The following is a 59,917-nucleotide window of genomic DNA, read 5'->3' as shown; positions in this document are numbered from 1 at the left end:
CTGAGGCCCGGAGAAGTGAAGTGACTTGCCCAAAGTCACACAGTGGACAAATTGGCAGAGCCGGGATAATGGCTTCCTGTGTGCCAAACACTGTTCTAGGCGCTGGGGGGGATACGACGTAATCCAGTCGTCCCATGTGGGGCTCACGGTCTTCATCCCCATTTTCCAGATGAGGGAACTGAGGCCCAGAGAAGTGACGTGACTTGCCCAAAGTCACGCGGCAGACAAGGGGCGGAGCCGGGATTAGAACCCACGACCTCTGACTCCTACTTATCTGCTGGGTGACCTTAGGCAAGTCGCTTAACTTCTCTTGTGCCCCAGTTTCTTCATCTGGAAAATGGCGATTAAATCTTACTCCCTCTACTTTCATTCAGTCAATCGTATTTATTGAGCGCTTACCGTGTGCACTGTAAGCTTGTTGTTGTTGAAGCTTGCACTGTACTTAGACTGTGAACCCCATTTGGAACAAGGACTGTATATTTACCCCAATGTTTAATACAGTGCTTGGCACATAGTGCTTAATAAATACTATAATAATAGTAATCATTATTAGAGAAGTAAGAGGAAAGAATTGTGTTAAGAAAACCATGGTTTTAGGAGAAGAGAGTGGTCCACAGAGCCGAAGGCAGCCGAGAGGTCGAGGAGCATTAGGGCAGGGTAGAATCTCTTGGATGTGACGAGAAGGAGGTCAATGGTAACTTTGAAGAGAGCTGTCTCAGTGGAATGAAGAGGTCCGAAATGAGCCAGCTTTAGTTTTATTTTCACATGGATCCTTTCTTCCCTACTGTTAGAAATAGAGATTTATTTTTTTTTTTTAAAAGACTTCCTTGGGCTTCCGGGCAGGGAGCTGCTTGAATTGGGGGAGTCCAGATTTTCTCTTCCTCCAGGCCTGGGCCACGGGCAGCCTGGGACCAGGGTCTGGGCTTGACTTTCTGGGACTTGGGGAAAACGGCCATTTAGGGTAAGCCGTTCCCACCCTTGAAGTGTGGTTGGGTAACTGGTTCAGCCCTCCCGCCCCTGGGCGGGCGAGGGAGTCCAGGGTTAGCTAGACCAGAGGTATATATTTATTTATCTTACTTGTACATATCTATTCTATTTATTTTATTTTGTTAGTATGTTTGGTTTTGTTCTCTGTCTCCCCCTTCTAGACTGTGAGCCCGCTGTTGAGTAGGGACTGTCTCTATGTGTTGCCGATTTGTACTTCCCAAGCGCTTAGTACAGTGCTCTGCACACAGTAAGCGCTCAATAAATATGATTGATTGATATATGCAAATTACAATACAATAGACTTGGTAGATGTGATCTCTGCCCACAGTGAGCTTAGAATCTACAGGAGGTGACAGGCGTTAAAATAAATTTTAGGGGAAATAGTAGATTATAAGGATATGTCTGTGAGGCTAGGGTGAGTATCAAATGCTTAAGGTCATCAGTCAATCGTACTTATTGAGCATTTACCGTGTGCAAAGCACTGCACTGAGCCCCTGGGAGAGTACAGTGTAACAATATAACGGACACATTCCCTGCCCACAAAGACCTTACAGTCTAAAGGGGTGAAAGCAAGGCTTTGAGATCAAGCGTGCTGCCCACAGTGAGCACTCAATAAATCTCACCAATGTGATTATCTGTGGTGGCCAGCCGGCTGGGGCCCGGCAAACCATGGTACCCACCCCACAGCCAACATCAGCCCCATGAGCCTCGATCGGAACCAGGGCCCAGGCTGTTGTTGAAGCAGTGATGGAGGAACTCGTCTGCTGGACAAGTCATTTTACTTCTCTGTGCTTCAGTTACCTCATCTGTAAAATTGGGATCGAGACTGTGAGCCCCACTTGGGACAGGGACTGTGTCCAATCCGATTTGCTTGTATCTGCCCCAGCGCTTAGTACGGTGCCTGGCACATAGTGAGTGCTTAACAAATACCATTATTATTATTAGCAGGAGGATTGTCTGCTCGGGCAGGGAGGGCTCCTCTGCCCCGCTGGCCGACAGAGCCTCCGGGATGCATTTGAAGAAGAGAAAGTACTCCAGCTTTCTCTTGAAAGTCTCCCAGGCGGGGGCCTTCTCCCCAAACTTCTCATTCACCAGGCAGCAGATGGATATGAAATAGGCCTTGCTGAACACCTCCATGGAGTAGTTAAGTCACAGGTAGTTTTCCGGCTACTGGCTGAACTCCGGAAGCACGATTTTCCTAATGACAATCCGTGACTTGACGATCTCTCTTTCGTGTAGGTCTTTGACAACCTTGGCGTCGAAGGGGGATTTCTTCTTGATGCGTGGAGCCCAGTACCCGCCCGCCAGCCGGGTCGCCAACTCGGCGTTGATGTGTGACACGGGGCCTCGACCTTCTTGGGCATCGCCATGGCCGCTTCCCCATCTGCCCAGAGGAACGGAATCGCCCTCCGCAAAGGCACCGTGCCCACTCGTCGCTTCCTTCTCGCCGCGTCCCCGCCCACCCGCGATCATACAAAGCTAAGTACATAGGTAACACAGAGGAGGCGGGGGTGGTGGTGAATAGGTTAGGGAAATGAGGGCCTAGTCAGGGAAGGCCTCTTGGAGGAGATGTCATTTTTGAAGGTTTTTGAGGAGGAGGAGTAGTGAACGGTCGGCTATGAAGGGGGAGGGAATTCCAAGCCCAAGGGAGCACGTGGGTAAAGAGTCATTGGCATGGTAGGGAAAATCGAGGTTCAGAGAGTAGGTTTGTGTTAGAGGTTTGACGTACGGATTGGGCTGTAGGAGATCAACGAGGTCAGGTTGAATGCCATAAAGCCGATGGTAAGGAATTTCTCTTTGATGTGGAGGTGGATGGGCAGTTTTTGTAAAACGATCTGGGCAGCAGGGTGAAGTGAGGACTTGAGAGGGGAGAGACAGGAGGCAGGGAAGTCAGCAAGGAGGTTGATGCAGTAGTCAAGGTGGAATATAAGTGCTCGGATCAGCGTGGTAGCAGTTTGGATGGAGAGGAAAGGACGGAGTCTAGAAATGCCGTGAAAGTAGAACCAACAGGATTTCGTGGCAGATTGAAGGTGCGGATTGAATGAGAGAGATGAGTCGAGGATAATGCCAAGATTACAGGATCTGTGAGGCAGGGGAGATGGTGGTGTTGCCTACAATGATAGGAAAGTCTAGGGGAGGACACGGTTTGAGTGGGAAGATGAGAAGTTCTGTTTTGGACATTTTAAGCCCAAAACAGATGGGAGATCTCTTGAGAACTGGGTGGGAAGGATGAAAGCGGGGATGTAAGGATTGCGGCGGTGGCGGGGGGGGAGACGACTTTAGGGAGAACCCAAGGGATGGTTTCGAGTTTTTCACCAAAGTAGTCAGCCAGTTCATCGGGGGCAAGTGAGGGTTAAAATGGAGGCATTAGGGACATCGGAGGGGAGTTAAAGGTCTGGAATAGTCACGGGGTCGATGACGGAGGAGAAAAATTATTGCTGAGCGGAGGAGAGAGCAGAGTTGTAACAAATGAGGGTGAATGTGAAGTGGCAGAAATCAGCTTGGGGCCTGGTTTTCCACTGGCAGAAGCTCAGGAGCAGAAGAAGCATACTGTGGGAGGTTGGGGGTAGATGGGGCATGATGGCCTGGGGTAGCGGAGGTGTTCTAGAGATCGGAGATCTCTGCATGGGGAGAGAACAGCTTTACAGAGGTGAAGGTAAGGAGGTAAGAAGTTCAGAGAGTGGGATTGCAGAGTTGGGGAAAATATGGTATTGATGATGATGAAATCCCAAGTCGGTGAGTGAGTGAGGTGGGGCGGAAGGGGTGAATTTCTGAGTCAAGCGAGTGGAGGCAGGCGGCTTGGGAGTCATTGGATATGGCTCCCATGGCTCTTTCCCAGTAAATAGGAATGAATGAATATTGACATTCAAATAGCCTGGAGGGGTAGTGGGTAGGGGTTGTAGGTGGGGCCACACCCTATGGTGAAAATGTCTGTCTGATTGGAGAAACAGCGTGGCTCAGTGGAAAGAGCCCGGGCTTTGGAGTCAGAGGTCATGGGTTCAAATCCCGGCTCTGCCAATTGTCAGCTGTGTGACTTTGGGCAAGTCACTTCACTTCTCTGTGCCTCAGTTCCCTCATCTGTAAAATGGGGATTAAGACTGTGAGCCCCACATGGGACAACCTGATTACCTTGTAACCCCCCCCCAGCGCTTAGAACAGTGCTTTGCACATAGTTATTATTATTATTATTATTATTATCATCTACTGCGACCTAGCCCCCTCACACTAAACTCCCCTAAAGCCACCCTACACACTCACTCTACCACAATCTCATCTGTCTTGCTGCTGACCCACTGGGCACATCCCCTCCCTCTGGCCTGGAATGCCCTCCTCCTTCACAGCCAACAGACCACCACTCCATCCACCTTCAAAACCCTCTTAAAATCACATGTCCCCTAAGAAGACTTCCTTTACTAAGCCGTCATTTCCCCTACTCCCCCGCCCCCCTCTGTGTTGCGTATAAACTTAGATCTGTGCCTTTTAAGCATTTGATATTTGCAGCGTTTACGTACATGTCGGTAATTTATTTTACCGCCCGTCTACCCCTCTAGACCGCAAGCTCCTTGTGGGCAGGAGACGTGTCCACCAACTCTGTCGTACAGTAGTCTCTCGAGCACTCTGCACGCGGCAAACGCTCAATAAATACTATTGATTGATCGATCAGTTGGTGCCCCCCAGGATCAGGGTAAGGGAGGAAATTTGTCAGAGTAGTGGAGCCAGGAGGGAGGTAGCTGACTGCAACAAGCAGTTGTTGGCGGGGATATAGAGGCAGGTGACACAGGCTTCTGAAGAGGAGAAGGAAAGGGAGGGAGGGGGTTGGACGGTGTGAAAGCGACGTTGGGCGGGATGAGGAGCAGGCCGACGACTCCTTTCCCCGTGATCTGCCGGGGAGCGGGAGAGGGGGAGGTCCCCTCAGGAGAGACGGCGACTTCTGGAGTGAGCAAGGACTCGGTGAAGAGGATTGGCGACCGGGTCGACCACGGGCCGAGGATGAAAGGGAGCGGGGGGTTCCACGGGCCCCCTTTGAATGGGGTTGTCGGGTGGTGTCTGGGCAAGGGGATGGTGGGAAAGGATTGGGGGTGCGGGTAATTTCATGGGGTGTGTTTCTGGGGATGGGGAGTTTGGAGAGGCCGTGGGAAAGGAGGAGAGGGATGGGGTGATGAGAGGGTGCGACGGGGTCATGGTAAAGTCCAAGGCCGCAACTTTTAGACCCTGAAACGGAGTCACCACGGTTTTCGGTTCCTTAGTCCGGAAGCTGGAGGAACCACAAAGAGAAATTTAAGAAACGATACCATTAAGGGAAGCAGTAATTCAATGTTGCAGATTGCCTGGAAATAGATTTCACAAGCAAGTGATATACAGCTGTATCTCTGGCCCACCAAAGCACGCTAGGAATGCAGGGGACTTCTAGGAAAACCACTTTCCCTGCCCCATGCTGTCCTGAAGAAGCCTATGAGGACTCCACATATCTCAAATTCATTTTTTGGTTTCCAACCCTTGGACTGTGGGCAAATCGGCACGTCAATTAACCGAACCCGTTCTGGTTACCAACGCCTGGTACAGAGACCAAGAGTCTCACCCGGCAATAGCATCCAAACCAGATCCGGACATCGGGAGGGCAGTAAACCATCGCTGTTTTCATGGGCCCTTCTGCTGGTCCAGCCACCAAAAAGGGGCTTTGAGGGGAGCTGAGCTGGGGTTTTTCCCTCTCTCGCCACCCTGCTCCCCTCACCATCACCCAGCGCCGCTTCCCGATTGCCGCCCCTCTGACCGGGACATGATCTGCGTGCCGATGACAGCTCGTCGCGCCCGGGGTGAGGCTTCGTTGCCCCATGAAACGACCACCCTACCCAAATATGCCCAGCTCTGATACTCTCCTGGGTTCCAGCTCCGGTCTGTCTCGTTGCATGGAGGATGACTGTGTTTTATGCTGTTCTTGTTCTTTGCGTTCATCCTTATTTTGCAGGTGGAGGACCTAACTCTAGGGTGTTGAAATGACTTTTCCAGCAACCCACTGTGAATCTTTCACTGGACTGCTGAAATAGATGTGTTGACTGTTGGTAGAAGCTACTTTCAAGCCTATTTGGAGCCCTGCGCGGGATAGAAATTCATTCATTCAATGATATTTATTGAGTGCCTACTCTGTGTAGAGTGACATGCAAATTGTGAAGCATTCCACAGTTTTCCTCTAACTTAACATGTCCAAGACAACTCCTCATATTACCACCTGAGCCTCCCCAACACTGTAGACAGCACCACCATCCTATCTCACAAACCTGTAACCTTGGTGTTATCCGCGACTCATCTCTCACGTTCAACCCACATAGTCAACCTGTCACCGAATCCCTGTCAGTTCAACCTTCACAACATCGTTAAAATCCTCCCTCTCCTCTCCAACCAAACTGCTACCACCTTAATCCAAGCGTTTATCCTATTCCACCTTGATTACTGCATCAGCCTCCCTGCCTCCTGCCCCACTTCAATCCATCCTTCGCTCTGCTGCCTGGGTCGTTTTTCTACAAAACCATTCAGTCCATGTTTCCCCGCTCAGGAACCTCCAGTGATTGCCCCTCTATTTCCTCATCAAACAGAAACTCCCTACCATCAGCTGTAAAGCACTCAGTTGCCTTTCCCCCTTCTAATAATAATAATGGCATTTATTGAGCGCTTACTATGTGCAAAGCAGTGTTCTAAGTGCTGGGGAGGTTACAAGGTGATCAGGTTGTCCCACGGGGGGCTCACAGTCTTCATCCCCATTTTACAGATGAGGTAACTGAGGCCCAGAGAAGTTAAGTGACTTCCCCAAAGTCACACAGCTGACACTTGGCGGAGCCGGGATTTGAACCCATGACCTCTGACTCCAAAGCCCGGGCTCTTTCCACTGAGCCATGTTGCTTCTCTACTTCTACTTTGCCTCTCTGATTTCCTATTACTACCCAACTCACACATTTCACTCCTCTAATGCTAGCCCATTCACCGTATCTCAATCTCATTATCTATCTTGCTGCTGACCCCTTGCTCACATCCTGCCTCTGGCCTGGAACGCTGTCCCTTTTCATATCTGACAGACGATCACTCTCCCCACCTTCAAAGCCTTTTTTTGTGGTATTCGTTAAGCGCTAACTATGTGCCAGGCACTCTACTAGGTGCTGGGGTAGATAGGTTGCCAACTTGTACTTCCCAAGCCCTTAGTACAGTGCTATGCACACAGTAAGCGCTCAATAAATATATATGATATATATCATATATATTTATTGAACGCTTACTGTGTGCATAGCACTGTACAAAGGGCTTGGAAAGTATATATATATATATATATATATATATATATATATATATATATATATATATATATATATATCAATGTCTGACTCCCCCTCTTGGCTGTAAACATGTTGTGGGCAGGGAACACGTCAAACAACTCTGTTGCACTGTACTGTCCCATACAGTACTACCAGAGTACTGTATGTACTCTGCATACAGTAAGCGCTCAATAAATATGATTGATTAATTGATTGACAGAGCACTGTACTTGGTGAATGGGAGGGTAGTAGAGACAGTGTTCTCAATTCAACTGTGGGAAATAACTGTCTTTGCCTGCATGAGCCCTGCTCTGATGCTCCGGCTCTTTTCCGACTCCCATCTGTCAGTTGTGCAGAGGATTAACTGTGGGTTTTTTTTTCTTTTCTTTTCTTTTCTTTCCTTTTCTTTTCTTTTCTTTTCTTTTCTTTCTTTTCTTTTCTGTTCTGTTCTTGTTCTTTTTTCATTTTTCGTCTGTTTGCAAAAGGAACTCCGGCGCAAGGGAGAAACCCAAACAAACAAACAGCAGCATGTCCTAGTGGAAAGAGCATGGGCCTTGGAGTTAGAGGATGTGGGTTCTAATCCCATCTCCGCCACTCACCTCTTTGTGACCTTAGACAAGTCACTTAACTTCCCCGTGCTTCAGTTCCCTTGCCTGCAAAACTGGGGATTCAGTCCCTGCGCTCCCTCCATTGAGCGTCCGAGACAATCCCAGTGCTTAGTACAGTGCTCAGCATAGAGTAAGCGCTTAACAAATTCCACGATCATCATTAGTAGTATTGTTGATAATAATAATAGTAACAAATGAAAACTGGGATGATAGTTTGGACTTTGCAGAGACCTCAAATACCATCTTGAAAAGAAAACTGGAAATACTGAAACTTATTTCCATCGGTCAGAGGGGACAAGTCTGATTGCTTGTGGCTTTCTCAGCAGCCAAGGGCTTGGAATCAAAAGATGGCCGTGGTTGTCTGCGCTTTTGTGCCCAATCCCACATTCCTTCCCCAGGAAGTAACCCGACCTGTAGCAAACTCCCCTTTCCTCCTCCCCTTCCCCACTCGGCCGCCTGCTCCTCCCTCGGCTCATCACTTGTTTGATCCAGTATCGAAGAAGACTAAAGTAAGGAGACACTGGGCAGCGTACTCTCCTGGGCTCGAAGTGGGTAACAGGAGCCGGAGAAAGAAGGGGCCCGGCTAGGAGTTCAGCAGCAGCAACAAGGTAGGGGGGGAAAGAGGAAGAAGGGAGATTTGGGCAGCGGGGAGCCGACAACTGGGCCGGGGGACGCTTTGGCCGAGTTTGGCTCGGTGGAAAGAGCCCGGGCTTGGGAGTCAGAGGTCATGGATTCTAATCCCGGCTCCGCCACATGTCTGCTGCGTGACCTTGGTCAAGTCACTTAATTTCTCTGAGCCTCAGTTACCTCATCTGTAAAATGGGGATTAAGACCGTGAGCCCCACGAGGGACAACCTGCTCACCTTGTATCCTCCCCAGCGCTTAGAACAGTGCTTTGCACATAGAGCTTAACAAATGCCATCATTATTATTATTAAGACCGGGATTAGGGTGCCTGAGTTCTAGCCCAAGTTTTGCTTCTGGCTCACTGCATCACCCTGAGTTTGGCTCCTCTCCCAGGTCTCAGTTTCTTCATCTGTCATAGGTGGCGGGGGCGGGGGGGCGGGGAGAGATCATTTCACATCTCAGGCCTACAGAGGAGGTGAATGGCATGCTTCCTCTCATGCCGTGGGCAGATTGAGATGGGCAGGAGGACAATTCCAGGGTGGTGTTACGATCGAGTACCGTGCTGAGCACTTCGTACAGTGCTCTGCATGCAGGAAGCACTCGGTAACTACCGTCGATCGATTGATCGGTGGACTATCGAGAGCTGCGTGGCTAGAGCTGAGAAAGCGACTTCTGCTTATTGATTCATTCAATCACAGTAAGCGCTTAATAAATACGAAAGGGATGGCAGGAAACCCTCAGAGGGCACGTGGCATCTTGTCAGAGTGGTCAGAGTGGTACAGATGGTTTTTAGTCTTTACCATTTTCCTATTTTGCCCAGAAGGGACCTGCTAGTACTGGCCCGTCGTCATCACCTCCATCGCCCCATCCCGTCCACATTTCAGAGCCGGGAGGGAGTGCCGGGGTGTGAGGCAAACTCTCCTTCCACCCTCTAACCTCACACATTCTGGACCTCCTAAGGTGGGGAAGGGAGGAGTAGCCACAGATAGAGGAGGGCAAAAGTAGCACAATAGTGCCTTAGAATTGGCACCTTTCTTCCCCCAAACCTGAAAGGACTTTCCCTGTATCATCTCTTGTTTCCTTACAACATCCCAGTGCAGTGAGATCAGGGTAAGGAAAGGTATTACTATTCCCATTTTTTAGATGGGAAAATGAGGCACAGAGCAGTGAAGAAGCTTTCTAAAACCACACCATTCAGCTGGGTTGGAACCCAGACTCCTGATGAGTTCCCAATGCTTTTTCCACCAGAATTTAGATCGCTCTGAATCAGTCGATCTAGAGCGATCTAAAAATCAGGCAATCTAGATCAGTCGAAGTCAATCTCGATCCATCGGATTCCTCTAAATTGCCGCTGCTTTTCCGAGCGTGCAACAGACACACATGGAAAGAGCAGAGGAGCACAGAAAATTCTCCTCCCAAAGACAAAGGTATCTGGGGAGCGGCGGTGGGGGTGGCTGGAATGTGCCTGTGGCTCATAAAGAGAGCATTGGACAAGATGATGCCCCCTCTTATCATAATCATAATAATGGTATTTGTTAAGCACTTGCTACATGCCAAGCACTGGGTTAGATGCAAGGTAATCAGGTTGTCCTGTGTGAGGCTCACAGTCTTCATCCCCATTTTACAGATGAGGTAACTGAGGTACGTAGAAGTTGAGTGGCTTGCCTAAGGTCCCACAGCAGACAAGTGGCGGAGCCAGGATTAGGACCCACGTCCTCTGACTCTTTCACAGGGGACGTGAAAAGCCCGTACTCTTTCCACCAAGCCACGCTGCCCATCACGTGCCAGGAGGTGGGCAGTTGAATCCAATTTTGGAAGGAGAACCAGAAGGCCCCGGGGATAGGCTGGGAAGGATCTACACAATCAATCAATCAATCAATCAATCGTATTTATTGAGCACTTACTGTGTGCAGAGCACTGTACTAAGCGCTTGGGAAGTACAAGCTGGTAACATCTAGAGACAGTCCCTACCCAACAGTGGGCTCACAGTCTAGAAGGGGGAGACAGAGAACAAAACCAAACATACTAACAAAATAAAATAAATAGGATAGGTACAAGTAAAATAAATAAATAAATATGTACAAACATATATACATATATACAGGTGCTGTGGGGAAGGGAAGGAGGTAAGATGCGGGGGATGGAGAGGGGGATGAGGGGGAGAGGAAGGAAGGGGCTCAGTCTGGAAGGGGCTCACAGTGTACAGTCTACAGAGCGCAATTCCATCTCCTGAAGCGATGGAAGGTTTGCGGCAGGCCGTGGGCTGATTTCCCCCTCTTGGCTGTAAACTCCCTGTGGACAGGGATCGTGACGAACGATTCTTGTTGTATTGTACTTTCCCAAGCGCTTAGTATAGTGCCCTGCACACAGCAAGTGCTCGGTAAACACCACTGGTTGGCTCCCTGGGGCTTGCCCTGAAAGCATCTCAAACCCCCAAATGATACATATGCAGTTGTCTGTTGTAATCGAAGAAGGGGCTATGGACAGTGAGGTTCACCTGTGGGTGCGTTTGTGGGACCCACAACCCCAACCACAATATACACACACACACGCACACACACACAGAAAAAAAGACCCTCCTTGGTCATAGTGACATGCTTGGATTTGCGGCCTCTGGCATTGTTTTCATTTTGGCCTCATGATCTGCTTGAAGAATCTTCTCAAAAAGAGAACCCTTCATTTTTTGATTACACTGAACAGTGTCTGTGGCAGTCTCCCAGCTCTCAGTTGAGATGCAGTACTGGCTGAGGCTTTGCTTTACCGCCTCCTTTAAATATTTCCTCTATCCCCCTTGCTTTCGACTGTCCAATTTCATCACAACAGGGCAGACTTCCTGGAGATGTGATTTTAGTGAGGTAAGAAGATTGGCTCCGTATCGCGTTTCTAGTTATCTTGTACCTGCCCCCCGTGCTTAATACAGTGCTTGGCACATAGGAAGTGTATAACAAATGCCACAATAATTATTACTATCAGCAGTAGTAGTATTGGTGTTAGAGGAGTGAAGTGGGAAGGCTGGGTTGCGGTGAAAAGTGAGTGAGGATAAGTAGGAGTGCTGTGAAGTCAATGGCGAGGACCGCTGGAGGTTTTGGAGGAGTGGGGAGATGTGTGCGGAACTACTTTTCGGAAAAATCATTTGATGTTGAATATGACACACAAGTGACACTGATGAAACTGCTCGAGGAGTTAGTCGGATGTGTCATCCGTGGGAGCTGGGACCGTTCTGTAGAACCTAAGCTTGTCCTAGAGCCTAATATCTTGCTGCCACCGCACTCTGACAATCTTCCAAAAGATGGGCTGACTTTCTTGATTGGATTTTCTACTTCCTTGCCTCTCAGTGCATCATTGGCCATTGGGTACCTTGGTAAACAAATTCTGTGACAGCATTTAACTCTGTCTTGCTAAAGAAGGTCTTTGTGTGAAATAGAAATTGTGTGACTAGCTGTCATTTATTTATATGAACGGCTGTATCCCCCTCTAGACTGAAAGCTCACTGTGGACAGGGAATGTGTCTGTTATATTGTTATATTATACTCTCTCAAGCGCTTAATACAGTGCCCTGCACACAGTAAGCGCTCAGTAAATGCGATCGACTGACTGAAATCCAACTGCCGCAGAAATCCTCCCATATCCAAGAAGTTACAAAGCTTAGCGAATAACCAGTCCTCCCTTGCCTTCTCCTCGGCGGTGAGTAACAGTGAAATGCCCGCTAATGAGACCAAAGATGAGTTTCTTCATTTTCTTCACTATGGACTTCTGGAGCCACTAAATTTCAGGATATTATTGATAATGCTGATGGAAACTGTGATGTAAACTCATGGGAATGTCTTAGCCTGGGGTAGACAAGAGAGGACAGCTGGAGAATCATAACGATAACAATAAAAATATAACCGTAATTGTTAACTTTGTTAAGCACTGGCTTAGTGGAAAGAGCACAGGCTTGGGAGTCAGAGGTTGTGGGTTCTAATTCCGGCTCCACCGTGACTTTGGGCAAGCCACTTAACTTCTCTGTGCCTCAGTTACCTCATCTGTAAAATAAGGATTAAGCCTCCATGTGGGACAACCTCATTGCCTTGTATCTAGAGAAGCAGCGTGGCTCAGTGGAAAGAAGCACGGGCTTTGGAGTCAGAGGTCATGGGTTCAAATGCCGGCTCCGCCAATTGTCAGCCGTGTGACTTTGGGCAAGTCACTTAACTTCTCTGTGCCTCAGTGACCTCATCTGCAAAGTGGGGATTAAGACTGTGAACCCCCCGTGGGACAACCTGATCACCTTGTAACCTCCCCGGTGCTTAGAACAGTGCTTTACACATAGTAAGCGCTTAATAAATGCCATTATTATTATCGAATACTCATTTTACAGATGAGGTAGCTGAGGTAAAGAGAAGTTAAGTGACTTGCCCGAGGCCGTACGGCAGGCAGCCGGGATTGGAACCCAGGTCCTCTGACTCGTAAGCCCTTACTCTTTCCACTAGGTCATGTTGCTCCTCTAACTATAAATACATAATGTGCATATGAAGTCTGTTCTCCATCAACTTTCCAGTTAAAATGTAATTATTGCAGCACTGAATGTTCTCCACGCTTTGATTTTTCTCTTCCTATTCCTTTCCACCATCTGTGGCCGTACACCAAGTACTGGCACACCAAATAATAATAATAATAATAATAATGATGGCATTTGTTAAGCACCTACTATGTGCAAAACACTGTTCTAAGCACTGGGGAGGATACAAGGTGATCAGGTTGTCCCACGTGGGGCTCACAGTCTTCATCCCCATTTTCCAGATGAGGGAACTGAGGCCCAAAGAAGTGAAATGACTTGTCCAAAGTCACACAGCTGACAAACGGCGGAGCGGGGGAAAGGTGCCAAGGAGTAGCAAGAAAAGGAGATTTTAGGCTGTCCATGAAGAGCTTGTCTGCCATTTGGGAAATAGCTACCTTAGAGGGGATTTTTTTTTTTTACGGCATTTGTCAACTGTTTGCTGGGCGTCAAACACCGCCATATTTTTGTCAGATTTCTTGGGGGAGAGAGGCAAATGATGCTTGACTTTTGACTTCGTAAATAGATCGACTATACTCCCATGCCACTCACTTCCCAACCCGCTACTGCCCTCCGAGCTGCCTCTCCTTCCCTGTTTTTGCTCGCTCCATTCTCTTTAACCTCCCACATTTCCTCCTGGCTCCCTACATTAAAAAATGAATCAGTCAGTGATACTTACTGAATGCTTAGTCCGCGCAGAGCACCGAGCGCTTGGGAGACGACAGTGCAATAAAGTTGGTAGACATGATTTCATTCATTCATTCAACCGTATTTATTGAGCGCTTACTGGATGCAGAGCACTGTACTAAGCGCTTGGAAAGTACAATTCAGCAACCAGTAGAGACAATCCCTACCCAACAATGGGCTCATAGTCTAGAATCTCTGCCCTCAAGGAGCTTACAGTCTCGTTGGGGAGACGGGAATTAAAATGAATTACAGATTGGGGAAGTGGCTCAGTATAAGGCTGTAGACGTTATTGCCGTGGAGTTGGGGTGATGGGGACACTGCTCATGGATGGCGGGAGCAGCATGGAGTAGCACAGGCATGGGAGTCAGAAGGTCATGGGTTCTAATCCCGGCTCTCCCACGTGGCTGCTGTGTGACCTTGGGCAGAGGCACTTCTCTGTGCTTCAGCTGCCTCATCTGGAAAATGGAGATTGAGACTGTGAGCCCCACGTGGGACAGGGACTGTGTCCTAGCTGATTTGCTTGTCTCCATCCCAGCGCTTAGTACAGTGCCTGGCATATATTATGTGTTTATTATTATTATTATTATTATTATTATTATTATTGCAACCATCTTGAGTGAGCTGGAGGCATAATACCCCAGCCCCAAGCCACCTCCAATAGCCTCTTACCCTGCCTCCTGGCAGCTTGTTTTTAAAGAAAGGATCTAGGATGCCAGTTGAAGAAAAAAAAGGGGAGAGATACAGAGAGGGCTGACCACGTGATGACTTAGAGGCAGATCTACCGAGGTGTGAGGAAAAGTGACTGGAAAGATGAACCTTTTTTTCCAATTGGAATCACTAGGTTTTAGGGAATCATCTGAAACCTAGGTCCATCCTGACTTTGAAACGGTACAGTAGCACCTTTATCACCCCTGAAAACAGTAAGGAGAAGCAGCGTGGCTCGGTGGAAAAGAGCCCGGGCTTTGGAGTCAGAGGTCATGGGTTCAAATGCCGGTTCTGCCAACTGTCAGCTGTGTGAGTTTGGGCAAGTCACTTAACTTCTCTGGGCCTCAGTTCCCTCATCTGTAAAATGGGGATGAAGACTGCAAGCCCCCCGTGGGACAACCTGATCACCTTGTAACCTCCCCAGCACTTAGAACAGTGCTTTGCACATAGTAAGCGCTTAATAAATGTCATTATTATTATTATTATTGAGGAAGGGATCAACACCTCCTGACATGAGTGATGGTGATGATGATAATTGTATCGTGCCAAACATTGTACCAAGCCCTGGGGTGGATATGAGATAATCAGGTTGGACACAGTCCCTGCCCCACGTGGGACTCACAATGTCAATGTTTAGGCTGAACAAAAAAATGATTCCATAAGCTTTGCAAGACTCTTTGGGATCATTTTAAATGAGAATGGCATTTTCTATTTATTTATATTGATGCCTGTTTACTTGTTTTGATTTGTATACAGCTATAATTCTATTTATATTGATTTCTGTTTACTCGTTTTGATGTCTGTCTCCCCCTTCTAGACTGTAAGCCCGGTGTGGTCAGGGATTGTCTCTATGGCTGAATTGTACTTTCCAAACGCTTAGTACAGTGCTCTGCACACGGTAAGCGCTCAATAAATCCGACTGAATGACGAATGCGTGAATGAAAAGGTAGAACTGACAGGGTTTAGTGATGGCTTGAATATGGAACGAGAGAGAGGAGTCAAGGATAATGCCAAGGTTACGGGCTTGTGAAACAGGAAGCAGGGTGGTGCCGTTCACAGTGGTGAGAAAGAGAGTGGGAGGACAGGGTTTTGGGTGGGAAGATAAGAACTTCAGTTTTAGCCATATGAAGTTTGAGCTGATGGAGGACATCCAAGTAGAGATGTCTTGAAGGCAGGAGGAAATGTGAGACTGCAGAGAGGGAGAGAGATCAGGGCTGGAGATGGAGATTTGGGCATCAACAGCATGGAGGTGATAGTTGAAGCCGTGCGAGCGAAAGAGTGCGAACTTATCTGTGTGCTCAGGGTTCCTGAGACGGGCTTAGAGTTGAAACTAATGTCGGTTTGGTCTTGCCAGCTTACTCGCCACTAACTTAGACAGACACTGAATATGTACCAATTTGAGACAGAAACCATAGTATTCTTTGGCAAAATGATTTCAATCAATTCATGGTATTTATTGAGTGCTTACTGTGTGTTAGGGAGAGTACAATGCAATAGAGTTGGGAGACTTGCTTCCTGCCCGCAACGAGCTTACAGTCTAGAGACTTTCCCTAAAACATCCTTGCTCTGGGCAGATATGGCCTGTGAGTGGCTTCTTGCTTCCTGTGGGCAGGGAACATATCTACTAACTCTATTATATTGTATTGATTCATTCATTCAATCGTATTTATTGAGCACTTACTGTGTGCAGAGCACTGTACTAAGCGCTTAGTACTCTCCCAAGCGCTTAGTACAGTGCTCTGCACGCAGTAAGCACTAAGTATGTATGACTGATTGATTCTTGCTTATCTCAGCTGCCTGGGCACAATTTAGAGAAGTGTTTTCTCAAATTTTTGCCGCCATGCTCTCTGCCCCCCGCCACAAAGGTCCATGTGATTTTCCTGTGCCCCACATCACTCCTCTTCCCCTTTATTCGCCTCCCACCGAAAGGCCCAGTTTGTCTCTTTCTTGGCTAGAAGGGAAGGAGGGAGAGAAAGAAGAAGAAAGGAGGGTCAGAGAGGTCTGCTCACCGCATTCATAAAGTTCAGTGTGTCACCATTCATTCATAATAATAATACTAATGATGGTATTTGTTAAGCGCTTACTATGTACCAAGCACTGTTCTAAGCGCTGGGAGAGATACCAGGTTATCAGGTTGTCCCAGGTGGGGCTCACAGTCTTGATCCCCATTTTACAGAGGAGGTAACTGAGGCACAGAGAAGTTAAGTGATTTGCCCAAAGTCACACGGCTGACAAATGGTGGAGCCAGGATCAGAACCCACGACCTCTGGCTCCCAAGCCCGGGCTCTTCCCATTAAGTCACACTGCTTCTCCATTCATTCAGTCATATTTATTAAGTACTTACGGCGTGCAGAGCACTGTACTAAGCGCTTGGGAAAGTACAGTACAACAATAAACAGTGACATTCCCTGCCCACGACGAGCTCACAGTCTAGAGATGGGGAGACAGACATGAGTACAAATAAATACAATTACAGGTGTAAGTGCTGTGGGGCTGGGATGTGGGGGAAGAGAAAAGGGACCAAGTCAGGGTGACGCAGACGGGAGTGGGAGATGAGGAAAAGCGGGGCGTGGTCTGGGAAGGCCTCCTGAAGGGAGATGTGCCTTCAATAAAGCTTTGAAGGTGGAGAGAGTCATTGTCCACTGAATTAATTGGGTTCAGGGCATCTGTGTTTCTGCCAGGGTCACTTTCTCGTGGTTGACCTCTTCTCACCTGTCACCTCTAACGGTTGGGAACGAGAGGGCTCCTTCACCTTGCCTGCCTCCCCTCCTGTGCTTCGTCGTCATCATCATCAGTAAGGATTCAGCACCTACACTGTGTGCAGAACACCATAATCTGTGCTTAGGGAACATGCCGGAGAATCAGTCGATCAATCAGTGATGTTTATTGAGCGCTTATTCTGTGCAGAGCACGGTACTAAGGGCCGGGGAAGAGTGCGATGTAACAGAATTTGCAGACACGTTCCTCTTTGACCATTTCACTGTTTTCACTGGGCCCTGAATTTCCATCCGTTTTAATAAGGCAAAGATTCCAGAGACCTGACAAAAACATTTTAACCAAGTCTTAGAGTCGGTGCACTGTAGGGCACTGAATTACCTTCCCCTTATAACGTAAAGCCTAACACAACAGTATGTCTCCCTCAAAAGCGTATCACTTTCCAGAAATCACACACTAGCCTTGGACTTTAATTTCCCTTGATTTACCTAAGTAAAATAAAGCGCGTGAGTAATCCCCGACCTTGAGGAGTTTCCCAAATCCCGCAAGCATCTCATATCCTACGGGAGGCCCTGGGAATCGGTCTATCTGGGCTTCAGGCCTCTGGGCCGCCTCATCTGGATTTGGGGACGGGATGGGGGAAGGGAGCGGGGTCCTGAATTGCTGCTGATCGGGCCCTGAGCCCAGCGATGTGAATGAAACCTGGGGCTTCCATTCCACGGATTGGGTTGCGTCCCATGTCGTGCTTTCGGCAGCAGACGGAACTTGCTTAGGCTGTGTTGGACAGAAACGGGAGAGGTTTGGGGGGTTTTGCGCCAAGCAATGAGGCGTTCATGAAGGAGGTATGCGCAAATCATAAGTTCCTTTGCTATTCTTTTAGATTCCCTGAAAGAGGCCTTTTCAACTGGAATGAAGAGTTTGAGGTCCAGGTTTAAGAAGGCAGAGGTGAGTCCTGAGGTACAGAGGGGTGGGAATGGAGTGTAAGACCAATACCTAGGGCCCGATCCCTCTCCGTCTCATCTCTCTCGCTGCTGACCCCCTGCCTCATGTCCTCCCTCCGGACTGGAATTCTCTCCCCCTTCCTATCCAACAGACCGCCACTCTCCCCACCGTCAAAGCCCTGCTAAAGTCATATCTCCTCCAAGAAGCCTTCCCTGATTAACCTCTCTCCTCCTCCACCCACACTTTTGTGTCATCTGGGCACTTGGCTGTGTTCCCCTTTAATCACCCCCAGCCCCTGTTTACATTTCCTTATAGCCTGCCGCTTTGTCTGCCTGTAATTTATTTTAATGTGTTCCCTCTGCTGACTTGTAAGTTCCTGGAGGCCAGGGACCATGTCTGACAACTCTGTTGTCTTGTCCTCTCCTAAACGCTTAGTACAGTGCTCTGCACACAGTAAGTACTCAATAAATACGCTCAATCGATTGATTGATCAATTGAGATAATCCCAGGATTCCATACCTAAAGAAGGCAGGATTATTCCAAATATTCCTCCTCCATGAATTGTCCTTTGGTTTGTCCCTAGCTTCCTCCATTGTCATTCCAGGCAGGAGGTGGCTTCCTTGAAGTCCCAAGTTGCTCTGACCTCGACTGCGGTTTCACTACTGTTTTACCCATAAAAGAGGCATCCCTGCAGCACTTTTTTTAATGGCATTAATTAAGCGCTTACTACGTGCAAAGCACTGTTCTAAGCCCTGGGGAGGTTACAAGGTGATCAGGTTGTCCCACGGGGGGCTCGCAGTCTTCATCCCCGTTTTACAGATGAGGGAACTGAGGCCCAGAGAAGTTAAGTGACTTGCCCAAAGTCACACAGCTGACAATTGGCAGAGCTGGGATTTGAACCCATGACCTCTGACTCCAGAGCCCGGGCTCTTTCCACTGAGCCACGCTGCTTCTCACTTACACAGGCATCTGTAATTTATTTATTTGTATTAATGTCTGCCTCTCCCTCTGGACCGTAAGCTCCTTGCGGGCAGGGAATGCGTCTGCTTATTGTTGCGTTGTACCCTCCCAAGCGCTTAGTACCATGCTCTGCCCACAGTGAGTGCTCAATAAATACGATGGAATGAATGAATGAAGTCGAAACTGGTGGAGAGGGGGGAAGTCGAAGTGGTAGTTGCCATTGAAGGAACCAAATACAGGGAAAGGAGACGACTGGACGGAACTGATCTGGGGGCGATCGAGTTTTCGATCGATCCATCATTGGTATTATTGAGTGCTTTCTGGATTTTCGGGGGCGGGGGAGGCACCTCCCTCTCCTTCCCTCCTCTCCACCCCTCCAAAACACGAAGCTAAAAGTCGGCTTGTGCCCCGGAGGAGGCCGGCTGGCAGAAGCAGCTTTTAGACTGTGAGCCCACTGTTGGGTAGGGACTGTCTCTATATGTTGCCAACTTGTACTTCCTAAGCGCTTAGTACACTCTGCACACAGTAAGCGCTCAATAAATACGACTGATTGATTGATTGTGGGCAGGCAACGTGCCCACCGACTCTGTTGTCTCGTCCTCTCCCAAGCACTTAATACAGTGCGTGCAGTAAGCGCTCAATTGATACCACCAATTGATGGGGGGGGGGGGGTTGAGAATCGGTCCTCGGTAGGAGTGGAGGGGAAAGGGGGGGGCTTGTGTGAGCTCAAGTAGGCTGGACGCCCCCCCAGCTCCTTCGCTGCCCTTGCCTCGCCCTCCTCTCCGGTTCCCAATCTCCGAAACAAAGGGAGTCCGGTTTCCGCGGCATTCACCGCCTTCCAGGATGGAGGAACCTGACCCGAGGACGGGCCGGGAGGGGGGCTGCAGTGCGCCAGGGGGAGGAGCCCGGCGGGGGCCACGGGGGATGGGGTGGGGGGCCCCCCGCATGGCCGCTCCTCGGGATTTCGCCCTGGCCATCATGAAGCAGATCTGCCTCTGCGCCGCCACCTCCTTCGCGGTAGGAGCGAGTCCAGGGAGGCCAGCACCCCTCCCCTCCCCTCCCCAGTGTGGGCTCCTTCCCATCCCCTTCCCACCGCCCCCAAGTTGCCCCCTCCCCCCTGAACCGTTGTCCAAGTCTCCGAAGCGCACCAACCCCCGGGTCGGACCCTCTTTCCCGTTATCCCTCCATCTCCCCTCTCCCCGTCACCACCCTTCCCGTGCAGAGCCAGGACTGGGGAAAGAACGACGAGAAGCTGCTGCAGGCTGTGGAGAGCAATGACCCTGCCCGGGTCACAGCCTTGCTGGTTCGGAAGGGCCTGGTCCCCACCAAGCTGGACACGGATGGCAAGTCTGCGTAAGTGCCCCCTCCCCGTTTTCCCAGCAGCTGGAAGACTCTGCCAGCCCAGGGCCAGTATCTGGTGTCCTCCGTGCCAGGAGAGACGAAAAAAGGAAACGGGGGAAAAGAAAGATGAGGGAACGTGTAGGTGTCGAAGCCCCCCCCAACCCCCGCTCCCCATGGCTTCCTTTCCCAGTACCCCGGGCCCAACAGGTCACTGGAGCTGCTGGAGTGGAGGAAGAGAGCGAGACATTCCTGTGGAGGCCCCATGATGGGCCCCCAAGGCCAAACAGTCCTAGGCCAAGTTCAGTAGCTCGCCCTAGACCCTAGAAGCAGGGCCTGGGCTTAAAGTGGTGGACGGGGGGTCCTTCGAAAGGAAATCCATAATTTTATCCAGGCGGAAAAATATATATATCTGTAAAATGTCCGATCTGTGGTTTGGGGAGAACGAATCCATTTAACCAGCCTACTTTAGTAAAAACAACTTCCTGATCATAATTATGTGATAAAATCCAATCACCTGCCATCTCTTATTGCTTCTGCTGGATCCGTGTGCCCGTTCTAAGGTAAGAAGTAGGCTACTGTGAAATGAAACTACGTTATACATGTTTTAAGACTGAGATGTAGCCACAGAACGGCTTTAAGTTAATTAAAAAGCAAGTTTATTTTAACGTGAATAGCCCCCGTGCCAGGATTGGGTTCGTTTTGCTTTAAATGACTTGTATACAGGACCCAAGCCACAGTAGACTTAACCCGGCCTTCTAGGGGACCCCTCCCCTCACAGGGAACTGGACTCCGGAGAGCAGCTGCGATCGGATGACCCGGTCACCGGCTCCTCGGCTAACTGCCCCCCTACGCACCGCGTGGCGAGGGCTCTCGAGGGGTCCCGATCACGGGGTGGGACAGGGCCCCTTAGGACTCAAGCCCCGGGTTGACCGGTGTCCTTTCGGAAGGGGCTGGTAGGCAGTGGTCATATTGGCTGAGGGGCTGCGGAGGTCTCCATTTATTTTATTTTGTTAGTATGTTTGGTTTTGTTCTCTGTCTCCCCCTTTTAGACTGTGAGCCCACTGTTGGGTAGGGACTGTCTCTATATGCTGCCAATTTGTACTTCCCAAGCGCTTAGTACAGTGCTCTGCACATAGTAAGCGCTCAATAAATACGATTGATGATGATGATGATGAAGCACCAAAATCTTTTATTTTCTCTTATGCGTTTCTCTTCTTCTTTCTCAAATCCTCCTTTTTCCTAATACGGAACCTTGCCTCTGATGCCACTTGGCAAAAAAGTCCCCCAAATATTTTACCAGTCGACCCTACCTAATAAGGCACACGGGCACTAAAGTCAGTGAGACCAGCATTCTTGACCTTGCAGCTGGCAACAGTCTTTACTCACCCCCAAACGAGTGGGTAAATGGCCATTTGAAAACGCTGTTTAGCGGGCGGCCAGGAGTTCCCCAAGGGTGCCTATGAGGGATTTTGACTGGGGGCTGGGGGGGGTGGTGGTGTTTCTGCTGCAGGTTCCACTTGGCTGCAATGCGGGGAGCTGCAGCTTGCTTGGAAGCCATGCTGGCCCACGGAGCCAACGTCATGAGCACCGACGGCTCAGGTAGCCCACAGCTCAGAAACCTGGCCGGGGGACAGGGCCCGAGCCAAGAGGAGAGAGCCCAAGACCGACTGCTGATGGTCTGGGTGGGAGTTCTAGTGCCAGCTTTGCTGAAGCAACGTGGCCTAGTGGAAAGAACACAGGAATGGGAGTCACAGGACCTGGGTTCTAATCCTGGCTCTCCCACTCATCTGCTCTATGACCTTGGGCTTCTCTGTGTCTCATTTCCCTCATCCGCAAAATGGGGATTGGATACCTGTTCTCCCTCTTACTTAGACCGTGAGCCCCATGTGGGACCTGATGATCTCGTCTCTACCCCAGTGCTTAGTTCAGTGCCCGGTGTTATTATTATTGTTATTATTCATGACAATGATAATAAACAAGTTACTTCGATCAGTCATCAATCAATCAAAGGTATTTATTGAGTACTTACTTTGTGCAGAGCACTGTCCCAAGTGCTTGGGAAAGTACAGTACAACAGAGAAGGTATAGTCGAACCCTGCCCACAAGAAGGTTTCAATCTAGAGCTTACACCTCCACATCGAACAGAAACACCTTACCATCGGCTTTAAAGCACTCAGTCAGCTTCACCCTCCTACCTCGCCTCACTCTATCTCCTACTACAGCCCAGCCCGCACACTTTACTCCTCTTAGCTCCAGCCTGTTAATGGTGCCTCTATCTCACTGCCTCCCCTTTCCCACCTCCTCCCTCTGGCCTGGGTTTCCTCTCCCTTCTGCGTGGTCTGTGCACTTAGATCCGTGCCCTTTGGACACTTGGTATTCACCCCTCCCTGGGCCCCACAGCACTTATGTAAATATCTGTAAACTATTAATTTGTATTAATGCCTATCTCCCCCTCTAGACTGTAAGCTCATTGTAGGCAGGGAACGTGTCTACCAACTCTGTTTTATTCTATTTTATTTTTATTATATTCTCCCAAGCATTTAGTACAGTGCTGTGCACACGGTAAACTTTCAATAAATACCACCGATGGGTGGGTCGATAGAGGGGGAGACAGACATGAAAATTGACATGAAAATTCATTTCAGATGGATATGTACCTAAGTGCCTTGGGGCTGGGGGAGGGGCGACTATCAAAGTGCTTAAAGGGGAACAAACCGAATAGCAAAATCAACACAGAAGCCGGGGCGGCTGAGACAGGGAAGTTTCTTGGAAGAAACGTGACTCTTGGAAGAAATGTGATTTTAGGAGGGCTTTGAAGGTGGGGAGAGTACAGGTCTGTCAGATGTGAAGGGGGAGGGAGTTTCAGACACGAGATCGACGCACAGCGAGTAGGTTGGCGCTGGAGGAGTGGAGTGTGCGGATTGGGTCGTAGTTGGAGACCAGCGGGGTAAGATAGGACGGGGAGTGCCGACTGAGGCCTTTGAGCCTTCAATTTACCCATCTGGAAGAACCTGTCACTAACCTACTTCCTGGGGATGACAGCAGGGGAATAGGTGAGGAGTGGGGGAAGCAGCGTGACAGTGAAAAGACCTCAAGGACCTAGGCTCTAATTCTGGCTCTGCCACTTGCCTGCTGAGTGACCTTGGGCAAGTCATTTAATATCTCTGTGCCTCAGTTACCTCATCTGTAAAATGGGGATTAAGGCTGTGAGCCCCATGTGGAACACGGACTGTGTCCAACGTTAATTAGCTTGTAACAACCCCAGTGCTTAGAACAGTGCCTGGCACAGAGTAAGAGCTTAACAAACACTATTATCATTAATAATAATAATAATAATAACAAATACCACTAAAAAAAACCCCAAACAACAGTAACAGCAAAACCTGAGTGTGGCTCGTAAGCTTCGAGAGGGCTGGGAGCCTGCAACTTCTCTGCTTTCTATAAAGTTACAGAGAGCCAAATGCAGCGTCAATTAGTACTTTGGGGCGGGAAAGAATTAACTCCAGAACCAGGGAGTCCCAAAGGCCTAGGAAGAATCTGACTGAATATTCTTCCTCTTTCAGGTTATAATGCCCTGCACTTAGCTGCTAAGTATGGGCACCCACAGTGTTTGAAACGGCTGCTTCAGGTAAACTCCGCCCGCCTCCCACCCCCGGCAGGGTGGGTCAACTCATTTCATTTCATTTCAGCCATCTTCTCTCCCAGGCAGCCTGCGTGGTGGACACCGTAGACGGCAGCGGGTGGACGGCTCTCCATCACGCAGGTGGGCGGCGAGGGGCCGCCTGAAGGGGTCTTTAGTGGAAGGGGATGGGATGTTTCCAGAATTCCTGGGCTGGGGTGAAATGGGATAGAACCACGGCTGACGGAACAGGCTAGAGCTCAGCTCCAGTTAAAGAAGGCCCAGAAGGGGTGGTGGGGAGGAGGGAACCCACTGTGTCCTGTCTCTTTGCTCGCCAGGAGCCACAGCCCCGCTTCTGCTATTTTACTCCTTCCAGAAGGCCCCGGGCTGCAGGCCTGTTGCCTTCTCTAATGGGCGACCGGCCGCCAAGGAAGCGGGGGCTGCCGACATTCGGGTTAGACCATTTTTTAACATTTTTAAGCATCGGTCAGACTCAACAGTGGGGCAGCTGGGATGGGCAAGGATAACCCCATGAGGAACAGGGACACGGGTGATTCAAATCCAAGGATTCTTCCAAGCGTTATGTTAGTCACTCCGTTGGCAAATCTAATATTTCTGACCCACATCAGATGTGCCCCCCACCAGCACTGACAAATGGAGCGAAAACAGATGGATTTGAATTTAAGCTCCTCTCATTTTCTTGTCCATCCCAGGGAAGAGGTGCCGCTGAGCAGCAAAGCGACCAAAAGACAGGGCAGTCGGGAGGGAGGGGGAGAAATCCGCGGATGGGAACGTAACGCAGGGGAGGGGCAGTGATCAAGTTGGTGGGTTTTTTTTTTGTGTGTGTGTGTGTGGCGGGGGTGATGGTGTGTCTCTCTGCAGCTGCCGGTGGCTGTCTCTCCTGCTCTGAAATGCTCTGCACCTTCAAAGCTCATCTGAACCCCAGGGATCGGGTGAGGTGTCTCTTTTCCCCCAAAAAGCAGGTCCTCCCGTCCCTCCTCTCCTTCACTCTCTCTGGACACTCTAGCATAACCCGATTATCAGTGTACTGTATTTATTGAGCGCTTACTGGGAGAGTATGATATAACAATAGAACAGACACATTCCATGCCCACAGTGAGCTTACTGGCTAGAGGGGAAGACAGACAGTAATATAAATAACTAATAATAATAATGGCATTTATTAAGTGCTTACTGTTTGCAAAGCACTGTTCTAAGCGCTGGGGCGGTTACAAGGTGATCAGGTTGTCCCACGGGGGGCTCACAGTCTTAATCCCCATTTTACAGATGAGGGAACTGAGGCCCAGAGAAGTGAAGTGACTTGCCCAAAGTCACACAGCTGACAATTGGTGGAGCTGGGATTTGAACCCATGACCTCTGACTCCAAAGCCCGGGCTCTTTCCACTGAGCCATGCTGCTTCTCTATAATTCTTATTATTCTCTAAATAAATCAATTACAGATATGTGCGTAAGTGTTGTGGGGCCGGGAGGGTGGATGAATACAGGGAGCAAGTCAGGGTGACGCAGAAGGGAGAGGGAGAAGAGGAACGGAGGGCTTAGTCAGGGAAGGTCTCCTGGGGGAGATGTGCCTTCATTAAGGCTTTGAAGATGGGGAAGGGTCATTGCCTGTCGGATATGAGGAGGGAGGGGGTTCCAGGCCGGAGGCAGGACGTGGACGATAGACGAGATCGACGTGCGGCGTGAAAGCGTTAGAGGAGCGAAGTGCGTGAGCCGGCTTGTGGGAGGAGAGTAGCGAGGTGAGGTAGGAGGGGGCGAGGTGGTTGAGTGCTTTAAAGCCAAGGGTGATCATTTGGCCACCCGCCTCCTGGTGATCAGCCATCAGAGTGCACAGATGGAGTGGGATGGTCGTCCCTCTTCGTGTCCCCTCTCCCCGTCCGCTTCTCATTTCCTCCCTCCCCTCCGCCCCTCCAGTCGGGTGTGACACCCCTCATTCTGGCCGCCCAGATGAGCCACGCGGAACTGTGCCGCCTCCTGCTCCAGCACGGAGCGGCTGTGAATGACCAGGACCAGCAGGGCAGGTGAGTGGTCACTGCCACTGTCTCACCTTGGGGAAGCCATGTTGGGCAGGAGGGGGGACAGCCTGGGAATGCTAACATTTTAACCAGAAGGACGAACGAGAATTTTTCCAGATCCCCAAAAAACGATGGTGGAGTTCTTTACCACTTGCCTGACGTCAATTGTTCCAATTGGCAAGTGCCCCTTTTCAAGGCTGGCTGTAACCTTCTTCCCCCAAATCCAGCTGCTGCCTATTGGAAAGTGAGGATGGGGATCCTGCAGGATGTAGGAAGGACCTGGTCCCCCCCTGCCCCCCCAAACAGTCCCACTCCCCACCTGAGGTTCTATGGGGGGAAGCCGGGCTCCCCAAGAGCGTCAGGAGCTTGGTTGGCTAGATCCCGGCGGCTGAAGTGGGAAGAGCTTCTGAATTGGAGGCGGGGGGACCTCAGGAAAGTCCTCCGACCGGGCGTGTCCAGCCTCACTCACCCTGTTGCTTAGGCAAGAGGCGCCGGGAGCTCCTAAGGATGCTAGGAGATAACGGCCCACAGGCCCAAGACGAGAGCTGGGAGCTTGTGGGCCCGTTCCCTGGCTCCTCCCGCCAAAGGGAGCCTGTGTTTCCTGCTGCAGAACAGCGTTGATGTTGGCCTGTGAGGGAGCCAGCACGGAGACGGTGGAGGTGCTTTTGCGGGGCGGGGCCCGGCCCAGCCTCACCGACACCCTAGGCCACAACGCTGCTCACTATGGAGCCCTCACGGGGGACGCCCTGGTCCTTCACTTATTACAGGATGCTGCCCAGCGCCAGTCCTTGGCCAGTGGTAGGTCAGATCCCGAGGCCCGTCGGTGGCTGGGAAAACTGAGGAGCGGCGAGCACTGGTCCTCTCCAACCCCTGCTCTCTGGTGTCAGGCTCCGCCTCCCCACTCTGGGTAGCATGTTTCACTCCCCTTGCATCACCCTGCCTCCTATTCCTCTTGTTAAGGGGGTGGAAGGGAGCAGGGAGGGAGGGAGGGAGGGACGGAGGGACCGAGGGACCGAGGCCTTGGGCAAAAGAGAGACCCGAGTCTGCTGATTACCTTCTGTTCTTTCTCCTCCCTTTGCAGAAGAGGAATCAGCTGAAATATCTTCTCAGGTATTCTGTTCGCCCTGCCCTCTCCCGGTTGGGGCTCCCCGGAGCAATGATCCCAGCCTCTTCTTCCATCTCCCCAGACCTCGTGCTGTCCCTCTCCTTTCCCCTTTCCCCATCGTGGAGCCGTGATGCCTACTCATGACTGGAGTGTACGTACACTGGAGCTGGGGACCGCCCCCCCCCCCCCCAACCCCAGCTCCTCCCCGTTTTTACTCCCTGACTTTCAGGAGCCTCAAAAGGCCCACGGGAACTGAAGCCACGACCCGTCCAGTTTGGTCCCGACTAAATACAGAGTCCAGAATTCCTGGGTTTGACTTCCAAGTCTGCACCCGGGACCCGCTCTGTGCCTCAGTTTCCCTGTCCGTGAAGCTAAAAAGGGGGGTGGGGGGGATGACGACTACACCGACCCTTGCTTGCTCCCCTGCTTTGCTTTGTCAGTGGGAGAGGGGTCGTGTCAGAGGACTGGCTTCAACCGGCCTTCATCCCATTTCCCCGCAGACCTCTCTGACTAGCCAGCCAACTCCTAAGGAGAAGAGCACGGCCTCCAAGAAGAGGAAGGCTCCCTTGCCTCCTCCCTGTTTCCCTATCCCGGTAGAAGAAGCTCTGGGTGTGGGGGGCGGAGAGGGGGGCACGGACTTACCCAGTCCCCTCCGTCCCGGGAGGCCAGGGAGGAGGGAGGCTCCTTTGAGACTGGGGAAGGGGGAGCTGGGGGGAGATTGCAGGGCCTTTCAGAGTCGCACGGTCTCCTGTAGCAGGGGGATCGTCAACCCCTGCCCGGAACTGAGCCAAAGCCCCTCGGGTGGCAGAACCTGGTCCTGTTGCAGCCCCCCGCCATCCTTTCCCCTCCCCCAGCAGGGGTTTGGGCCAGGAGAGGGGCTCTCCCGGGGGGGCTGGCCCTAAGCAGGTGCTTGGGGCCTCCCAGGAGGATAAGGAGGCCTACGAAGAGATCGTGAGGCTGCGGCAGGAGCGGGGTCAGCTCTTACAGAAGATCCGGAGCCTGGAGCAGAAGCAGAAGCAACAGGCAAGCTGAGGGGTCCTGGCCTAGATGGGAGGTCAGAGAAGAAAAGGGATTGACTGACTGACTGACTGAGATCTGGTCTGGGAGCCCAGCAAGGCAGTGGGGCCCTGGAGGGTTCATTCATTCATTCATTCAGTCGTATTTATTGAGCGCTTACTGTGTGCAGAGCACTGTACTAAGTGCTTGGGAAGTACAAGTTGGCAACAACAGGCTCACAGTCCAGAGGGTTGGGTGGAGAGGATCCTGCCAGAGCTGAATTCACGGTGGCAGGAGGCCACGATGGGACGCAGGGTGGAGCCCGCTGCAATCCTGTCCCTCTCTGCCCGTCACCTTGCAGCCCCAGGACCCCGAAGACAGCTCCCTCCACACCCTGGAGAAACAGGTAAATCTAGGAGGCTACAGACCGAGAATCCGGTGCCCATAACTGCCTCATCCCTCCCTCCTCCTCACCGCGTCAGTTGCTCCAATTGGCAAGTGCCCGTTTCCAAGGTTGGCCCTAACCTTCTTCCCCGAGATCCAGCTGCTGCCTATCGGAGAGTGGGGAGGGGGATCCTGTGGGACATAGGAGGGATCTGGCCCTCCCCTGTCCCCCAAAACAGCCCCAATCCCTACCTGAGGTCCTCCAGCCCCACTGCCCGAGGGAGTTGGAAGCAAGCCGACCTCATTTCACGGAAAGGAAGATAGGAGAGCTTCTGAAAGCCTCACGGGGGTGAGATGGAGGGTGGGGCTCCCAGGATTTGGTCTCTGCCAGAGGAGGAAGGCAGAGGGGCCTTCGGTGCTTAGGTGTCTAGCACAGCACAGTGTATCTTAGCTACATTTGGGACTGTTGACTGCCACCTTGGTCCAGTCTGCTCCCCTCCGGAGCCAGGTCCTTGGGGGAAGTGTGGCTGGATGGACCCCATGATGGGAGCCCCCCCCCCCCAAAAAAAACAGATCAAAGAACTGCAGAAGCAGCTGGCGGACAAGCAGGAGGAGAAGGAGAGCCTAAGCAAGGAGTTAGAGACCCTCCAGAGCCGCTTATCTTTGCTAGAGGTATGAGCCCTGGCTTTGTGGGGGGCGGAGGGGAGGGAAACGGTCGGGATCGTGATCATCGTTAGACACCGGAAGGTGTGACTGAGAATGTGGAATTAACTTCTTCGGAGCAATTTAGGTGACCTCTCAAAGTCCCTTCCGGTCCCAGAATCCCCTAGTTTCCGTGAGCTCTTTGAGGTGTTGACTTTTGATCCCGCTTACAGTAGAACCAAGCCCATGGAGGCTGGCACCTGCATCTCAGGGAATCACTAACAGCCCGTAGCTCTCAGATTCCCTGTCCGGCCCAACTCCACAGAGCCCTGGAGTATGTGATCTTTGCATAAGACCTCCCTTTGGAAAAGGCCCATTTTAGTGGCGGGAGATACGATCCCACACCAGCTCGAATTCCAAGATCTGGTTCAGCCCGACCCATCCTGACGCCCAACTCTATCGGCCAGGTCCGGCTGGGTTCCAAACTCGTGGGAAAGAAGGGAAGAAATAGGAAGTTCCGGGACTCGAGTGTCTGATAGCTGATGGGTGGGACGCCACCGAGAACTGTACTCTGCAAATCTTTTGGGCTTTTTAAGTATGAGTGAGGTGGCCACTCTGCATGTTTGGATCCAGAATCCAGGGGGTCCCAGCTGCAAGCTGGAGGAAATCTGACATGGCAGGGCTACTTGCTCGCTGCCCAATCTGAGCCGATGCTACCACAGTTGGTAGTAGTATCGATGGTATTAATTAAGTGCCTTTGGTGCACAAATCACTCTGGTCGGGAAGAATTCACTGGGGAGAATTAGAAGAGAATTAGAATGGGTGGGCCATATTTCCATCAATCAGTCGTATTTATTGAGCGCTTAACTGTGTGCAGAGCACTCTACTAAGCGTTGGGGAGAGTACAGTATAACGGAGTTGGTAGACGTCTTCCCTGCCCACAAGGAGCTTACAGGCTAGAGAGGGAGACAGGCGGTAATATAAATAAAGTACGGATACATACCTGAGTGCTGCGGGGCTGAAGGAGGGGTGAATAAAGATGTGAATTCAAGTGCAAGGGCAGCGCAGCAGGGAGTAGGAGAAGAGGGAATGAGAGCTTAGTCAGGAGATGGGCCTTCAATAAGGCTTTGAAGGTGGAGAGTGTGATCATTTGTCGGATATGAAGAGGGAGGGTATTCCAGGACGGAGGCAGGAGCAGTATTTGGGCCAGTGCGGGGCTTTAGTGGGTCGGTTGCTGCAGCCTCCCCTGGTGACATTCTAAAATACTTTGACATCAAAGATCGTATAATAATAATAATACTGGTGGTATTTTTAAGCGCTTAGTATGTGCCAAGCCCTGTAGTGAGAGCTGGAGTAATAATAATAATAATGACGGCATTTGTTAAGTGCTTCCTATGTGCGAAGCACTGTTCTAAGCTCTGGGGGGGGGATACAAGGTGATCAGGTTGTTCCATGTGGGGCTCACAGTCTTAATCCCCATTTTACAGATGAGGGAACTGAGGCGCAGAGAAGTGACTTGCCCGAGGTCATACAGCAGACATGTGGCGGAACCGGGATTGAAACCCACGACTAAGTAGATACTGAGTAGATACAAGATGATCAGGTCCCACAGAGGGCTCAATCGTATTTATTGAGTGCTTACTCACGGTGAAAAGCAGCCCGGCCTAGTGGACGGAGCACGGGCCCGGGAATCAGCAGGACCTGCGTTCAAATCCCGGCTCCACTTGTCTGCTGTGTGACCTTGCGCAAGTTGCTTCACTTCTCTGGGCCTCAATTACCTCACCTGTGAAATGGGGGTTAAGACTGTGAGCCCCACGTGGGACACTGACTGTGTCCAACCTTATTAGCTTGCATCTACCCCAGGGCTTAGTACAGTGCCTGGCACATAGTGCTTAACAAATACCATTTAAAAAAGAAAAAGTAGGAGGGAGAACAGGTATTGAATCCCCATTCTGCAGATCAATCAATCAGTCAATCAATCGTATTTATTGAGCACTTACTGTGTGCAGAGCACTGTACTAAGTGCTTGGGAAGTACAAGTCGGCAACACATACAGACAGTCCCTACCCAACAGTGGGCTGACAGTCTAGAAGATGAGGGAACTGAGGCACAGAGACTTGCCCAAGGTCACACAGCAGACAAGTGATGGAGCTGGGATTAGAACCCGGGTCCTCTGACTCCCAAACTCATGTTCTTTCCATTAAGCCATATCGCTTGAAGAAAATGGGGAAAGAAAATTGCCATTTACTTGATACTGGCAACAGATGTGACAGTATTTCCCTCACCCTGAGGGGCTGAAAAGGGAGTGGAAACAACGCTTTAGGCACTGGGGTCTTTGACACTGGTGGGGGGGTATTGGGGAGGCGGCAGGGAGAGGGAAGGGCTTGGAAAAGGAGGGAGGGGAAAAATACGAGGTCTGCCTGTCTCCCTGCCAGAATGAGAAGGAGAACACCAGTTATGATGTGGACACCCTGCAGGACGAGGAAGGGGAATTGCTGGACTTTCCAGGTAAGGACCCAGGGCGGGCTATTGAAGTAAAGGGTAGCGGGACTGTGGAGGAGAGTGGACGGCTCCTTCCCCGGCTTCCCTAGCTGCAGCCCATCCCACTCAGCCAACCAATCAATCAATTCTATCTACTGAGCGCTTACTATGTACAGAGCACCGTACTAAGAGCTTCGGAGAGGACAGTACAGCAGAGCTGGTAGACACGTTCCCTGCTGGCGTGTTGGCTATGGCACGGGCCTGGGTGGGTCAGAAGGTCATGGGTTCTAATCCCGGCTCTGCCACTTGACTGCTGTATGACCTCGGGCAAGTCACTTCACCTCTCTGGGCCTCAGTCACCTCAGCTGCAAAATGAGGATCAGAACCGTGAGCCCCACGTGGGACAGGGACTGTGTCCAACCTGATTTGCTTGTATCCACCCCAGCGCTTAGTACACTGCCTAGCACATAGTAAGCGCTTAACAAGTACCGTAATTATTATTAGAGGGGGAGGCAGGCGTTCAAATAAATTACGGGTGTGTAGAAGCAGCGTGGCTCAGTGGAAAGAGCCCGGACTTGGGAGCCAGAAGTCATGGGTTCTAATCCCGACTCTGCCACTTGTCAGCTGTGGGACTTTGGGCAAATCCCTTCACTTCTCTGGGCCTCCATTGCCTCATCTGTAAAATGGGGATTAAGACTGTGAGCCCCACATGGGACACCCTGATCACCTCGTATCCCCCCCCAGCACTTAGAACAGTGCTTCGCACATAATAAGTGCTTAACAAATGCCATCATTATTATCATTACGTGTGCGTTAAGTGCCGTGGGGCTGAGGGTGGGTTGAATAAAGGGAGCAAGTCCAAACACCAAGGAGAGGGAGTAGGGGAAATGAGGGCTTGGTTGGGGAAGGCCTCTTGGAGATGTGCTTTTAGGAGGGCTTTGAAGAACTCCTTCCTCCTTCATATCAATCAGTCATATTTACTGAGCGCCTACTGGATACAGAGAACTGTTATTAAGCACTTGGGAGAGTACAAATATAAGAGAGTTGGTAGAAATGTTCCCTGCCCCCACATTCTAGTAATCTACAGCCTACCCTTCGTATCAGACAATCACTCTCCCCATCTTCAAAGCCTTATTAAAATCACATCTCCGCCAAGAGGTCTTTCCCAACCCCACCCTCCACCCCACAACACTCGGACATTAATGTAAATAAATTGTGGATATGTGCTCGTTTCTCTTTCTAGACTTGTTGAACTCGTTGTGGGAAGGGAATGGGTCTACCAACTCCGTTGTACTGAACTCTCCCGGGGGCTTATACGGTGGTCTGCATGCAGTAAGCGCTCAAGAAATAGCCTTGATGGATCGATTGATTGATCTGAAGGTGGGGAGACCCCTTGCGTAGCTACTGCTCCCAAGCAAGCATTATGACGAGAACGCGTAAGGCTGGCTTCAGCCTGTTACGCACCCTGAGGCAGGAGTTTAAAGTGCCACGCCTTATGCGCCACATAATAAATCACGTCACAATTCACGCAAGACATGGCGTGAAGATGTCATGTGGCGCATCATGTGATGTCATCAAATGGCACTGTTTCACCATGTGGCGAAACAGCGATTTCTTGACTGTGGCCCCTGCCTGCCCTTTTTCCCTCCTCCCTCGCCCATCGCCTCTGCCTCTTCCCTGCGGCAGCCCGATGCTGTCCGCTTCTTCCCTCCATTCCCTGCCCCCCGGGGTCCCGTGGGCTCTTGGGGCCGACCACCCCGGGCAGATAATGCCAAACGTGGGCCTCCGGGAGGTCTTCCCCGAGTGCGGAGAGCGGCCTTGGTGTCCCCGGCCCGAGCCAGGTAAGGCTGCCAGCCCCCTGCCCCTCTAACCCCCGTTCCATGGCTCCGAATGGCTTACTTGCCGCTTCCTCTCGGCAGGCAGCTCCACTGCCTCTGAGCTAGCTGGAAACCCGGGTTTTCCGGGCCCTGATCCCACCTTGTGCACCCCAGGGATTCCAACTTCAGGCCCCCCAGCTGCCTTCCTCAGGGCAGGGAGAGCCAACCCTTGGCCATCCAGGCCCCTGCTCAAGACCAGGAGAGCCAACCCCAGACCTTCATCTTCCCCGCAGCGGGGACGGCCAAACTCCAACTCCTGCCTCAGGCTGCCCGCTGACCCAGCCCCGGAGGAAGAGAAGCTGGAGGCCCCCCGAATCAAACGGCTCCCTGCACTCCTGGGTTCTGAGGAAGCAGCAGAGGAAGGGGAATGGAGGGAGGACAGGAAGGAAGAGCTCCCCAGAGTTTAAATAAATTATAAAAGAAAGCCAATCCTTTTTAAAAGACTCCTTTATTTCTGAAAGTGGGCAAGGAAAGGATCCACATAAAAATAAAACTGAAGATGGCTGCCACGCGCTTGCAGAGAGTGGGAGGGAAACTGCCGGGACTCTGCGTCTGTGATCAGGAGATAAAGGCGCCATCTTGAACCAAGTGGCCGCCATCGTGGGAGGGTCGGGAGGCACGATGCCGCCCCTGCCGTGAACCACCCTTCTGGGGTCGGCCATCTGAGTTTGCCACCTTGCCGTGGGCCCTGGGGAAATCTCACTGGAGGGGGAGGTTACCACGTTAAAGACAGCAGGTGATGCTCTCTCCCCTTCTAGGTGTTGAGCTGCCACTGTCCAAGAAGAGTCTGAGCCCCTCTGTCCAGGAGCTGCTGGTCTCCTTGCAGGGCCAGGTGGCCTCCCTGACCCAGCAGAACAAGGAACTGTTGGAGAAAATCCAGGTGCTGCCCCTGCCCCGCATCAGGGGCCCGACCTTTAGCTGTGGGAATTACCCTAGCCTCATCCCCTCCTCCGTCCTTAGGTCAGAGCTCCGGGTTCCTTCCTTAACTCTGGACTCGGCCGCTTCCCATTATTATGGTATTTGTTAGGCACTTACCGTGCGTCAAACACCATTCCCGGAGCTGGCTTCAAGCAAATGACCCCTTGACCTTGAACAAACGAATCCAGGATCTTGCCTGCCCTCGGGGAGGAGGAAGGGAGACTCCCGATGACCGCTACTGTCTCAGGCGGTCCTCCTCACCCCCGCCCGCCCCCCAATTCCTACCTCACTCTCCGTGAATTCCTACCTCCCCTCCTAGGTCCTGGAGAATTACGAGAAAGACGACATGGACGTGGACCCGTCCGCCGACTTCATCCCCATAATCCTCTATGACTCTCTCAAGGCCGAATTTGAACAGCTCCGGGACCAGCACGCGGAGGCCCGGCAAGCCTTGGAGCGCTGGGGTGCCGGGCAGGCAGAGCCGGGGGCGGGTCCCGCTCTCCATCCCGGGCCCGCTGAGGTTTCGGAGCGGCCCCGGCTCGAATTGGAGTCCCAGATCCAGGGCCTGGAGAACCTCCTGAGGCAACGAGAGCGTGAGGCCGCGGCCGAGCTGGAGACGGCCCGGGGCCGGTGTGAGGCGGCAGAGGCGGAGGCCGAGAGCCTGCGCAAGCTAGTGCGGGAGGTCGCGGGGGTGCCTGGGGATGACATCCAGGAGCTGGGAGCTGCTCTGGAACGGGCCCGGGAAGACCTCCGGCTCCGGGACCTCCAACTACGGGAACTGGAGGTGCAAGGGGAGGGAGCCGCGGCCCTGCGGGCCTCTCTGGAGGCGGCCTCCGCCGAGAGGGACCGGCTGCAGGTGGCCGCCGAGGCGGCCCGGGGAGAGCGGAGGAGGCTGGAGGAGGAGGCCCAGGGCCTGCGGGAGCAGCTGGAGCGGCAGGAGGGCGAGCGGCAGGTGGCTCAGGCCCAGCTCCAGAAGCTGGAGGCAGAGGCGCAGCAGCGGCAGGAGGAGATGAATGCCCTGAAGGAGCAGCTGGCCTCAGCTTACGTCCCCCAGCGGGACCACCAGCAGGCTGTGGAGGCGCTTGGGCGGGCCCGGGACGCAGCAGAGAGCAGGGCCCGGGAGATGGAGGAGCGGTGCGAGGAGGCCCGGCAGGGCCTTGCTCAGTTGAGGGAGGCATCCGAGACATACCGGCGGGCGTCCGTGCCCGCGGCCGAGCACTCCCGGGCCACGAGCGCCCTGGAGGACGAAGGCCGGGAGCTGAGAGCCCGGGTGCGGGAGCTGGAGCAGGAGCTGGTGGTCAAGGGCAAAGAGGCAGCCCGTCTGCAGGTGGAACTTGCCCGAGAGCGGGAGGGCAGCGTGGCCAAGACGGAGCACGAGCAGGTGACGGGCGCCCTGCGGGCGGAGGTGGACGCCCTGACCGGAAGGCTGGAGGAGCTGGGCCGGCGGCACGAGAAGACCAGTGCCGAGGTGTTCCAGGTGCAGCGGGAGGCCCTCTTCATGAAGAGCGAGCGCCACGCTGCCGAGGCCCAGCTGGCCACCGCCCAGCAACAGCTGCGGGGCCTGAGGGCGGAGGTGGAGCACAGCCGCCAGATGCAGAGCCGGGCCCAGGAGGCCCTGGAGCGGACCAAGGAGAAGGACCGGAAGGTGGGGAGCCAGCAAGTAGGGACCGGGCCACGGGAAGGGGAAGAGAGACAATCCACAGGTGCGGGGGACGGGCGCAGCCCGTCCGAGTGGCCGACCCAACACGAGGCCTGGGGATCGACCTTTTGGGAAGAATTTCTTCACCTAGATTGGGTCCTGATAGCTCACGATGACCTCTGGTGACCCGCAAATTATCCTCTTTTGTGAAGTGTGGAGACAGGAATAGAAAATTCCCAAACCTCTGCCTGGGATGACTCCGTGTGAGCTCAGGCTGAGGGACTCATTTTCCTGCCTACCCATTAATGGCGGGATTTGTTAAGCGCATACTCTGGGCCAAGCACTGTACTAAGCGTTGGGATAGATACAAGATAGAGAAGCAGCGTGGCCTAGCCAAAAGAGCACAGACTTGAGAGAGGGCCTGGTCCTAATGTTGGTTCTGCCACTCGTCTGCTGGGTCACCCTGGGCAAATCACTTCACGGTTCGGTGCCTCAGTTATCGCATCTGGAAAATGGGGATTAAGACCATGAGCCCCATGTGGACAAGGGACTGCGTCCAACCTGATTATCTTGTATCTACCTCAATGCTTGGTACAGTGCCTGGCACATAGTGAGCGCTTAACAAATGCCATAAATAAATAAAAAATCAGGCCAGACGGTCCCTGCCCCACACAGGGCTCGCAGTCCGGGGGGCGCGAAGAACAGGCGTTGAATCCCCATTTTTCAGGTGAGGAAATTGAGATGTAGGGAAGTGAAGTGACTTGCCCACAGTCCCACAGCAAGCAGGTGGCAGAGCCGGGATTAGAACCCGTGTCCTTTAACTCCCAGGCCCAGCCTTGTTCCTCTGGGTCACGCTGGGGGAAGGTAGCAAAATTAGGGCAGAGTGCCAAAGTAAGATTTCCCCAAAGCCAGCGTGGTTTTTCTCCTGGTAGAGCCCTTTAGAAACAAGAAACCAAGCCCACCGGCTTTTATGTGACCGGGTGGAGCCCTTTCTCCTACCCCAACAAATGCATCCTTGGCTTGAGATGCCTTCTTCTAGGAGATGATTTCTTTTTCGGTGCGAATTATGCTTAATGCCCTGACCGGTCCCGCTCCCCCTTTGACTATTTTGTCCAGCTCTAGCAAGGGGAGAAATCACGCAGGGGCTGAGGCCGGGACTGAAGGGATTGAGGATGAAAGCACAGTGCATGGATCAGAAATTCCAGGGATCCGGTCAAGGCTGGTCCTGGGCTAGGCCTTCTGTTCCCTAGGGCGGTAGCCAGTTTGGCCTTCGCACGCAGCTGGCTCCCGACCGGTTTGGCACTAGCCAATTTAGAAGTCCCAGTCCCTTCGATCCCAGAGCGGGTGACTGGTTCCCCTGCTTCTCCCGTTAGGCTGTAAGCTCCTTGAGGGCAGTCCTTGTATTGGACTTCCCCAAGCGCTTAATACAGTGCTCTGCCCACAGTAAGCGCCTGACAAATACCACTGATCGGTTCTCTGCAGATCACGGAGCTGTCCAAAGAGGTTTTCAATCTCAAGGAGTCTCTGAAGAGCCAGCCCCCGGCGCCCGCCCCAGAGCTGGGGGCTCTGCAGAGCCAGGTGACGGCACTGCAGCAACAGCTAGAGGTGAGTCTCGCTGTTCGCTGGACGACGGAGTAGGAGATGGGGCTGGGGAAAAGAGACAGTTCACGTATCCCCACCTGCCTCCTGACCCCCGCCATCTTCCCCCCACAGGAGGCGGAGCGTTGTCACGGTACCGTGGTGGCCCTGTATCGCAGTCACTTGCTCTACGCCATCCAGGTCAGTGGGAGACGGGCTGGGGAGAGGGAGGTCCCGAGACTGGGAGGTGGAGTGTCCCGGAGCAGGTGACTGTAGGCTAGGAACACGGAAAGCGAAAGAGGCCTGGCGGGGGCGGGAGGTGGTGGTGGGGGGTTTGCATATGAGTGTGTTTGAGTGCACGTGTGTATGTGTGTGTCAGGGCCAGAAAGAGGTATCGGTATCGGCGGAGAGTCAGGTCATAGATTGGAAAATGCCCCCAGTAAATCCAGTTTCTGTTTGACTGGCCCCCTAAGGGTGAGAGAGTCATTAGTGGCCTCCCAACTCTCCAATAATGATAGTAATAATGATGATAATTGTGGTATTTGTTAAGCACCTATTATGTGCCAAGTGCCGTGCTAAGTGCTGGGTTAGGTACAAGATGATCAGGTTGGACACAGTCCCTGTCCCACAGTCGAAGTAGGAGAAAGGACCGGTGATGCTGCTTCCTCCCATTCCCCCACCGTCCCTCCTCCTCTCTCTTTCCCTCCTTCTCCCTCCCCCTCCCTCCCTCCCTCCCGCTTTTCAGGGTCAGATGGATGAAGATGTACAGAAGATCCTGAGCCAGATCCTGCAGATGCAACGACTCCAGGCTCAGGGCCATTGAGGGTGGGCGGGCGGGTAGCAGCGCCGCCCCCCGCATCCAACCTGCAGCTCCTCTCACTAGGCCCTCTCCCCACCACCCTAGCCCAGTTGGCCCCAAGACAAAAGGCACGGTCCGCCCTTGGCCCTGCCTGAGGTCTCGGAGTCCTAAAGAGCAGCCCCTGGCCCAGCAAAGCCTCTTCAGACAGAAGGACAGAGGCAGCCAGTGAAATAACCTGGATTCTGTGACAATCTTCCTCTACCCCGCCACCAATCTGTTTTCTTCTCCCTTGATCCTGAACACGCCCACAGCAAAAATAAAGTATTTGTATTCACAGAACTGACTGGTAGGGAGTCTGTTGGAGAAAAATGAGGGGGATCAGAACTGAGCTCACTAGATGAGCTCTTCACCTCCATGTCCTCCACCAGGGTACCTCCCCCCGACACACAAACACAACCTGTGCTTCCCCAACTCTCCCTGTTTCCCCCGACCCTATCCCCTTTTCTTTCTGTTTCAGCTTCTACTCTTTTCCTCCCCATCCTCTCTCCTCAATGAATAAATCAGTGGTGTTTATTGAGCGCTTACTGTGGGCAGAGCACTGTACTGAGTGTTTGGGAGAGTTGGTAGACATAGTCCCAGCCCACAAGGAGCTTACAGTCTAGAGGGACTTAATCACGCTGGCAAAGCCCCAAAGGTTTCTGGCTTCTCACTTGAGGAAGTGAGTTGGGAGGAGAGTGAGTTTTGTGGTGCCTCTGCGTGTTTTTCTGCCCAGAGGCAGCAGAAAAGCCCATTTCAGCAGCAAGACCCTCAAAGGGCGGTGAGTTGGAGCTTCTCTCCCTTCTGCCCTTCCTCTCCTTTCTGGGACTCACCTGCCAGATTCCCACTTCCCTTTTCTTTGGGAAGCCACAATTCTTGGGCCCAAGGCTGACTTCCCTATTTAAATCCCACTCTGATTGTGACTCTCTCTGGCGGTTGAATGGGAACTGAGGTGAAAGAAGCGAGTGGAACGTCAGTCCAGGTAAGGGGAAAGAGTGTTCTCAGCTCCAAGGCGCTCCTACAGCTGGGCCCAGCGGCTCCCTACCCGTCGATCAATCAACGATATTCATTGAGCACTTAATGTGTGCAGAGCACTGTACTAAGTGCTTGGGAGAGTACACTATAACAGAGTTGGTGGACATCTTCCCCATCCACAACTACCTAACAGGCGAGAGAGTTCGGCCAAAAGGCGAGCTAGTTTGGATTTCTCCTGCTCCAATTGCCGGGTTCAGGAGAGGCATAAAGGGAGGCAAAATCACTGGGGTCCCCAAATTGTGTCCCAGCCCCTTTCTTCTCCACCTCACGAGGCCCACCAAGGTTCACTGTGGTTTCTCCATGGTCTTGAGCTAGAAGTCCAAGGTTCCCACGGCACCATCCTCTGTGATCCAATGCAAGGAGCCATAGACATGGTAATAGTAGTAGTAATAGTAAGTAGTATTTATTGAAGGCCCCTGAGTGAAATGAGCTGCACTGCACGCTTTGGAAGAACATATCAAAGAATGGACATTTCCTCCCCACAAACCCCCATCAAGGAGCTCACAAGCTAACGGGGGAAACAGGCGCAAGAACTGAAATAGAATAATCAAAATAACTAATTCAATGTACAATCGAGTAAACTTTCAGACTCAGAAAAAATAGGCTCCAATAGGTCGATGACACTTCTCTGTTCGAGAACTACATCTATCTATCGTATGTTGCCAACTTGTACTTCCCAAGCGCTTAATACAGTGCTCTGCACACAGTAAGTGCTCAGTAAATATGACTGAATGAATGAATGAATCTAGACTAAAAAAAAAATCACAAAAATGGGGACCAGGCTCTATTTAGAACAACCTGGGGAAAAAGAGGAGTTGGAAAAGCCGGCCAGGATCCCACTGTTGGCTCTGTCACGGTGCCTGAACTAGATTTCCAAGCAGAATAATGGACCAAGTCAAGAGTGAATCCATATTACAAATTGGAAAGAATACCAACAAAGAGATTCAAAGACTGAGGTTTACTGAATCGTATTTTAAACCATGGGAGTTACAGCTGTGAGTGCATAGCTTGATTACAAAAGCCACTGATCATGTGCTTGGCCACATGGGCTTTTGGAAAGAGAGTGGAAAAGGCTTTAGACGGAAACAACCCCAAATTAGATCACCCTTACCTCCTTTACTACTCTTGTACCTTGAACAGAGAGGAAAACAACCTCACCACGTGGAAATCTTCTGGAGGGGCCCAGCCAGGCAGGAACAGGTCAGGGAGAAGGAGGGCAGTCAGGAGGCATCAAAAGCCACGTATAGAGCGGTGCTTTCCCCAGAGTCATCCCTGGGAAAAACTCAGCTTCACCCGAGGGTGGGGTGGAGGTCTTCCACTTTTGGCAGCGTACGCAAACTCCTCCTGGAATGTCCCAGAGGCTTCCGGGTAGGGTTAGGCCAACCAGCCCCTTTGCCCTTTGGTTAACGTAGTTTTTCTTGCCCTTCGTTTCCCTGCCAGTTTTCAACCAGACTTGTCTGGAGGTTTCATACGGCATGCCACCTGGGCTGGGATTAAGCTATCTTAATACAAAGCGGTTTCTACAAAACTGCTGTTGAGTCTGAATCAGATCACCGCCCCTTTACGCCCCCCCCCCCTGCCCCCGCATCCACTCCTTAGGTGTTCTGTGTGCTGTTAGACGAGGGGCTTAAGAGAAGTGGCCTACATCCCCCTGAAACTGAAAGAGGAAAGGGGAAGGGTGGAGGACTCAGGGGGGATTTTCTCCTAGGCACATGAGGAACAGGGGATTTCGAGACGCTGGGGTGGGACAGTTTCATCTCTATTGCTGGGCAGTCCTGGACTCCAGTTCTGCCCTGATCCCTGGGGAATCCAACTGTCTCTTCTTTGCGTCCCCTGAGGGGTCTGCCAGGCCGTGCCATCCTTGCCCCACGTGCCACAGCTCGGAGGTTAGGCACAGGGTGGCTGTTTCCCGGCCACTCGAACTCCTTTCCTCAGGCACTTTAGGGTCTGGCCCACCTCCCGCCCTGTCTGGCCCGCCCACCGCCCCAACCCTAACCATGGTCCAGATGCTGATCCTGACCCTCCTCCTGCCCGCCTGTTTGGCGTCCTGTGTCAGTGGCAAAGGAACAGTGGGAGACAGAGGTACGTGGGGTCGCCGAGGGTGGGAGCGGAGTGGATCTGGGAATCGAGTCACCCGCCTTCTTGCCTCTCGGCCCAGGTCCCTGTCAACAGCAGTTTGCCGTCGTGGGCTCTGAGGTTATCCTGAACTGCAATGCCTCCGAGGAGGCCGCGGGAGTGGAATGGAGACTGAATGGCAGCGTGGTGCCCAGCGGGGTCGGAGTGGGTGCCCAGCTGATCCTGCACAATGCCAGCCTGGCGGAGGAGGGCCAGTATAGCTGCCACGATCCGGGAACTGGAGAGGCCTGGACCTGGATTGAACTGCTGCTGGGCTGTGAGTGAAAAGATGTCTGGGTCTCTCGCTGCTCCTCCCCCACCCCGGCCATGACACCGGCTTCCCGGAACCGGCCACTTCTGTGGGGCCCAGAGGCGGGCAGACCCTTGGCTCCTCGACTCGTCCCCTCCTCCCATTGCTGGGGAAACTGAGTCTTTGGCTCTCCAGCACCCGGGACGTGGACAGACACCCCCGCCCTCCCCCCTCCTCCCCAGATCCCCCAGCTCAGCCAAAGGTGGAGTGTTGGGCGGTGAGATATCCCGAGGCCGTGGACTGCTCCTGGACCCTGGAGCCGGCTTCAGCCCTGAGCACCTCCTTCATCGCCGTGTACAGGTGAGAGAGCGGCTAGGGGAGGGGCCGACAGAACTACTTGGGCGCTGGGGGCTTTGGGGCCAAAAGGCCCATTCCAGCTTCGTGTCCCAGGCAGGGAATGGCCACCCTGGGTGAAGATCACAGGTGCCTTCAGCTTTCCCCAGAGGCCTCCAGCTGCGTCATCCAGGACCTCCAGATGTTCTCCATCACTCCCTGTGTGCTCAACGTGACCGCCATCAACCCCCTGGGAGCCAGCAGCAGTCTCGTCCCTTTCTTTGTGGAGAACATTAGTGAGGCCCCTTTCTTTCTTTCTTCCTTCCTTCCTTCCTTCCTTTCTTTTTTCCTTCTTTCCATCTTTCCTCCTTTCCTTCCTTCCATCTTTCCGTCTTTCTTTTTCTTATGGCATTCGTTAAGCACTTCCTATGTGTCAGACACTGTTCTAAGCATTGGGGTAGGTACAAATTAATCAGGTTGGACATGGTCCATGTCCCACATGGGGCTGACAGTCGTAATCCCCATTTTACAGGTGAGGGAACTGAGGTACAGAGGAGTGAAGTCTCGTACTCTCCCGAATGCTTCGTACGGTGCTCTGCACAAGTAAGCGCTCAATAAATACGATTGATTGATTGACAGACAGGTGACAGAGTCGGGATTAGAACCCAGGTCCTTTTGACTCCCAAGCTTGTGCCCTATCAGGTCACGCTGCTTTCTTGGGAGAGTCAGGGGAGGTGGAAAGTTCTGCAGCCCATGGGTTATGGAGTTGAGAGACTTAGTCCCCAAGAGAGAGTTAGGAGAGTTTGGGGGAATCAAATTTAGGGAGATTGGGGAAGCCGGATGTGAGGAACTGTCCTAGATAGACTAACTGTCCCTGTCTCATGGGATTAGGGGAAAGACGGTCAAGGGAGGCGTGGATTTCAGCTCATCAATCAATCAATCAAGCAGTCAGTAGTATTTATTAAGCACCTACTGTGAACAGAGCACTATGTCAAGTGCCGGGGAGTGGACAGTAAACTTAGTAAAAATGATCTTTGCCTTCCAGGAATTTACAGTCTAGCCGGGGAGACAGACACTAAACTAAATCACGGATAGGAGAAAGAAGGGAAAAGAGGTGTGTCAAGGAGTTAGCGCTTAAGTACTCGAGAGTGGATTAAAGAGATTATTATTACTATTATTGTATTTGTTCAGCACTTACTACGTGTCAAGCATGGTTCTAAGTGGTAATCCGGCCAGACACAGCCCCCGTCCCACTTGAGGCTGAGAGTCTTAGTAGGAGGGAGACCGGGTTTTGAATCCCCATTTTGCAGATGAGGAAATGGAAACACAGAGAAAGGGAAGTGACTTACCCAAGGTCGCATGGCAGGCGAGTGGCGGAGTCAGGATTAGAACCCAGGTCCCGTGACCACTCGGCCAAAGTCCTCATGTGGACAGGGACTGGGACCTCAGGGACCTAAAAGCCAACAGTCTCGGCCAGTCCGCAACCCCCTTCCCCATGTCTGTGTGTCAGTTAAACCAGGCTCCCCGGAGAATGTGCGCGTAAGCCCTCTCCCAGGCAGGAAGCTGCTGGTTCAGTGGAGCCCCCCAGCATCCTGGCCCTCCCCCCAGTATTTCCCGCTCAAGTACCTGATCCGTTACCAGCGTCAGGGGACAGCCAACTTTCACCAGGTGAGGCCCACTCGCTCGTTTGGCAGGGAGGGGGCGGGCAGAGGGAGAGCGTCCGTGTTTCGGGAGAGGCACGTCCCCGACACCCCTCTGGAAAAATCTATTGTCTCCACGTCCCTCCTTCCTCCCATCCTTCCTCAAGCCTTACTAGTAATCGTGTTCCTTGTTAAGCGCTCGCTATGTGCCAAGCATTGTCCCAAGCACTGAGGTAGATACAAGATCGTCAGGGCCCTCATGGGGCCCACAGTCTAAGTAGGAGGGACAACAGGCATAGAATCCCCATTTTGCGGAGGAGGGAATTGAGGCGCAGAGAAGTTAAGTGACTTGCCCAAGGTCACGCAGCAGACAAGTGGTGGAGGCAGGATTGGAACCCAAGTCCTCTGACACCCTGGCCGAGGCTCTTTCCACTAGGCCACACTGCTTCTCTCACCGCCTGAAAGAAGGTGGAGTCGGCAACCCGCCACCTTTGGGATCTCGGCCCAGGTCTTCCTAAGCCTTCCCCGGCTCCCCACCCCTTCCTCCCCGTGAACACCTCCCTGGTACCGCTACCCTCTCCTTCCCAGGTGGGACCGAGGGAGCAGACATCTTTCATCCTGACTGGCCTGTGGCCCCGGACCCCCTACCAAGTTCAAGTGGCTACTAAGGACTTCACCGACTACGGAGAATATAGCGCCTGGAGTCCCAGTGTGGCCGCCATCCCTGGGGCTAAGTAGCTGGCAGAAAGTTTCACGCCCGCTGCCTTTCCTGAAATTCACCTCTCGCCTCCGTGTTATAATAATAATGATATTGGCATTTATTAAGCGCTTACTATGTGCCAAGCACTGTTCTAAGCGCTGAGCACAGGCTGCACAGCCTGTCAGGTCTGGCCCATATGCTTCCTGGGGAAAGGCCCCAGTGTCTCCTGAGCCCTGAGAAGTGAGTTAAAGCTACAAAGGGACACACATCCTAGTGTCCCAGAAAGAAGGAAATAAAACTTGGCTAGCCAAAGCCTCACCTCTTTGGACTTGTTCCATCCATACACGGAATTCAAGGGGTTGCACAGAAGACTTTGAACTTGTAATAATAATGATGGCATTTGTTAAGCGCTTACTAGGTGCCAAACACTCTTGTAAGCGCTGGGGTAGATACAAGGTGATCAGGCTGTCCCACGTGGGCCTCACAGTCTTAGTCCCCATTTTACAGGTGAGGTCACTGAGGCACAGAGAAGGGTGAGATAAAAGAATGACAGTCAATTAATCAGTAGTATTTATTGAGTGCCTACTGAGTGCGAAGCACTGGACCAAGCACTTGGGAGAGTACAATAGAATTAGTTGACGAGGGCGTTGCCATCCTACAGTTTAGCGGGGGAAACAGATCCTAAAAGAAAGTTCATGTAGGAGGAAGAAGGAGAAAGGGATACATACAGGAGTTAGTGCTTAAGTAATGGGGCATGTAACGTATGTACCGTGGGAGGTTGGGAATGTCTGAGTGCTTAGGAAGTCCTGAAGTGATAGTTGCAAATTGGGGAGATCAGAAATTAATCACGAAAGGCCTCGTGGAGGAGCTATGATTTCTGAAGTGCAAGAAGATGGGGAGAGGTGTGGTCCGCCGGATTTGAAGAGAGAGGGAGTTTTGTGTAGGGGGGTGTGAACAAGAGGTGGAAGCACGGTAAGCCGTTCGCTTGAGAGATAACAGCATGAACTGGGGTGACCTGGGAGAAGAGCGAGGGTAACTAGGAGGCAAAACCGATTGAGTATCATAATGTCGACGGTGAGTACTTTCTGCTTGATGTGGAGAGAGGTGGACAGCCGTCGAAGGTTTCTGAGGAATGGTAAGCTGTGAATAGAATGCCTTTCATCAGGGTGATATTGACCAGAGAGGGGAGGCTGATGCAGTAGACAAGCTGGGATATTTTCAGGGTCTGTACCAGCGTGGTGGCCATTTGGATGGAGAGGAAGGTGCCCAATCCTGGAGCTGCTGTGTAGAACCGAGACGTTACCAGCACCGAATCCAGATCCGCAGTCGTGACCCATTGGTGCCCACTTCCTGACAATCCAATTCAATGTGCCCACTTCATCATCATCATCTAGAGAAGCAGCGTGGCTCAGTGGAAACAGCACAGGCTTGGTGGTCAGGGGTCATGGGTTCTAATCCCGCTCTGCCACTTCTCAGCCGTGTGACTTTGGGCAAGTCACTTCACTTCTCTGGGCCTCAGTTACCTCATCTGGAAAATGGGGATTAAGACTGTGAGCCCCCTGTGGGACAACCTGATTACCTTGTAGCCCCCCAGCGTTTAGAACGGTGCTTGGCACATAGTAAGCGCTTAACAAATACCATCGTTACTTATCTAAATGGCATTTATTGAGTGATTATTAGGTGCACATAGCTTGGGAGCATACCGCACAACAGAGTTGGCTGACACGTACTCTACCTACAACGAGCTCACAGTCTAGAGGGGGAGACAGACATTGATATAAATAAATAATTCACAAAATGTAATTTATAGATAAGTACCTAAGTGCTGTGCCCAAAGATAAATTCCGAATCTTCTTCCAGACTGTAAGCTCGTTGTGGGCAGGGATCGTGTCTACCGACTCTGTTGTAGTGGACTCCCCTAAGTGCTTAGTACACTGAAGTAGTGGACTGACCACAGACTTGGGACTCAGAAGGTCATGGGTTCTAATCCTGACTGCGACTTGTCTACTTTGTGACCTCTGGCAAGTCACTTAACTTCTCGGGGCCTCCATTACCTCATCTATAAAATGAGGATCAAGACTGTGAAGCTCCACGTAGGTCGGGGACTGTGTCCAACTCGATTTGCTTGTATCCATTCCAGTGCCTGGTACATAATAAGTGTTTAACAAATGCCACAATTATTATTTTTACTATAATGCTCTGCATGCAGTTAAGCACTCAGTAAATACTGAGAAGCAGCATGGCATAGGGGAAAGAGCCCGGGCTTGGGAGTCAGAGGTCGTGGGTTCTAATCCCGGTGCCGCCACTTGTCCGTTGTGTGACTTTGGGCAAGTCACTTAAGTTCTCTGGGCCTCAGTTACCTCATCTGGAAAATGGGGATTAAGACTGTGAGCCCCACGTGGGACAACCTGATCACCTCGTATCGCCCCCAGCGCTTCGACCGTAGTAAGCGCTTAACAAATGCCATTGTTATTATTATTAGAACAGTGCTTAACAAATACCATTATTATTATTATTCTCTGGGCCTCAGTTACCTCATATGGCAAAAGAGGATTAAGACCGTGAGCCCCATGTGGGACAACCTGATGACCTTGTATCCCCCCAGCGCTTAGAACAGTGCTTGGCACATAGTAAGCACTTAACAAATGCCATTATTATCATTACTGAAGCAGCGTGGCCCATTGGAAAGAGCCCGGGCTGGGAGCTGGAGGTCCTGGGTCCTAATCCCAGCTCCTCCGCTTGTCAGCTGGGTGACTGTGGGCCAGTCACTTGGCTTCTCTGGGCCTCAGTTCCCTCATCTGGAAAATGGGGGTGAAGACTGGGAGCCCCGCGTGGGACAACCTGATGACCTTGTATCCCAGCGCTTAGAACAGTGCTTGGCACATAGTAAGCGCTTAACTGTGAGCCCACTGTTGGGTAGGGACTGTCTCTATATGTTGCCAACTTGGACTTCCCAAGCGCTTAGTCCAGTGCTCTGCACACAGTAAGCGCTCAATAAATACGATTGATTAACAAATGCCATTATTATTATTATTATTATTATTATTATTATTATTATGAAGAATGAGTGAGGCCCCCTTTTCCTCACGGAACCTTCCCCAGTATCTCGCGGGATCCGGCCGGAACGGTTTGTTTGGCGCCCTCTTGAGGGCGGGGAGGGAGGACGGGAAGGCTCTGGGCGGTTCAGCCAATAGGAGGGCCCTATGCTAATGAGGCTTCCCAGAATTCCCCGCTCAAGGGACCGTTTCCGGCGACCGAGGGACCGAGGCACGGTCGTTGCTGCCCGTTGAAGGCGAGAAAATGTCGGAGAGAAAAGTTTTAAATGTAAGTAGGAAGCGGATTCGGGTCGTTCTCCTCCTTGCCGCCCCGACATTATTCAGGCACCCAGATCGGCCTCACCCTCAGGGACGTCTCCTCAATCACCCCCCCCCCCCCCCCCACCTTGCCTCACGTTTTAACTCAATCAGTCAATCAAAAGTACTTATGGAGCGCCTACTGGGCGCCGAGTACTGTACTGAGCGATTGGGAGGGAGCAGGGATTGTCTCCCTTTGTTGCCGAGTTGTACTTCCCAAGCGCCCAGTACAGTGCTCTGCACACGGCGTTCAGTAAGTGCGACTGAATGAATGAACGATTGAAGAGGGCCAAACAGTAATAATAATAGTGTTTATTAAGCGCTTACTTTGTGCCGTGCGCTGTTCTAAGCGCTGGGGGAGATACAAGGTCATCAGGTTGGCCCACCTGGGGCGCACAGTCTTCATCCCCATTTTCCAGATGAGGCCCAGAGAATAATAATAATGGTATTTATTAAGCGCTTACTATGTGTAAAGCACTGTACTAAGCGCTGGGGAGATTACAAGGAGGTCAGGTTGTCCCACGGTGGGCTCACAGTCTTAATCCTCCCTTCTTCCTCCCTTCCTGGAGCTCACCTCCTCCAGGAGGCCTTCCCAGACGGAGCCCCTTCCTTCCTCTCCCCCCTCGTCCCCCTCTCCATCCCCCCCATCTTACCTCCTTCCCTTCCCCACAGCACCTGTATATATGTTTGTACATATTTACTACTCTATTTATTTATTTATTGTACTTGTACATATCCTATTTATTTTATTTTGTTAGTATGTTTGGTTTTGTTCTCTGTCTCCCCCTTTTAGACTGTGAGCCCACTGTTGGGTAGGGACTGTCTCTATATGTTGCCAACTTGTACTTCCCAAGCGCTTAGTACAGTGCTCTGCACACAGTAAGCGCTCAATAAATACGATTGATTGATTGATTAACCCCCATTTTACAGATGAGGGAACTGAGGCCCAGAGAAGTGAAGTGACTTGCCCCAAGTCACCCAGCTGACAAGTGGCGGAGCCGGGATTAGAACCCACGACCTCTGACTCCCAAGCCCGGGCTCTTTCCACTAAACCACGCTGCCAACAGAGTAAATTAGCACGTTTGCTGCCCACAGCGAGCCAACAGCCCTCTTTGACTCGCCCCCTCAAGCTCCATGGTGGTCCAGCCGGCGAGCGGGGGCAGTCAGTGGTATTTATTCAGCGCGTGCTGTGTGCAGAGCACTGTACTAAGCGCTTGGGAGAGTACAGTCCAACAGAGTAGGTAGTCACGATCCCTGCCCAGAACGAATTTACAGTCGTGGGGTGGGAGGGTGGAGAGTAGACATTAATATGAATAAGTAACACGATATGTAATTTAAAGATATATACGGAAGGGCTGTGGGGTTGGGGCGAATATCAAATGTCCAAGCGGCACAGATCCAGGATGCACTTAGGACAGTGCTGTGCCCACAGTAAGCGCTCAATAAGTACGATTGACTTACTGACCGACTGACTGATGGTCAGGAGTTTGTTTTATGCAGAGAGCAACGGGAAAGAGTTTTCAGGAGGGTGGTGATGTGCCCCAGTTAGGATCGGGGAAGCAGCTTGGCTCAGTGGAAAGAGCCCGGGCTTTGGAGTCAGAGGTCAGGGATTCAAATCCTGGCTCCTCCAATTGTCAGCTGTGTGACTTTGGGCAAGTCACTTCACTTCTTTGTGCCTCAGTTACCTCATCTGTAAAATGGGGATTAAGACCGTGAGCCCCCAGTGGGACAACCTGATCGTCTTGTAACCTCCCCAGCGCTTAGAACAGTGCTTTGCACATAGTAAGCGCTTAATAAATGCCATTATTATCATTATTATCGGGATACCTATAGCTGTAGGACCGAAGAGGGGAGAGGCTAGAGTCAGGGAGATCGGGAAGGAGGGCACAAAGTAATTTGCAGAGAAGGAGAAATGGAAAACTGATTTGTCAATGTGTAAGTGCTCAAACTAAGTCCGTATGTTCAGAAGTGCTTTCGGATAGGATTGAGGAAGTGCTGAGGTGGAAGGTGGGGGTTGGACCTAGAGGAAGGGGTATGTATGAAATATTTAAAGAAGAACTTGAAGGACTTAGAGACAAGTCGAATATGGGAGGTAATGACAGCTGTCAGTGGTGCCTTATGGTATTTGTTAAGCACTTTACTGTGGGCCCAACACTTCCAAGATCTGAGGTAGATAAAATCTAATCGGGCTGGACACGGTCCCTGTCCCACCTGGAGCTCACAGTAACAAGGACAAGGTTGCAAATCTGGGAGAAGGATTGTGGCCGAATGGAAAGAGCACTGCCCTGAGAGTCAGAGGATCTGGGTTCTAATCCTGGTTCCATCACTTGTCTGCTGTGGGACCTTGGACAAGTCACTTTCTCTGTGCTTCAGTTACCTAATCTCTAAAATGGGGATTAAATTCTCCTCCCTGTGACTTAGACTGTGAGCCCTATGTGGGACAGGGACTGTGTCCATCCTGGTTATTTTGTACCTAGTTCAGTGCTTAAAACAGTGCTTGACACAGAGTAAGCACAAAATGAATATCAAAAAACACCAGGTCCTATTGTCATCAGTGATGGAAAAGCGAGGAAGAGGGATAGAAGGAGAGATGAAGAGTTGAGTTTTAGCCATATTAAGTTGAAGATGTTGCAGAGTGAAAGGACTTTCTGACCAGTGGTGATTCCCAATATTCCAATTCAGCAGTCAGTTATCTTAGCTAAGCCTCAGTCGGGGTTATTTGCCACCTGTAATAATAACAATAATAATAATGATGCTATTTGTTAAGTGCTTACTATGTGCAAAGCACTGTTCTAAGCGCTGGGGAGGTTATAAGGTGATCAGGTTGTCCCATGGGGGGCTCACAGTTTTAATCCCCATTTTACAGATGAGGTAACTGAGGCCCAGAGAAGTTAAGTGACTTGCCCAAAGTCACACAGCTGATAGTTGGCGGAGTAGGGATTTGAACCCATGACCTCTGACTCCAAAGCCCGTGCTCTTTCCACTTAGCCATGCAGCTTCCTGTAGAGAGCGACATACTGAGCTCTTGGGAGAGTACAATATAAAAGAGTCGGTAGATCTGTTTCCTGCCTACAAAGAGCAGGAACTTTTGTGTTGCTCATCCAGCAGTTATACTGAGGCCCTTCCTGTCCATTTTATACAGTTAATTATTCAAACTAATTAACTTTAGCTTAATTAAATGAAAATTTAAGTGCAAGCTTTGAAAAGCTAAGTACAAATTCAAAATGGGAACAAATTTAGGGCAGGAAAAGCATATTTGGAAATGGATGTAAAGCCAGTGAGACCCCAGTGTATCAAAATCAGTGAGTTATATTTGTTGAGCGATTACTGTGTGCAGAGCACTCTACTAAGCCCTTGGGAGAATACAGCACAGCAGAGTTGGTAGACACATTTCCTGCCCACAAGGAGCTTACAGTTTAGTAATAATAATAATAATAATTATGGTATTTGTTAAGCGCTTACTATGTGCAAAGCACTGTTCTAAGTGCTGGGGAGGTGATCAGGTAGTCCCACGGGAGGCTCACAGTTTTAATCCCCATTTTCCAGATGAGGGAACTGAGGCCCAGAGAAGTGAAGTGACTTGCCCAAAGTCACACAGCTGACGGTGGAGTCAGGATTTGAACCCAAGACCTCTGACTCCAAAGCCCGGGCTCTTTCCCCTGAGCCACGCTGCTTCTCCTAGTACCAACAGGAACTGGTTGCTTTTCTCTCCCTCACTCTTTTCCTCCCTTCTTATTTCTCTCCCTTTCCCCTTCCTCCCTCCCGTCCTTTCTCCCTTCTTCCCTCCCTCTTTTCACCTCATTTCCTCTTCTCCTATTCTCTCTTCCTGCCTCTTTCTCTTTTCCTCCCCACCCCCTTAGTATTATGTCATAATTAGAGCTCCACAACGAAGTTCATTAAATGTAATCTGTTTGGGGGGGACTCTTCTGAATAAAAAAGTTGCTGACTCCTGATCTAGATTGTAGGGGATCTAGGAGGACATGGAGGCAGTACGCACATGTGGCCCGTTGGAGAAGTTTCAACGGAACCAGGAGATGGGCCACTAGCCGGAGAGCGGGGGTGGATCTCAGGATGTTATTTTTAGTGTGTTGGAGGCATAAATTACGCTTGAAGGTAAAAGGGAATGAATGAAGATAGAAGTGAGAGTGGAGCAAAGCGTGGGCACAAGTTTTTTTTTAAGTGAGAGGGGCTGGGGGTCTCAGGCCCCCTCAGAGACTTCCCGAGACCCTACCCATTGTTTTTCTCTTCGCAGAAATACTACCCGCCGGATTTTGATCCGTCGAAAATCCCAAAGCTCAAGCTTCCCAAGGACCGCCAGTATGTCGTGCGGCTGATGGCCCCTTTCAACATGAGGTGAGGGTCAGCTCCCGATGGGCACGGACGGATCCCGCGACTCCCATGCTCTAGGGGATGGGGATGAGCTCCTTCTTTCTGCCGGCCCTTCCCCTGGCAGTCCCCTTGCTCCGCCGGTGGGAAGTTCCCAGAGCCTAGCAGGCGGGGCATGGCTGGGGCAGGGGCTGGAGTGGGGAGTCCCATTCTGGGCCCATCGGCCCTTTTCCCAGCCCCACTCACATTGGGTCAGTTTCGGCTGTAGCGGCCTGTTTCTTTCCGAATGAGCAAATGTGGTCGCCCGGGGCAGGCGGACACGTGGTGGCCTTCCCTCTCCCCGGAGCCCAGGCTGCCCTCGCGTCCATCTTTCAGTAGCAACACCGTCTGTGGCCGGTCCTCTCCCAGCGGGCCTGGGGCCGGTCGAACATCTGCCCAGTCGAAGGCGGTTCGCCACTAACCCAGCACTAACCCTCTTAGATGTAAGACCTGTGGCGAGTACATTTATAAAGGCAAGAAGTTTAATGCTCGGAAGGAGACGGTACAGAATGAAATGTATCTGGGGCTCCCCATCTTCCGCTTCTATATCAAGTGCACCCGCTGCCTAGCAGAAATCACTTTCAAGGTAAGTGTTTAATTAAGTCTCTGGTTCAGTTCGTGAAGCTGCTTGATTAGAAATGTACTAACGACAGACTCTGTTCCTCTTGAAACTAGAGAGGGAGAGGTGCGATCCTTGTGTGACCTCCACTGTAATTAGTGCAGAGTGTAATTAAAAAAGAAAAAATTAGTGAGCTTTCTCTTCCCCCCTCCTGTTTTTGCCCCCGCCGGATCTTCCACTTCCTTGTATCGAGGGGGAAACTCCATCTTAGTGGGAAGTTCTTGTCATTTCCTGGGAGATTTGAGGCCCCACTGACATCATCGTCTCCAAGTGCTTCCCCCTTTTTGGTGGATTATGGGATTGACAGCATGACTCTTGCTTATTAGCCCAGCAGAGAGGTTCCAGCCCGGAGTGCCTCAGTTAACAATGAGAAGTAAAAGCCCCATCTTCCAGCCCACCTGTGAAAGTTTCTAAGCCAGACGCAACCTTTGGCCACCGCCCCGTGAAACTCTCTCTTCTCCCTCAGACAGACCCTGAAAACACAGACTACACCATGGAGCATGGAGCCACGCGCAACTTCCAAGCAGAGAAGCTCCTGGAGGAGGAGGAGAAGAGGATACAGAAGGAGAGAGAGGACGAAGAGCTGAACAATCCAATGAAGGTAATCCCAGTGCCAGCTCACCTGGTGTCACACTTCTAATAATCGTGGCATTTGTTAAGCGCTTACTATGTGTCAAGCACTGTTTTAAGCACTGGGGTAGATACAAGTTAATCAGGTCGGACTCAGTCCCTGTCCAGTGCGGGACTTACAGCCTAATTGAGGAGTGAGGCCAGGCATTGAATCCCCCTTACAGATGAGTAGATGAGGTCACGCTGCTACCCTACATTTCAGCTACCCCCAAGTCCCGAAGCTGGTGGCTTTATATTGGAATCAATCAGTGGAATTTATTGGGTGCTTACTGTGTGCAGAGCACTGCTCTAAGCGCCTGGGAGAGCACACTCTAACAGAGTTGGTAGACACATTCCCTGCCCACAAGGAGCTTACAGGCTAGATACAGTCAGGATCTGCAAATTACAGGGAATTGGCTGTTCACTGTGAAAATAGCACATCATCTTTGAAAATCTCTGCGACGTGATGCTTCCCATGGCAGTACCCACCAACATCCTTCCTCCCCGGATTCCTTTACCTGTCTAAATGCCTTAGGTTTCCCAGTTCAGCAGAGCAGCCAGGGCCCTGGGTCTCTGTAGCTTTGAGCTTTTTCTAGAGTCCTGATGATGTGATGGAGGAGTTTGATTTCAAATCCGCAGACACCAGGGGGGTGGGTGGGGGACTGGCATATTTCTCCCCTCTTCTCTGGTTTCCCCTCCTTCACCACAGTCTTCCACGTCAGGGAGGTGTCTCCGAGGCCCGGCAGCCCTCGAGCCCTTCTGCTCTCTCTCCGCCCCCCAAATCAGGTGTTGGAGAATCGGACCAAGGACTCAAAGCTGGAGATGGAGGTGCTTGAGAACCTGCAGGAGCTAAAGGAGCTCAATCAGCGTCAGGCCAATGTGGACTTTGAGTCGATGCTGCAGCAGTACCGGGTGACTGAGGAGGAGAAGCAGCAGCTTGAACAGGAAGAGGACGAGAAGGAAATAGAGTGAGTATAATGGGGAGGGAGGAGGTGGTTGCTGTCTGCACTCACGGTCCAGGTCAGAGAGTCTAGGGAGCGCACTAAGATCCCTAGCGAAGCAGTGCGGCCTAGTGAGCATGGCGCTTCACTTCTCTGAACCTCAGTTTCCTCATCTGCCAAGTAGGGGATTGAATCCTACTTCCTTCTCCGTAGACGGTGAGCCCCACGTGGGACGGGGGCTGGGTCCAACCTGATTATCTTGTATCTACTCCGGTGCTTAGAGTCCAGTGCTCGGCACGTAGTAAGCACTTAACAAACATCACAATTCCTTATCGTCATCTCCTTGCCCGGGCCTCCAACTCCCACTCTGTTTGGCAGATGCGTGAGATCTGAACAGTGTCCTCTGGGAGAGGCGAAAGAGTGAGGCAGAGGTTGAGTTCTGAGATAATGCGGATGATTCGCTGCCGGGGTGGAAGTTTAGTTTTGGGGTTGGGTCTTTTGCTGGTAAGGAGTGCTGCCGTAGCTGGACAACTGCCCCGAACGGTGTCAGCAGAGATTTCAGCAGAACTAAGAAGAACCGAGAAGAAGCGTAGCCTAGTGGATAGAGCCCGGAGCTAGGAGTCAGAAGGACCTGGGTTCTGTTCCTCGCTGTGTGACTTTGGGCCTCAGTTACCTCTTCTATAAAACAGGGATTAGGACTGTGAGCCTCATTTGGGACATAGATTAGGTAGTCCACCCTGATTAGTTTGGCTCTACCTCAGCACTCAGTACAGTGCCTGGCACATAGTAAGCACTTAACAAATACCATTAAAACAAAAACAAAAGCTAGTGAGCTCCAGGCTTAGCAGCGGCCTGTCATTCGTGGAGCTGCCTCTATATCAAACCCAAGACAACTTTGTTTTTAATGGTATTTGTTAAACATTTACTATGTGTCAGGCACTGAACTAAATGCTGGGGTATATACAAGCTAATCAGATCCATGTACCACATCGGGCTCACAGTCTTAATCCCCCTTTTACGGATTAGGTGAGGCACAGAGAAATTTAATGAACTGCCCAAGGTCACACAGCAGACAAGTGGCGGAGCTGGGGTGAGAACCCAGGTCCTCTGACTGATTCCCAGGCCTGTGCTCGTTCCACTTAACCAGGGGGATTGGTGGGAGAGCAATGTAGTCCAGGGTGAGAGAGGGCACCGGGGTGCAAGCCTTTGGGGCTGACCTCTTCCAGGAGCTCTGGAAGCTTCCGTCACTGTGCAGCCCAGAGGTTGCTCCCCGCAGCAGTCGAAGGGGAGACGCTGGCCGAGTGGCAGCAGGGACAGTCTCTGAACACCCTCATCTCAGCCTGCACCCACAAGGACAGAATCCCTTCCCAAGGAGGTCACGTGGATCTTTCAGTCGTTTGCCTAACGTCTCCCTGGTCAAATGTACCCCCGGCAGAGCCATGATGGAGCAAGCTAAGAGGCGGCATCTGATCGAGGACTCTGACTCTGACGAAGAACGTGCCCCGGCAAAAACCAGGCCCCCAACGAGACCAAACCCCACTGCCATCCTGCACGAGGTGAGTTTTGCTCCCCTTCTTCCTTCCTTCAACAGTCTAAACCCCCTCTCCTCTTAACCTTCCCAGCTGAGTCCACGACGCCACCACTGTCCGTGTCCCAGAAGCCCACATTCATCCTTCTTGACTCCTCAATTCTCACGTTCAGTCTACTGACAAATCTTGCCAGTTCTTCCTACCCATAATAATAGTAATAATAATAGTAATATTTGTGGTATTTAAGTGCTTACTATATGCCAGGTACCGTACTGTGCACGGGGGAAATACAAGATCATCAGATTGGACACAGTCCCTGTCCCAAGAGGAGGGAGAACAGCTATTTAATCCCCATCTCACAGATCCACATTTTCCTCACCACCCAAAAGGTTTTCCACTTCGGTACAAATTCTGGTCATATGTCGCTAGACTCCTACATTAGCCTCCTTGCATCTCCCTTCCTCCAGCCTCTCCACCTTCCAATCAAAACTCTGTGCTGCTGCCCAGGTCATCGTGGCCTAGTAAAAAGAACTCGGGTCTGAGAGTCAAAGGACTTTTTTTAAAAAATGGTATTTAAGTACTTTACTATGCCAGGCACTGTACTAAGCAGTGGGGTAGATACAAGCTAAGCAGGTTGGACACGATACGTGTCCCACATGGGCCTCACAGTCTTAATCCCCATTTCACAGATGAGGGAACCGAGGCCCAGAGAAGTAATGTGACTTGCTAGAGGTTACACAACAGACAAGTGGCAGAGGAGGGATTAGAACCCAGATCATCCGACTCCTAGGCCCAGCGCTTTCCACTAGGCCTCGCTGCTACGGGTGCTGTGGGGGTGATGGTAACTTTCATCATCATCATCATCATCATCATCATCAATTGTATTTATTGAGCGCTTACTGTGTGCAGAGCGTTGTACTAAGCGCTTGGGAAGTACAAATTGGCAACATATAGAGACAGTCCCTACCCAACAGTAGGCTCACAGTCTAAAAGTTTCATCATCGGGAGCCCATAATGCCTGTGCTTTCTCCTCCCCAGAATCTGGGCGTGCCAAACAAGAAGCAGAAGACGGAAAGTTGGGAGCGTAGCGTGGGCAAGCTCAGCAGCAAAGCTCAGCTGACAGGGCTGGTAATGGGAAAGAAACCAAGAGAGCCAAGCCAACTGGCCCTATCATCTCCTGGCCCTGGTAAGAAGGGGCACTGGGGATCTGGCCCACCTGCCTGTCAAACCAGCTAGATCCGAGCTGTGGTGAGGGTTGGTACCCACAGCAGGCTGGAGTTGCTGCTTTCGTTGGCATTACAGAGGCCACATCCCACAAGGTTCTAGGGCCCTGAGTGGTTTGAGCTGAAACTGAATGTGGGGCCCAGAACTGGCCTGTTAACAGTCGCTGTATTGGCTAGGCCTGGCGTGACTCCTGTGGGTGGGAGTGGGACATCGGGCGCTGGCTTCGTGCTTGTACGCATCTGCTGGAATCTGACTGATCTATGGACAATTCACAGAAGCCCCTGCATGTTGGACGGACTGAGGCACATGGGCCAAACAAAGCCACAGAGCCATCCCCCTCCCCTGATTCATTTGTTCTTTCATTCATATTTATTAAGCGCTTACTGTGTGCAGAGCACTGTACTAAGCTCTTGGAAAGTACAATTCGGCAACAGAGACAATCCCTACCCAGCAACAGGCTCACAGTCTAGAAGGGGGGAGACAGACAACAAAGCAAATAGACAGGCACCAATAGCATCAATATAAACAGAATTATAGATAAATACACATCATCAATAAAATAAAGAGAATAACAAATATGTACATAGATACACGTGCTGTGGGGCAGAGAGGGAGGGAGTAGGGGCGATGGAGAGGGGAGGAGGAGCAGAGGAAAAGGTGGGGGCTCAGTCTGGGAAGCCCTCGTAGAGGAGGTGAGCTCTCAGTAGGGCTTTGAAGAGGGGAAATGTGCTAGTTTGGCAGATGGGAGGAGGGAGGGCATTCCAGGCCAGAGGTAGGATGTCTCGACAGCAGGACAGGTGAGAACGAGGCCCAGTGAGGAGGTTAGCAGCAGAGGAGCGGAGTGTGCGGGCTGGGCTGGAGGAGGAGAGCAGGGAGGTGAGGTAGGAGGGGACAAGGTGACGGAGAGCTTTGAAACCCTCCTGGGCAGCCCGACGTGGAAAGGGGAAAGGATTTCGCCTCGGCCCTCTCACCCAACTCCAGGTTGGTGCCTAACTCCGCTCTCCATAATTTGGGCCTGTGGAGGGTATTAGCCCAAACCAGAACTCCGGACCCCACCTAGTTTTCAGTTAAGCCGCACAACCTCCTCCAAGAAAATAATGTAGCATCCCCGGGCTAATGAGCGGGCTTTGTTGGAGTCCAGCCCACCCTGTGCCCCAGCATGCTCAGGAGCTAGGTTGGATTTCCAGGTTTGACTCATCTCAGTAGGGACTTCTTGACGGACTATGAGAGAGTGATCACTTGGGAGGCAAGAAGTGGGAGAGGGGGTGCATTGGCTTTAATTGGGTTTCTCCTCTTTCTAGGAGCAATTAGCCAGAGCTCAGAGGAAGCTAGTGTAGCCCGTCCGCCCTCCGGCACCTCCTCTCTCAGCCTGCTGGAGGCCTACTCAGACAGCGACGACAGCAACAGCAGTTGAGACCCAGAGCCCGGCGTTCATTTCTCATCAGCTCAGCGCGGCAACCAGGGCGGCCACGCCACCCGGACGTTTTGGGGCCTGCTCCCGCTTCCGACCGATCGTTTGGGATAGAGAGCAAGCTCCGGAACTGTGGGTTTCCCACCAACCAGACTCCAGCTGCTGTCTTGTCAGCAGTCAGTCAGCAGGGGTGGGGGGCTTCTTCCCTTCTCTCCTCCTCCTCGTCCTCCCTGCTATCCGCTTGTGATCTGAAAGTAGCGACGACGTGAAGCGCCGATTTCACCCACCTTGCCTAAAAACGTAAGGGCAGAAAGCTTCCGACGCTCAAGAGCATTTCGTCTTTCCGTTTCTGCACACGCTGAGTTTTATCTTAAAACGAAAGGGTTTTTCAATCTGGTCAAACTATGGCATTTGCCACCCAACCTGAATTGTAAAGGGAGTAATTGGGCTGTGTTTTACAGAACAGAATAAACTCAATCGAGACCAAAAGACTGTGTTCAATTCAAGAATGATTTTTTTTTCTCCCATTTTGAATAGCAGAGTGGTATAGGAGCTGCAGGTGTGGCCACAGTAAAAGGGTCCTTTAGAATCACTGTTTGGCTTCTATCTTCAAGCTCACCTTCCCCTGTCTGCCTCGTGAGTGAGGAAAGTCTGGTGAATCCCTGAAGGGAGGAGGAAAACTAGGAAACTGGAGGAGATGGAAGCTAACAAACAGCACAGACCTCTCCTTTTGTTTAATGAACTGCTCATAGAATAGCCTGAGGCCAAGTCATCATCCCAACTCTGCAAGTAAAGGTTGACCCTACAGCTCAGAGAAGCAGTGTGGCTCAGTGGAAAGAGCACAGGCTTTGGAGTCAGAGATCACGGGTTCAAATCCCGGCTCCGCCAATTGTCAGCTGTGTGACTTTGGGCAAGTCACTTCTCTGTGCCTCAGTTACCTCATCTGTAAAATGAGGATGAAGACCGTGAGCGCCCCCGTGGGACAACCTGATCACCTTGTAACATCCCCAGCGCTTAGAACAGTGCTTTGCCCATAGTAAGTGCTTAATAAATGCCATCATTATTATTATTATTATTAGCTCAGAGCAATTTACCTGGAGGCGGGAGAGGAAGCCAGGTAGACAGAGGGCCCAAGCCATTTTCTGATGCAGTACATCTGCCCTGGAGCTAATAGTTCCCCAGAGAGATGCAGGTCACTACTGCCCACCTCATTGCTCCTGCAATCATTCGTTCATTTGTAGTTATTGAGTGCTTACTGTGTGTAGAGCACTGTACTAAG

The 59,917-nt window shown here is 51.6% G+C and overlaps 3 protein-coding genes across 5 annotated transcripts; all 3 read left to right on the top strand.

Moving 5' to 3' along the window:
* Positions 1 to 8,419: 8,419 nt before the first annotated feature.
* Positions 8,420 to 38,510, top strand: ANKRD24 (ankyrin repeat domain 24). 3 transcript variants are annotated; one of them, XM_038771606.1, is made up of 20 exons: positions 8,420 to 8,505; positions 18,045 to 18,109; positions 20,295 to 20,419; positions 21,918 to 22,006; positions 23,971 to 24,035; positions 24,113 to 24,170; positions 24,909 to 24,979; positions 25,959 to 26,065; positions 26,670 to 26,857; positions 27,141 to 27,169; positions 27,665 to 27,757; positions 28,089 to 28,187; positions 28,522 to 28,566; positions 29,118 to 29,216; positions 31,622 to 31,694; positions 34,303 to 34,424; positions 34,782 to 36,107; positions 37,584 to 37,706; positions 37,815 to 37,880; positions 38,425 to 38,510. In XM_038771606.1, the coding sequence occupies exons 2-20, from the start codon at positions 18,074 to 18,076 to the stop codon at positions 38,500 to 38,502; spliced, it is 2,892 nt and encodes a 963-aa protein (XP_038627534.1). In that variant the 5' UTR covers positions 8,420 to 8,505; positions 18,045 to 18,073; the 3' UTR covers positions 38,503 to 38,510. The 3 variants fall into 3 exon arrangements, with proteins under 3 accessions (XP_038627534.1, XP_038627533.1, XP_038627532.1); XM_038771605.1 differs by having other exon boundaries at positions 20,289 to 20,419; XM_038771604.1 differs by lacking the exons at positions 8,420 to 8,505; positions 18,045 to 18,109 and adding an exon at positions 20,027 to 20,083 and having other exon boundaries at positions 20,289 to 20,419.
* A 3,036-nt stretch (positions 38,511 to 41,546) lies between these two features.
* EBI3 (Epstein-Barr virus induced 3) lies at positions 41,547 to 44,832 on the top strand. The gene is made up of 6 exons (XM_038771520.1): positions 41,547 to 41,631; positions 41,708 to 41,941; positions 42,157 to 42,274; positions 42,365 to 42,543; positions 43,758 to 43,915; positions 44,476 to 44,832. Exons 1-6 carry the CDS (start codon positions 41,547 to 41,549, stop codon positions 44,623 to 44,625), a joined length of 924 nt encoding a protein of 307 aa, XP_038627448.1. The 3' UTR covers positions 44,626 to 44,832.
* A 3,015-nt stretch (positions 44,833 to 47,847) lies between these two features.
* Positions 47,848 to 59,121, top strand: YJU2 (YJU2 splicing factor homolog). The gene is made up of 8 exons (XM_038771079.1): positions 47,848 to 47,911; positions 52,193 to 52,293; positions 52,747 to 52,891; positions 53,391 to 53,525; positions 54,320 to 54,501; positions 55,910 to 56,030; positions 57,042 to 57,189; positions 58,529 to 59,121. The coding sequence occupies exons 1-8, from the start codon at positions 47,888 to 47,890 to the stop codon at positions 58,639 to 58,641; spliced, it is 969 nt and encodes a 322-aa protein (XP_038627007.1). The 5' UTR covers positions 47,848 to 47,887; the 3' UTR covers positions 58,642 to 59,121.
* The last annotated feature ends 796 nt before the right edge of the window (positions 59,122 to 59,917 follow it).

This window comes from Tachyglossus aculeatus, chromosome X2 (genome assembly GCF_015852505.1).
Source record: "Tachyglossus aculeatus isolate mTacAcu1 chromosome X2, mTacAcu1.pri, whole genome shotgun sequence".
Taxonomy (NCBI): Eukaryota; Metazoa; Chordata; class Mammalia; order Monotremata; family Tachyglossidae; genus Tachyglossus; species Tachyglossus aculeatus.
The sequence above is the reverse complement of the archived record's forward strand: the minus strand, read 5'-3'. Positions and strand labels throughout refer to the sequence as shown.

Bases quoted from the DNA above. Each gene is read 5' to 3' on its own strand.
- ANKRD24 (XM_038771604.1), top strand. From the start codon at position 20,045: ATGAAGCAGATCTGCCTCTGCGCCGCCACCTCCTTCGCG. The intron at 28,567-29,117 runs GTAAATCTAGGA...CAAAAAAAACAG, and splicing joins TCCACACCCTGGAGAAACAG to ATCAAAGAACTGCAGAAGCA. The intron at 34,425-34,781 runs GTGCTGCCCCTG...CTCCCCTCCTAG, and splicing joins AACTGTTGGAGAAAATCCAG to GTCCTGGAGAATTACGAGAA.
- EBI3 (XM_038771520.1), top strand. From the start codon at position 41,547: ATGGTCCAGATGCTGATCCTGACCCTCCTCCTGCCCGCCTGTTTGGCG. The intron at 42,275-42,364 runs GTGAGAGAGCGG...TTCGTGTCCCAG, and splicing joins TCCTTCATCGCCGTGTACAG to GCAGGGAATGGCCACCCTGG. The intron at 43,916-44,475 runs GTGAGGCCCACT...TCTCCTTCCCAG, and splicing joins GGACAGCCAACTTTCACCAG to GTGGGACCGAGGGAGCAGAC.
- YJU2 (XM_038771079.1), top strand. From the start codon at position 47,888: ATGTCGGAGAGAAAAGTTTTAAAT. The intron at 47,912-52,192 runs GTAAGTAGGAAG...TTCTCTTCGCAG, and splicing joins CGGAGAGAAAAGTTTTAAAT to AAATACTACCCGCCGGATTT. The intron at 56,031-57,041 runs GTGAGTTTTGCT...TCTCCTCCCCAG, and splicing joins CCACTGCCATCCTGCACGAG to AATCTGGGCGTGCCAAACAA.